Raw genomic sequence first — 72,089 nt, forward strand, 5'->3', positions numbered from 1 at the left:
ATTACAATTGATTGCCATTTGTTAGTCAGCTAGAGAAACGTATATGTATAACTACCCAGTGACACTAGTTCATACATTTAGTGTAACAATTTCTTACAGGGATGAATTTCAGAAGTTTCTGTTTAACACTATTGCTATTAATACACTATATATATATATATATATATATAATTTATATATATATAATTATATATATATATAATTTATATATATATATATAATTTATATATATATATATAAATATATATATATATATATATATATATATTCAGTTTGTCTTTGCATAAGCATTGGAATTATACAATTTCGTAAATAAGCATTTGTTGCCTGAAGAGGTCTCTAGTTACTAAAAACTAGAAGACCGAAACATGCTCATGACTGTGTAGTAACAAATAACTGCTTATGTAAAGACAAATTGAAAATGTAACTTGCTCTACTCCCGTCCTAAGCATCCTTGTATTAACCTCATTATGGTTACCCTACTTTTGAAAAATAACAACCTCAAATTATGGATATGGTGGCATAAATAAACAGTGCAGAATATTAACTCGTTCCTACTTGATACCCAATTGGTTTAGGTAAGTTCACGCTTCTTCGTTATAATAGCGAAATCTGAAAGTACAAATATCGAATTTCAAGTAAAACCAATGGTATCTACGTAATTGTAATCTTGAATTTAGTAACATATCCAAAAATTACAAAAAATGATGAGATAGATAATTACTTATTGATTAAAATAGTTTTGGAAATAAAATTCAAGTTTACACTTAAAAAAAACATGAAGTCAGGGGAAGTTACTCAGTCCGTCTTGTTGCAAATTATGGCGAATTTCACTGATTAATAAAATGTTCAATGTACATGTTTTATATAATACCTAGCCTGGTTGCCCGGTTGTTTGGAGGTGTCTGCTGTGCAAAAACAAAAGTGGTAGTAGGCAGGGAGGCTTGAATCCGTGATGCAAAAGCGGAAAACAAAGTTACTTACCACTACCCCATGGCGCGATCGAAAGTTTGGAACGTTAAAATTAGGCAAAGTCAATCTAACCGATACAAGGAGTTGCAAAAATGGTTCGAAAAAACATTGACCCATGCTTGCAGAAAACTGCCCAGTTGAGGGTGAAGCAATTTATATTTTTGGCCAATGTTTCGATATTTGTCATCAAAGACGTCGAACTACAAAACGATACCAATCTCGTGAAAATCCGTCAGCTCAGTCGAAACTTTTAGGCAGACATACATACATACATACATTTAAACAGGCAGGTGAGATTTATATTAGAGACTAGCGGGGGGTACCCGGCGTTGCGCGGGTGTTTGGAGGTGTGTGTGCTCGGTGGGGGTGGGGGTGTTAATCAAACATAAGAATAAGCAGAGTAAAAAAAATAACGTAAGGAAAACGAACGATGAAGTGAACGCGAAACAGAAAAACGAATGGTAAAAACACCAAAAAAACACGTAAAAAAATAGCTTAAATAACCCTGCTTCGGGGGGCACCCGGCGTTGCCCGGGTGTTTTGGGGCGTGTGTGGTCGGGCAGGGGTAGGGGACGTTAATGAAAACTTAAGAATAAGCGAAGTAAAAAAAACAAGAAAAATGAACGTTAAAAAAAACCTGCTTCAATATTAAAATTGAAAAAAATCGAAAAAAAAAGACATCTCACACCACGATTCGAACCCCAAACGTTTAGATAATGAGGCCGCGCTCTAAGCAACTGAGCGAAGATTACGTCGCTGAAATTCTGTGGCTTTTTCAAATATTTAAAGTAAATCAGGTTACGACGCCGTATGACGTATGCGTAGAAGCGAACTGGTCATGAGAGGACGGTTTTTGCTGAGCCCCACCCTGTAGAAAAGTGATGATTTTTATTAACTTATTCACATTCCAACCACAAAAAAAATACTTTTTGTTATATATTAGGTTGGTGCAAAAGTTTTTGTCAATTTAAAATTTCACCTTTAAAATAAACAACTGATTTTGGAAATCTTTATTCATAACCTTTGATCTCTATGACTTGATTCCATTGTCAACGAGCTTATAAATATTTTGCTTGCAAAATTCTTTAGGCTTTGACGTGGAATATGAATCTAACTCATGCCCAATCTCTTCTCGCGATTTTAAACTAAGACCATCTAAATGGTTTTATAATCCTTGAAATCAGTGATAATCTGAGGGAGCTTGGACTTGAGAATATGCAGGGAAGCGCAGATTTCGCAACCAAATTCTCCTAGACGATATTTGCTCAGTAATGCTGCGTGAGGACAATCATTATTATGATGAAAGATGAATCCCTTTTCTGTTTACTAAAGAAGGTAATTTCCAGGTCAACATGGATGAAAATATTGCGGCAGCCTATCCTGCCTTGACAGAGTACAAAATATACTTCGTGGCTTAGTGGGGGTGCCGTTTTCTCTTCCCTGCAACCTCTCTCCCACAGAAGAGCCGTTGCGAGCCTGTCTGTGTTTTAGCGTTATTTCCATGGCAAATACTCGTCTGAGCTCCAATCTCTGGTCCTCCCTCGCCAATCTGTCACAAAAAACACCCGCTAGCTGAAACCACTGTCAGTAATTTTCCCCACTCCTTATCTGTGCCTACATCAAAACGTAAATTCCATGAACAAAGCTTCTTTCTTAGAAGTGCACGCCTGTGGAACTCTTTTCCGCTTGCCTGTTTCCCACCTGACTACAACTTGGATGTCTTCAAGTCCAACATAAACAAATTCCTGATGAATTGCCGCCTTAAGCAAGACACTTCATCAAATCTCCTATACTAACGTTTACTACGATACTATCCCATTGATTACAGTACACGCAATAACCCTTATCCCCGAGTGGCTTCCGGGCCTTGATAAGGTGTGATCTTCATGTAATATATATATATATATATATATATATATATATATATATATATATATATATATATATATATGAATGTGATACAATGAAACAGTATGTCTGTGGATGAGTAATGACTGTACGAATTGTAAGGATATTTTCTTTCTTTGCTGTGGCAAATATATGAAAAAGGTGCGAGGCCACGGTATGGGTGTGGCGTCGCACGGCCACACACGGGAAGGGAACACGTGTTGCCATGGAAGGTCCCTGTAAAACGTCCCGCTCCGTTGGTGCGCACAAAAGCAATACCCGGTGTCGGGGTGTAACGAAGTAGCTTAATTTCTTCTCTTTTAGGTTCGATCCCCAAAGCCGCTTCAGGTAACTGGCACATCCGTTTCATAAGACCCTTTCGTGTCGGCCCGATTAAAAAGGAGAGATCAGAGAAAGATCTGATAGGCGTGTATTGCGGCAGCGAATAGGTAAAGGATTTGTAAAACCCTGCTTGTAAATAAGCTAAAACACTAGAAACGTCCTTGGGGCGTATAGGGAAGAGTACTGACAGACTGGGCGTTGCAGGAAAAATTAGGGAACATTAAACGGCAACGTGTTTAAATTGCAATAACTCTGATAATTTGTTATGGTATTCTTTTTATTATATATGTATATCAGTTTGAATATCGGTCCCATGCTAGATTCATATTAATGAATGAACGAAGGATGGGATGTTGACTTGAATGGGTTTTTTAGAATGCTTGGTGTGTTCTACCACACATATCAACATTTTCATTTTTGAAAGTTCTGATTTTGTGCAAATATAGCAACTTTTTTTTAATTCGGGAACTTGGCAATATGTATGGCGAAGGCAGACACCAGCACAGTCTTTCAAACTGAAATTTTTCGTTATTCTGTAGGTGTATACTTCTTCCATCAATCATTAACAGATAAAAGAGTTAGTTAATTGTGTACCATTCTATTCTTAGTTGTCACTTGTAGTAGGGATTGAAACCGTAAACGTTTATCTGTAGGGCTACACCCGATAATCATAATTTGTAATTTTATGGGTAAATAAAACTTTTACCTGGTCATAGCTGACGAAACGCGAACAATTTACTCCGCTAGATTAAATAAAACGCTTATCTCGAAATTCATTATAGGTTACCGTGCTTGCTATTAAATTATGAAATTTTGCGAAGATAATAATCAATATTAGATATTACTTCGAATAATAAATATACAAATCGCTATCTCAAACATTCCAGTTTTCTAACAGATCCAGTTAATGCTTAATAATGTTAATAATTTTGTCAAAACTGAATAACTAATTTCAGATTAGTTCACGTGTACCCAAATGCACCTGCAAAATCATTTTCTCATCTCACAAGCGAAAGAATAAGTCTTGTATTTGACGTGTAACGTGCTAGTTATGTATAGAGATTCTCATTGGAAACTTAGTTAACATGTGTAAAGAAATAATATAAGGACACGTATAAAAAAAAATGATACGGTGAAAAATAGCGATTCTAACCTGTTATGATTTAATTTGTTGTTAAGAGTTATCCCCCTTGGGATTGACATTCATAATAAAAGCGCCCTCTGTTTCATTTTCCCGCTCGATCCTTTCAAGAGCGTACGTGTATTTTACAGTTAATAAAACCTTTCTAAAAGGCAATTCTTTACTTACTGAGACTATTCACTTCAATTTTATTAACTGTAAAAAAAAATAAAATAAAAAAATAAAAAAATAATGGATCGAATCTTACGTCCCGACAGATTCGAGGTGGAACCTACATGCCCTAATTCCGAAAAATCCTATAGGCATTGGAAATTAACCCTCCAGAATTATATCCGCTCACATAATAACGGATTAATCGAAAACACTTCAGATAATTTCTTTGCCTTGATCAATTGTATTTCAGCCTCTGTTTTCGATTTAATAAGCGATAAAACCGACTACGATAGTGCATTAAGAACATAGGACGCCGCTTATTTAAAACCTGAAAATATTGTTTATAATAGATATCGATTGATGACGACGAAGCAACAAACAACACAAAATATAGATGCCTTCATACTACAATTGGAAATGCTTGCCAAAACATGTAACTTCGAAGCGGTTTCTGCTGAAGAAAACAAAAATCAATACATTCGGGAAGCTTTCATCGGCGGAATTTCTTCTTCGTCCATCCGACAACGACTGTTAGAAAAACCCATCCTGACTTTACAAGACACATATGCCACGGCCAGATCTCTTGAACAAGCAGAAAAGCATTCGATAAGCTACGCAAATAACTTTACTGTAGCAGCTACAAATAATCCTTCGGGCTACAATCGTATAGCTGTGACTAAAGAAAATATGCATCCAAAAGGGGTTTGTTTTTTCTGTGGAAAATCACGTCATCCTCGATATTTATGTCCTGCACGAAACGCCGAATGTAAAAAATGCAAAAAAAATGGTCATTGGGCTAAAGTGTGTAAATCTTCTATTTCTAACACTCATACTGCTGTTCTTTATGACGACTCTGACTACCCCTCACCTTCTCTATCCTGACTAGGAACTAACTCCAAAGATGTCACATTCACTCAATGCCAAATTAACGGGCACTTCGTGAACGCTATGGTGGACTCCGGCAGTGTAAAAACATTCATTAATGAAAATACTGCTAAAAAACTTAAACTCTTCACAATACCTAAAAACAAAACTATAGCTCTGGCTGCTTCCGATCAACATGCTAAAATAACTGGCGAAGCTGTCGTGGATTTAATACTGAAAGATAAAACCCATTCTGGAATAACAATTGAAATCATTGAAAACCTTTTCATTGATTTAATAATCGGAAAAGATATTTTAAAAAAATATAAAAAAGTAACACTTAAATTCGACGGTCCTAGAGACAAACTTATAATTGGAGCTATAAACACGAATAATTTTTTCCTACCATAAACGTTCCACCCCCTCCTCTCTTTTCTAATCTTTCTCCTCATACTACTCCTATTGCGACAAAATCCCGACGTTACACTTTTGCCGCCAACAAATTCATAAAAGAAGAGACTGCTAGAATGTTGAAAGAAGGCATAATTGAACCTTCGATATCTCCGTGGCGAGCGCAGGTTCTTGTAACTTCGAATGAGAATCATAAGAAAAGAATGGTAGTCGACTACAGCGATACCATCAATAGATTCACGGAACTAGACGCTTACCCAATGCCTAATATCAATAAGATGGTAGACGACATCGCTCAATATAACATCTTCTCTACTCTTGACCTAAAATCTGCTTATCACCAAATACCTATAAATCATGCTGATCGTAAATTCACTGCGTTTGAAGTAGGTGGCAAACTTTTTCAATTTACTCGTCTTCCTTTTGGCGTCACCAATGGAGTAAGTGCTTTCCAGAGGAGCATAGACTATATTATAGAAAAAGAAAATCTAACCGATACCTTTGTGTATGTTGATAACGTAACTATATGTGGGAAAAATCAAGAAGAACACGATTACAATCTTCAAAAATTCTACAAAATTGCTAAACAATATAACATCACTTTAAATGAAAATAAAAGCATAATTTCTTCTAGTTCTATTACTCTACTCGGCTACACCATAGAAAATAATCAAATAGCTCCCGATTATCAAAGACTAAAACCATTACTCGAAATGCCACCTCCGCTGAATCTTAAATCTCAAAAAAGAATAGTTGGAATGTTTTCCTATTACTGCAAATTCATTAAAAATATTTCTGATAAAATTTTATTACTAAATCAAAACAAGGAATTTCCACTACCTCCATCTGTATTAAAATCTTTTCAAACATTGAAAAATGATCTAAAAGACGCCACTTTAATAACGGTAGATCCAAATAAAGAATTTGAAGTAGAAACGGACGCTAGTAACTATTGCATTGCTGCAACACTAAATCAAGAAGGTCGTCCTATTGCATTTTTTTCAAGAACTCTCAATACTAACGAAATTAAGCACCATGCAGTAGAAAAAGAGGCAGCCGCTATTGTAGAAGCTCTCCGTAAGTGGCGACATTTTCTACTCGGCAGGCACTTTAAAGTCATCACAGATCAGAAGAGCATCAGCTTCATATTCGACAATAATAGAAAATCTAAAATTAAGAATGACAAAATATGTCGTTGGCGTATAGAATTATCCCAATACAATTTCACTATAGTTTATCGACCTGGACCTGAAAATATTGCTGCTGACACATTCTCTCGCATCTCTGCTCTTACTTACAATCTAGAAGATCTTCGTGATTTACATAAGCAATTATGTCATCCTGGTGTTTCAAGATTAAGCCATTTTATAAGAACGAGGAACCTCCCTTTTACTTTGGATCAAATTAAGAATATTACTGACTCTTGCTCATCCTGTCAATTACTGAAACCCAAATTCGCCAATACCAATGGAGGGACTCTCATTCAAGCCATATTACCTTTTCAACGATTAAATCTTGATTTTAAAGGCCCTCTACCTACTTCTATACATGGCAACAAATATCTACTTACTCTAATTGATGAGTATTCCCGTTTTCCTTTCGCTTTTCCTTGCAGAGATATGACAAGCAAAACCATTATCCACTGTCTAAACAAACTCTTTTCAATTTTTGGTTTGCCTGACATGATACATACTGACCGTGCTTCTGATTTCTTAGCAAGAGAAATAAAGGATTTTTTACACAAAAAAGGAATTGCTACTTCTAAAACAAGTAGGTATCATCCTAAAGGTAATGGACAGATTGAAAAACTCAACGGTACCTTATGGAAGGCCATTCAAACAACATTACATTCTAATCAAATGAAACTACCTTATTGGGAAGACATACTACCGGACGCACGTCATTCAATTAGATCATTACTTTGTACTGCCACTAATATGACTCCCCATGATAGACTTTTTAAATATAGTCGTAAATCTGCTTCCGGAATTTCAATTCCTTCTTGGGTTAAACCAGGCCCAATATATATTAGAAACCACACTAAAACAAGTAAACATGACCCTCCTGTAACGCCTGCCACCCTAATAGATGTCAACCCCCACTACGATTATGTTCAACTACCTTCTGGTACTGAAACCACTGTCAACGTTCGAGACTTAGCTCCAAACTCATCAAATGAAGAAAACTCTAATAATAATCCTACTACTTCAGAGACTTTATTTGAACCTTCTACTAATGAAAACATTGGTCATGAGGAAGACAAAAATCAATCGTCTGATCTTGAAGAAAATCAGATTTCACTAAAAAATAATACTGAAAATCAGCATTCCTGCCAATCTGTGCGGAGGTCGTCCCGTGTTCGACAATTCCCTAGTAAATATAAGGATTTTGTGACTAAATACTGAAAAAACTGCAGTTTGGGTTCATATGTTATTTGTAAATAAAATGATTCTTATGTGATTGTAAAAAAAAAAAAAAAATTGTCTATAATTAATTACCCCTTACTTGAATACTTTAGGACGGGGAAAATGTTATGATTTAATTTGTTGTTAAGAGTTATCCCCCTTGGGATTGACATTCATAATAAAAGCGCCCTCTGTTTCATTTTCCCGCTCGATCCTTTCAAGAGCGTACGTGTATTTTACAGTTAATAAAACCTTTCTAAAAGGCAATTTTTTACTTACTGATACTATTCACTTCCCTTTCTGTAAGAGTGCTGAACAGGGGAGACGTATTTTGATTCAACATGCGAGGTGAAAAAATTAAAGACATATTCTAGCATCGATCAGATACTTATATATATGGTAAAGGTAATCTAATTCAAAGTGAACAAATACAAATATATCAAAACCATGGGTGATGTATTATTTACGAAATTACAAACATGATTATTAAGCCAACTACAAAGAAGACTTTATAACAAACATTAAAAGCTAATTCTATGTCTACCACAACAACAACAACAACAACACCAACTACTACTACTACTACTACTACCGTTTATGACAACAAAATTCGTATTAATATCATATTCACATATATAAATGCAACACAACTGCTTATCTGACGTCACCGGCCATAGCCTTTGGTGTTTAAAATTAGCGCTCTTAACGGTGTAAGGAACACCCTAACTTTTCATTATGTATCCAAACGATTGAAAAAAAATATTTAAAATCATTAATCAAAGGCAATGTAAAAAAAAGGAATCGATGGTCGATTTTACCAGATATTCTATGTTTTTGCATATACCCTTTTGGAAGACATTATCGAAAGGAACTGAATAGGTCAAAGGTTATTAATATAGGAACAGCTCTCTTGGCAAAAGATTTGTTTGTAGCATGCGATATTACTCGAATAACACAAGCAGTCGACCTTGCAAAACGATATCCGTAATACTTGTTGTTAATACGGTGTGTTTTTTTCTGATTAATAATTACTTCATTTAATGCACATTAAAGCACTTAGTCATGAAGCGTTTACAATTCAGGAAAAAACAAATATGAACGCGAATATAAGTTAATATGTTTTAGTATTGACCCTGAGTTCGACCTTCTGTAGTTAGCTTCCAATAAAAACACAGAATGCATAAAGGGGCCAGAAAACGGTGCTCATCTACAGGGGAGCAACTATTCGATTACATACCGTCACAAAACACCCTGATGTGAAAAGATTGTTTCTGTTGATATGTATTGATTTTCTCAGTGAACAGTGGTGTTTTCGAAGTAATGAGGTAGTCGTCATCGCCATAGTATTTTAACAGCGGAACCAGATTTATTCGTGTTTTCGCATAGCTCAGATAATAGTAGTCATTGTCCTCTCTTCCCAAATAAGTGTATTACAACATGCACTAACAGTATCCGTGCACAATTAAGACGCACTTTCTTATATTTTCAGCATTTTCATCATTCTAAGATGGATTATCTCCGTGATCTGCTTTCAGAAAGATCGAACGAATATGAAGAGCTCCGACAAGGGGACAAAACTCTCATTGTTTACTAGCAAAGAAGGATGCATTGCTAATCCCTTTTCCATTTATTTTTAACAAATCACCGCTTATCAAGACTTAAAGATCAGTTAATGATACGGCGTTGTCAAGAGAAAAGTTTCTAACACCGTGGGAATTAGCAAGGAATTTATAAACGTGATAGAATTTAATATTTAAAAGGACGACTCAACAAGAACTTTTTGACACTAAACTTTAAAACGAATCTGCTGTAGTCATTTAGGAAGACTATTAGGGGTATTGTCTTTTACAGATGTGTAGTTCTTCGGAAAAATATTTGTCCATGAGATCTTTTTTACTTTAAACAGAAGAAAAAAGAAAATCATTTGCAGTGGTTTTAGCTACTGTATTACTTGTCGCAACCCAATTCGAAAACAATTTCAAATTGCTAGAATAAACACCAAAAGTTAATTTATTATAACTTATTTAAAATAGATAAGCATACTAATAGCTGTTTGTTTTCTAGTAAATCTACAGTATATTAAATAAATGCCTTAGTGCTTTCAAAAACTTTGTGCGATAAATATAATGGAATCTTTTACATTTATTCAGTCGGATACAGAAATTGCCAATTTCTTCCTTCCGATTTTTTTTTTCGTTTTGCGTAGAAAAATGTAGAAATTTAAGTATATTGGAAACAGAACAGGCTGGTATAAAAACAATTGTTGAATTAATTTGTTTAAACTTTTTGATTTAAACAAGGCGTATTGCCACTTGAACATGATTCGCTACTCTTTGGGGTAATGTCTAACAGAGGAGTGTTAAACGTTGAGCATCAAAATGCCTGTACACATTACATTAAATCTTTCTGCATGTCAATATCGTCGGTGAAGCTGGAAACAAGGAAGTAATTCCAAATTCTGGCAGCCCATTAAAAAGTAATTATTTTTAGGGTAGAAAGCTTTCCGTCATTTTTTTATCGAAACAGTGAAGGGGGGATGTTTCTGCTCATCTCTTTAGTCGGGATTATACACGTCGAGGATATACAGGTGCTATGAGTTCATCAGAACACATGGTATTCACGCACTTGTAAAATAGTCGCAGTGATGCAACATTGAGGCGATGAGGTAGAAATTAAGATTAGCCGATAGTGCGAGACGTATTAGATTTAAAACTTGTTCGGACATTGTCTGAGAGTAATAGACTAATAGTAGATACAGCAATCAAGATGTAACAACTATACTTCATGCAATTATCTAAAACATTATAAGATGTCTATTTTCATTGCAATAGCGTTGACAATGTCCGAAATGTGTTTGTTACAATTAAGGTTGCGTGTTAATATAAAACTCAGAGGGTGTTATTTAAGTGATAATCGGTGGTTGAGAAGGTTTGTTTTTTATTGAGTTGTTACAGGAAAATAGCTCAATCTTAGTAACATCAATTGTTATCATTACTCTTGCTTCCGTAACTTAGTCTCCATATATCGAAACATCCATATATCGAAAAATCCATATATCGAAACATTCATATGTCTAAACATTCAGATATCGAAACATTTATATATTGAAACATTTATATATTGAAACATTTATATATTGAAACATTTATATATTGAAACATTCATATATCGAAACATTCATATATCGAAAAATTAATATATCGAAGCATCCATCTTTCCTTTTACGTACGTTGCATAAGGGCAAACATCTTAAAAAATACAAAATCTTAAAAAATACAAAATCTTAAAAAATATAAAATCTTAAAAAATATAAAATCTTTAAAAATACAAAATCTTTAAAAATACAAAATCTTACTAAATCTAAAACTTTGTGTAACAATAGCGCTTTTAACTCTAATTTATTCCCTAAAATCTGTAACGAACATGCAAAATGTATGTTACTTAATAAGAACAATGTTCTTTACTTTCTAGAGCTTCTTATTAAACGATTTTCTTCTAATTTTGTGCACAATGGTTTACCCTAAATAATTTCCATTGATGAATACGAAACTTTTGTTGTGGATATATTTTAAATTTAAAATAAAATTAAACATTGGTTGAACCAATTCCTATATTTAACAGCTGCAGACATTTGAATCCGGTTACATAATTCTCAGGCGATAAAATATCAAATATACAGCAATATATATATATATATATATATATATATATATATATATATATATATATATATATATGAACATCGTTTCATTATGTTATAACTTGAGTCTCCCATAAAATACCTTGTGACAATATCTACACTCGATCACCGAGCATTTCTGGTGTCATGGGGCGGTCAGTGTAAACTCTTGATAGGAATCTCCTGCAGTCGATGTAGAAATTAAAAAGAAATAACATATCGTTCTCTTCCCACGAATAATGCTGCCTTACACCACAAAAGTAAACTCTACTAGTTAATAAAAAAAAGAAAATAGAGAGAAAAATAAGAAATTAAAATGGCGGTTTATGACTGAAAGAACAAATTAACCTGAAATTAATAAATATAAAATATAATAACATTAAATTTGACTCTTTCCTCTGCAAGAAAAGCTCGTTAAAAATATATGAGATATCCCGTGGATAAATGTGAAGGCGTCTATAGGACCTCGCAAAATAAGCAAGGGGTTTGTATAAACTTAAAATGGATTTAACATTATTGCCAGAGTAAGAGGCCTACAAACTCATTTAGATTTTTCGACACGTGACCTTCGTTTGGAGAATACTCTTTATAAACAAAGCAATGTGTTAATTCGTTTTATTCGTTAACGTAATAGTTTTTAAGGTCCAGTATAATAAGCTAGATATGGTCACTATTAAGTGCTTACCAAGATTTTCGTCTCGAGTCAAATACTTGCAATGCAAGTAATTTAGAGTAAAAATTGTTAATTGCAGAATTTGAAACGTCGATTAGATTAGATTTTGTCTTCTTGAGAACGTGCAAAAATAGATTGGAATCAAATATTCAATATTCGTTTACACAGTGTAACTTATTTGTAAATCATTAGCTGCCCTCTTCAAAAGTATTAAGATTAGAGGGCCTTCCCCTGTAGTTTATCCTTGTAATAGAGTAAATCTATTATATATATATATATATATATATATATATATATATATATATATATACAAATATATATTATATACATACAAATATATATTATATATATTATACATATATATGAATATAAATAGATATATATCAGTAGTCATCATTCCAAAAAAAAAAGATGCAATTTGTACTCATAAGTTTTTCCTCATTTTTTATGAAGTACGTCTTACCTTTGTCCGTCTAAATAGTTGGGTCCTGGGTATGACCTTAAACTATATCCAATGGTGAGTCCCCAGCTTGCGGGCTTTGGGGGGGGTGTAGAGCCACCCTTTAATTGCCATTGCTCCCAAGTCCACTCTGTCCCGGAGTGGTGGTACCTGTTAACGTCCCAATTATGGCTTAAATAGAAACTGATTTGAAAACAACAATTGTATTCTATTAAAATTTTTTCTTCAAAATCTTTGGATTCGTCATTAAATAACCTGAAAAACGTTGATATGCCGTAAAACAAAAACAACCAACCAACTAAATAGTTGAAGACAATTATACAATATGGAATCATCCTGTGAAAACTATTTCTTTAAACCTTTCTCGTTATATTATTAGTTAAAATATACTTATTTAGATATGATGCAATGTAATGCCGTTATGATGTAATGTGAAAACTAAACGAAGTGTCCTAGCATTTGTTTATTTCTTATATACGTTGTAAATCGTGATGAATGTATTCAATCATATTGTTCGTAAATAAGGAGACACTAAAGCAGTTTGGATCAAGCAGCTGGACTGACGCCATTTTATATCACGTGTATTAATTACAAGTTTTGTGGAAATCATAGCTGCCACAATATCTATTGACAATTTGGCAAATCTCATATAAATAAAAAGAATATAAATAGTCAATGAACAGGTGCAACAGGAGTTTGAATACACCCTACTAAAGCCTGATTGAAATAGGATAGAAGTTTGCTACTCTGCCAACTAAAGACCACCATCTCTATTTCTACATTGTAACTGCAAAATAAAATTCCTTAGGTATGAAGGATGATAATCAGAGGTCAGACCAGTGAGGTTCCGAAAACGTAAATACACATAACCCAAAAGAGATTTAAACAAATAAAGTAGAAAAACGGCAAACCCAGAAATTACAAGAGCGTAGTTAAATGGTATTCAAGATAAAATGCTCACAATGCAAAAAATTATTAAGGAGTAAATTAATAGAGAGTAAATATATAGAAACCTCGATTTAGCAAACAAAAGCCAGTGTGTTATTGTTACACATCTTATGAAATGACTGAACAATCTTCATGATTTCAGGTTTAAATAAGCAGTTACAGATGGTATTGGAATCAATTATACTAAATTATCACAGCTGTTGAATTTGAAAAATACAATTTGGATGCGATGGCACATTATAAAATAAAATTGTTTTGAACATAAAATGCCATAGAAATGTATGGAAGTTTTCAGATTTCTTTTCGACCATCTTGCATGAATCATGCGTACGTGTTTGAGTGACATAAGTGATTTAAGGAAGGCAGGAAGTCTGTGAGGGATGGGGAGAGGTGTGGGGAAAGTAACAAACTTAGAACGCCAGCGTAATGTTGCCAAATAAGGTAGTTCATGGGTAAGGATCGTTGTCTGTCCATAGCGACATATGGTGCACAGTTTGATACCAGTGTGGAAACTGTACACTCAATTATTCGCGAGAAACTTAAAATGCAGACAATTTGCGAGAAGCTTATCTTAAGGGTTTTCTGCTAAGACCAGAAAAACACACGTTTTCATGGGCGCAAGGAGATGGTCAAGTTGATCTCACAGTTGTGGATGCTCTGGTGACCTACGGTTAAAGCTAGGTCTACTGCTATGACCTAGAGAAAAAAAGACAGAGTTCTCAGTGGAAACATGCCGGCTCTTCCGGGCCAAAGAAGGTACACTAAGAAAATCCATACAGAAACTTATAATGATCCTTTTATTTGATAGGGCGGGCATAATCTATATGCACTAGGTTCCCGCTTGACAGACATTCAACAAAGAAATTCCGTCGGAAGAAGCCAGCACTCTTCAATTGGGTCTGTGGCATTTCCATCGGGAGAACACGCCAGTCCACAACGTCGTCCTCATCACAGACTATTTGAGTAAGATGGGCATCAAGACAGTGGCTTACCCTCTCTGTAGTCCAGACCTTGTTCCCTGTGACTTATGAAAAACATTAGAGGCTATATTTATGAAACATTTTAGGAGACGAAAGAGACTGTGAAGAAAGTCATTGACACAATCATATGAGAAGAAGTCCATTGGTTTTCCAGAAGTTTTTAAAACGATCCAATAAGTGCATTGCAGGTTGAGTAGACTACTTCGAAGAAGACTAGCGTTTAATGAGTGTACTATCAATAAAAGGGTCCACACGAAAAAAGTATAGAGTCTAAAAGTCTTATTTAATATATAATGGATATACTATTAGCCCGTTTATTTAGAATACTTTTTTATGCTAAGCTTTTAGAGTAAAGCTGGCCTTGTAGTAACTGAATTCATAACATCACCTCAAACGAGCAGTACACTGTACGTCATTATAACAAAATCCCACACTAAATTTCAGCCAGATCAGTCTGTAGTTTTCGAGACTAAGTGAAACATACAAACATACATAATAATGAAAAAGATATAGATGCACCTGTGAATGTGTGTCAACGCATTTGATTGGCACTTCTAATGTTGCCTTTGACCTGCAAATGATAAAAATTCACAAAGATCAACAATTGTTTTAACTTTAAATTCAGACGTTTTATTACATCCCGGGTAATGTCAGGTTACCGTGATCGGATGCATTGTAATGCATTACGATGCAATCGATTCATAAGATTTATATTTAAAATTAACTTACCGTAAATATTTTTTGTTTATTTTTTTGTCAGTATTTTTTCGTTTTTATCAAATCAGTTTGTTGCCGAACACATAATTCTTATGGTTCTCTTTTTTTCCTTCCGGCAAATTTCTTTCTATGGTTTCTTTTCTTTTCTACAATCAATAACTTGAAAGCCTTTGTAATCGCGTTTGCGGCCGCCCCTCCTTTTCATGCTCGGCTCAGCAAATCCTCAAACGGACCCTTTCCAATTTTTATGTGTATATGTGTGTATATACATACACATATATATGTGTGTGTGTGCATCTGCGTGTGTAAATATATATATATATATATATATATATATATATATATATATATACAGAGAGAGAGAGAGAGAGAGAGAGAGAGAGAGAGAGAGAGATTTATATAGACATATAGATGTATACGTATTGTAATTGTCTCCGACGCCGTCGTCTTCTTCGTTGCACAGCCTTTCGTCTCTGCCGCGAATGTCGCTTGCTTCAAAAAGTTTCAGCCTGTTTGAAAAACGGGTCATGCAACAGGGTGGACTTCCTCTCCATATTCGAGGCTAGACTGAACACGAAAGCTTTGTTCCGGGTGGTTGACAAATCAATGATCAGAACACCAAAGAAATCACCTTTATTCAAGCAAGGCACACACACATTATATATATATATATATATACATATATATATATATATATATATATATATATATATATATATAAAGGGAGAAATATAAAATACTTGCTAATTTTACGCACTTTTGAGCTTGACATAGACTACCCATATAGAGCGCACAGGCAGTCTACAATTGTCATTATAGTGTGCCTAAGATATTTGATCACATATCTCATGTTTGCTTTAGTACAAAATACTATTATATTTAATTATTTCTGAATTTTAGAATAATCAAGATACTCTCTGTAGTTATTTTATTATTTTTTTTTAATTTATTTCCACATTCCACCCAAATAAGGCACTGAACCACATAGTTGTGAGGGGCTATTATGTAGGAACTGATTTGCAGGAGCACTATTTAGGGGGGTTAGGTTTTAAGAAGTACGTTTTCATTACATTTGAATTTCTGCATGTCCGCACAGTCAGGGACGCAGGAGCCCAGAAGGTAATTCCAAAGTGCAACAGTCCGAGGGTAAAAGTTGTTCAAGTAGAAGGCTTTACGGCATCTATGGTTGTACTCTGCTGCTTGTCGGGTTTGTCGAGGGTATTTTTACGAGGAGCTACTAGTGCTTTGAGTTCATCAAAGCATTTTCCCATGTAAAGACTTGTAAAACATGCACAAGTTTGCTACGTTCCAGCGATAGGACATAGGTTGGAATTGTGTTGCTATTTCATGCCCTATTTGTTTGGCTACTCTTTTTTCTAACTTTGTCTAGAACCGAGGGACTGGGGGCAGAAAGACTAGCTCAGATGTCGCAACAATACTCCATGCAAGGGTGAACCGTAGCCTTGTTGACATACAAGATCATCTCTGGTGTAAGTAGATATTAAGCACGTTAAGGAAAGTTCACCTTCCTAGATGCTGCCGGGGCAATTACCTCAATGTTTGTTCAAATTCATGTTGTCAGTGTTCAATAAACCATCACAATCAGTTTTTCAATGCGTTTCTTAATAATATAACAGGGAATAAGTTAGTATTGGCAGCATTGAATATTATCAACTATTTATGGTCCCATTCCACTACGGATGAGAGTTCTTCCTCTAGAGTATAAACAATTTCGTTAGATATGTGTTCATTTTTTTACTTTCGTATCTGTTATACAGCGTAGTGTTATCAGGAAATATAGTGATATTAGAGACAATTTTAGCAGGAACATCATTTATGACTATCAGTAATAATAAAAGTAAATAAAATTGACGCTTGTAGTACACCAGTAGTTATGCTATAATGTTTTTGTGTACGATCGAGGACAACCTGGATTTTTCTCTTATCTAAGACGAATTTTATTATTTTAAGTATAAGTTCAGCAATAACATAGGATTTGATTAGACAAAACTTGAATAGCTAATATTTATCGTGGTCCTATGTATAAATATGTTGCAAGTAAAAATAGGACCTTTAAAAAGACTCCCTAGATCTTTCGATGACTTAATCTTAGAAAGTATCAACGTTATCACATAGAAGAATTTTAGAGGAATTGATGAAAATGAAATAGTATTAGAAAACATGGATTTGTTCTGCAAGTGCCGTATATCCACAGTTGATTTCAAAATAACACCGTGTTGCAAAACGAACGATCTGAAATATTGTCCAGAAATTATCAGTAGCAATTCAAGTTATTTTAGAGATAATTAACTTCTTAACGGATGTTAAATACAGCATCATTTCCATCATCATAGGATCCATTATATCTGGACCCCTAGCTTCCAAGATTTCCATCATTTGCATTACTATGTATTACTCTATATTAAATTCACCGTAGTTAAGAGTAATGTCTATTATATAAACATGGATTACTTCATGCTATCATGTAAACCTAGCATACTTCATGGAAATGTCGTTTTTTAAACTGATTATAATGAATTTTATTATAGAATAATAAATTTATTATTATTCTCTAAAATGTCTGATATAATAGAATTTTTTCGGGGTAGATATATATCTGCTATCATATGCCTTACACATATATATCGATAGTCCTATATTATTTTCATTTGTATTGATATTCATAATTCATACCGATTTTTGTATTCATTTATTTAAAAAATACAACTTTGTTAAATATTAGTCGTAGAATTGAATTCATCTGCAAAAGAGCTAGCTAATTTGCTTATTTTGTTAAAACATTCATTTGAATTAATTTCCTATTAGTTTTTTCGGTTTTCTTATGAGAAAATAATCTTTAGTTAACTATTACGTGCAATTATATTCATGCAGATATTCTACACGATATAGTCTTGTGTAATATTTGCGTTAAATGTTTTAGTAAATACAACTGTTTTTCTACATATATTTATGTATGCATATAATATATATATATATATATATATATATATATATATATATATATATATATATATATTAAAACTTTTGTCTGCAAAACTCCTCGGTCAGTTTTGTGTCTACAGACATGATACTTAATATATAAGGCATTCGAACACACGCGAAACTTTATAGTTGTGTTTTAGCCTGGGAAAATCAGTGGAAAATGTGTAAATATTAAATAAATGGAATTTGTCGGTTAAAGATCGAAGACGGCATTACGACTATGCGTGCGTAACCTAATAGCTATTGGTTCACGTTCTAGGTTTTTAGCCTTGCACCAAAAAGGTCTTCATAGCTCAGGCATTAATATAAAAAAGGTAAGCCGTGAGCTAAATGTTTAGGTTTCAATTTTCGGTAGTGGTGCATGTGTTCTTTTTAAATTATTACTATATATTGCGTCCAATATAATATAATATTAATACGAAATCTGAGTTAATCAAAATACAGTAAGCTTGTTTTACGACCGGTCAATTCCGGGTGGCCTGCTAGTATATATATATATATATATATATATATATATATATATATAATTATATATATATATAAATATAGATAGATAGATAGATTAACTGATGATCAATTGATATTTTACAATACCATATTTTTATTGTCATCGCAATCGTTGAAATCGCCCATTTTTCAATCTAATCGATTGATTAGTTGTCCTATTTTATGACCCATCACGGTGGAGCGGGAGAATACTTTACATACGTCTTGCAGAGAATCAGTCCACAATACATTGTAGTTTATATTGCATTTTTGATAACATAGTGTTGATTTTATAATATTATTTTCTATATAATGGCTTTAATCAAAGTTTAAAATGCAAAAATAAAATATCATGGTCTAATTGTGAACAAAACAAGAATGGTCATTTCGATCGCGCGCCCATCATATCAAAGTAACCACTGCTGATTTTATATGCCAGCCCTTTCTGCCTTTACGTAATAAAACTTCTGAAAATGCAGTTGTGATGTTAGGTTGTACATGAGATAACTTTAGTTAAAATCGCCTGTCTTTATTTTATCAGATTATTTCCATTATCGATTTATGAACTTATCAGATACATTCCGATACAACACCTATCTAACGTCACGGTAAGATGCATAAATAAAATGTAGGTGAAATTTCATAAAAATCGGCCCCGCCGTCCCGGAGTACAAAGGAAGCAAACACACGCACACAGTTTTTTTATATAAGAGTACATATAGATATATATGTGTGTTTGAGTGTGCGTTAATGTGTATTACAAGTTATTGGAAAATCAATAAATGATTGATAATAAGTACTACAAGCAATATACATGTATATATATATACATATATATATATATATACATATATATATATGCATATATATATATATATATATATATATATATCCGTGCCAATTTATATTAGATATTATCCAGTTTGTACCGATTTGATTTATGTTTGATTTAACATAAAGTACATCGATACTCTATGGATGACTGGGATAACTACCGTACATTTATATTAGATCTGCCTCTGCGTTCAATGTTTAAAATGGATGTGTCCTCTAAAGTATCAGGCCTGAAGGAATAGTTAATTGTAGACCGATTCATACCCTCCAAAAAATTCCAGCAAAAGCCTAACAGCGAGCCATGGTTCTTCCAAGAATGTACTGCTGTCATTGCGCACAGAAATCACATTTTCCATAAATAACAACGTAATAGATGTACTGAGACTAAAATCGCTTTCAGTTACTGCCAGAAACCACTGTAAAAGAGTAATAAAAAATTCAAGAGAGCTATATGCTCAGTCCGTTTAATCTAAAGTAACTGAACAGCAGCTTGCTTCCCCCCAGTTTTGGAATATAACCAACAGGATCATAGACAGAAGCGTGCGTTCTATCCCAACCAAGATCAATGGGCCTAACGTCATCTCGCCAGCATCGGTCAAACTATTCGCTTTGCCGAAGACTTTGCAGCCAATTCTATCCTATGCGACCGAGGCCATCCGCCCGTGTTTCCTCCTATAAGAGACAACACGCTATGCGACATAAAAATATATGTGCGGGATGTCGCCAAGCTAATCAAAAACCTTGATCCCAGTAAAGCTACTGGCCCTGACGGCATTCCAATCATAGTGCTGAAAAAGCTTCAACTGGAACTTGGTCAAATACTTGCAAAACTGTTTAAGCGTTGTCTTCAGAAGAATTGATTCCTAACACACTTGGACGCCTCGTCAGTATGCCCTGTATTTAAGAATTCAAGTGATTTATCATCCCCGTCTCAGTACAGAACAATTAGTCTCTTGTGCGCCATGAGTAAGTTACTTGTGTCGATATTATATATAGAAGTAGTCAACCACCTCAGCAGAAATAACCTCCTTAATGACATGCAATATAGTTTCCGTTCTGCTAGATCTACAGTAGATATGCTAACAGTTTTATCGCATACGATTAATGAATCTCTTGACAAAGGCTTCCTATCTAGAGCAATTTCCCTTGACGTATCGAAGGTCTTCGATAGGGCATGACATAAAGGCCTACTTCACAAGACTTCCAGCTACGGTATAGCTGGAAATGTCTTCTCAATTATTAACTCCTTTCTTTCTGATAAGCTCACTAATCAAGCGCACAGTATTAATGCTAGAATCCCTCAGGGTTCTATCCTGGACCCAACTCTCTTCCTGATTTACATCAATAATCTCCTAAATCACATCCTAAGATAATTCGTAGATATTTATGCTGACGACATTACCATCTATGGCAACACATCAAAGGCCGTAAATGACCAAGTTTTCTCTGATTCTCTCTCCTCTGATCTTCAGTGCGTAGTACAATGGGGGAAGAGGTGGCTGGTTAATGTAAATACATCTAAAATCAAACTTCTATCTTTACATGATCAACTGTTTGATCCCAATCCGGCATTAATTGAAATTGAGGGTCCTCGTCTTGGAGAAGCCTCGTGTTTTGACAAGCGTATGGGCTTGACTTTTACTCCGGATCTGAAATGGAACACGTACATCAAATCTGTTTTTAAGGTCTCTGGAAAAATACTGGGATCCTTCTACCGCTCGTGTAGATTTCTCACTGCTGATGCAATTCTCTATCTATATAAAAGCCAAGTCCGCCCAAGGATGGAGTATTGTTGCCACATCTAGGCAGGAGCTGCAAAAAGCAGCTCATCTAGCCTTAACAGGGTACAAAATAGACTTGGTATCTTAGTGGGGGTGCCTTTTTCCCTTCCCTGCAACCTCTCTCCCACAAAAGGGACGTTGTGAGCCTTTCTTTGTTTATCGTTATTTCCATGGCACATGATCGTCTGAGCTGCCCCCTCGCTAATCTTTCACGAGATACACCCGTCTAGCTGAAACCACTGTAAATAATTTTCCCCAGTTTTTGACTAGTCCTAACTCAAAAAATAGATTCCATAGACAAAGCTTCTTTCTTGGAACTACACGCCTGTTGCACACTCTTAAAACAAGATATATGCAAAAAGTCCTAAGATCCATCACTTTTCATTATGGAATGTTATGAAAATGTGATAAATACGATACGGGTTGGTCTTGATTGGTGTTCATGTTGTTTTTTACTTTACCTCAAAAATCTGCAAAATCTGCCGTATTAAAAAAAGAAAAAAAAACTTAATGATATTACATGTTTAGTTTTAGAAGTGTATTTTGTTGGATGTGTTTCAATTCATAAAGTATGTTTATTTTTGTTTATAGTTTGTCTAGTCGGATTGTTTTTCATATAAGTCTGCTTGGGAACGTGTTCATGTTTCACAACGTTACTGGAGTTAGATCTGGGTTAGTGGGTGGATAAAGTATATAATGTGCTATTTATGAACATCTTTAAATTCCAACAAAGTGCGGTACACGTAATATTCCTCACTTCGTTCATTGTTCTCACAACTGCTTATTACTGCGGATTAAATGAATTTTGCTTAAAAGCTGTATCTTTTGAAACAAAATGTTGTCTAATAATCAGAGAATAGTTCAAATAATTGCTATGGCGTTTTGTTATTTCTTGAATTGTGAAATCTAATGAAATAGAAGAGACAACTAATAATGCGTTTTCATCGATTTTTCCAAATTGTTGTCGTGATTAAGAAATCATTTTCTCTCGAATAGGGGTTGTTGAGAAGTTGAATGAAAAAGGTCATTCAGAAAATCTCTTATGTGTTTTTAAGCCCTAAAGCATTCCTAAAAGTTAACCTCTTACCCCACGTTTTTCGCTAAAACATTTTAAATGAAATAAATATCATTTGAATCTATCCAACTTACCGAAAAAAGTAGAGCCACCCCGCCCCAATAGCACGCCATAGCATAACTGAGCAACCCTCATGTTTCAGACTTGGTTGCCGTATTTTTAAGTCAAATGCTTGCTGAGGGAGCCTCCATGTCTTTTTCACTGTCGGGAAATAATGCAAATGGTAACTCATCAGAGAAAATGACATTGGTTCAAAAGCGTTTAAGTCTCTCAACCATAGACCGGGCCCAATCTTTTCTCCGCTTTATATTGATAAGAAAAAGAGGTTTCCTTCCTGCAGCGTTATAGTAGCCGAGCTTGTGCAGATGCCTGACAGTTGTTCTGTGACAGACACCAGCGAGTGTTGCAATGTCAGAGGCTTTGCCCCTAGGATCATATTCAACATTTCCTTTCACAAGATGCTAGATTTTCAGAGGGCCAGGGCTGCCTGGATAAGGTTTTGTGTCCTCTTTCTCCTTTTGTGTGAATTGTACAGTCACTCTATTAACAGTAGGAAGAGGTATTGAAAGATTTCCTGCTATTTCTCCTTGATTATGACCTTTATATTGGCTCATAACGTGTCCTCGCAGAAATTCTGATATATTTGATGCTCCTTTGGTTCGTGGCATGCTTCATGCTGCTAGATGCAATTTTAATGTGATACTCTCAGTTATTCCAGCACTAATTTTATCTCTAAATATCTTAGTGTCTATTCTTTTTCTGCCATGCCTGTATGTATATATATATATTTATATATATATATATACATATATATATATGTGCGTGTGTGTGTGTGTGTGTGTGAATAATTCTATAATAATATTGCATGAAAGCAGAAAGGTAAGTTTCTAGCATATTAGAGGGAGCCTACATTTTTGCGGCAGACTCCTAAAAGTAATTAATATAGTTGTTTCAATTAATATAGTCTATGAATATTAACCCGATCAGTTTCAATGACGGATCCTCAGATTTGTGCAACACATGATAATTTCATATATAATATAATAATATGATATATATATGCATATATATGCATATATATATGCATATATATATGCATATATATATATATATATATGTATATATATATAAACATGGTGTGAAGATTTTTTTTCAAAAATAAATTTTGTTTGTATGTGTCCACGATAATTAAAATTAAAGAGAACCTCCTTCCAAACATTTGAACTCCGCCCACATCAAATCAGCTGCACGGCTAATCTCTCTCCCTGATCTGAAAACCGTGTTCGAATCCTTGACATAATCAAATCATCAGTTCAAAGATGAATGAGGTGATCAGTGACTAATCACTGTGTAACCAAAACACGACGCCTCCTCCCCGCTTCAATGTACAAAAAAAAATCTCAGCATCACTCACACCACCATTTTACGTGAGTTCAAATTCTTCTTCGCCCCATAAACATCAGTCCTGACTTTTAGTATACGGTGTTTCCTTAAGGAATAAATCAGAAACAATAATAGTTTATTCGTGTGTTTCTTTACATTTTTAAACGGCCATTGTTACAAAATTGTAAAACGAAAATTTTTGTAACATCCTAAATAAGATTACTTTTTAAAGTGGCTATCCATCTTTGCAAATATTTAAATCTTTTTATTCTGTTGTATTATTGTTTGCGCATGCGTGTGTGTGCATTTCAGTAAATGTTTCTTAAATCATTGGAGAATTAAATAATTTGATTGGCACTTTTATCATACACTTGTCTTGCAAAATCAGCAGAATATACGATAGAAACTTTCCGATATTTCAAATATAGTATTTTAATTTCGTTCATGATCCATCAATTTGGATCCGATATTTAAAACTGCTTGCGGCCAGGGTCACTTGTGTAGCCAGGGTTTAGAAATTACTCGCCATACATCTTTTAAATCGTCCACTTTTTTTATAATGTTTGTTTTCTCCCCTTTTCTGATGGGCCTTTAGCTTCGAAATATCATGGACTAAGAGGTTTATTTTACATTCCATTTCACTATAACCTTTATTTGCCGTATTACATAATAAAGTTCTCTTATAAATTTACTCTTTATTTTTATTTTATTTTATCATTTAATCCTCTTAACTGGGTAGAGTTTTTATATAAATGTAAATTTGTATTATATCTGTGTCAATTTGTTGATAATAAATATCGTCCTATAACATCTACTAATTCCCCATACAGGTATGACTCACACAAGCTTTTCTTCCCCGTAAATGCCTACCAACAAATGAAAACTTCAGAAAGAGTAGCAATCTCCTACTACAGCTTATAATCTATTAATTTCCATCAATATAATGACTTCCTTGTAAATCTGAAAGTATCTTAGAAATTTAACTAAGAAAATAAATTTCAGAAGTAATTAAGAAGATCAATAATTTCGCTAACAAAAATAATCACGGCTCCTGCTCAAAACGAGAAATTATTATATAATAAATCGACTTGCATATATATTCCTTTTGTACTAAGAGCTTTACAAATCTTATATAATATCCTTCAGTTCTCTTGATAGAAACAATAATTAAGCATTTTTAATTAACTAAATCACACTGAAAGTTTATCCCTACGGTTTACACTAAAAGATGATGAGAAAACCCTTCATGAAAAACATCCATCAGATGACACTGTGAACATGACTTAGGCAGATTTAGCAACAAAAGAATAAAATTATCATAATTTGAAAAACAAGAACATTTTCCTCTTTGCCAATCACACATAATTTCAATAATTGATTTATCAAACTGAAACAGATTAAGCGCTACTACATTTGATAATAATAAGAGTTTATTAGTTTATTTCTCATATACTCCTTAACAAAACTCTTATTTTAGGTTAAAATAATTTAGACCTTAGAGATCAAGGAATTAACCGTCTTATAATTTTGACAACAAACTTTGAACGAGAAAGGATACTCTAGATAAGTTAAATATTATTATTTTATATGTTATTCTTAAAAAAATAACTATAATTATCCTGCATTCATTAATTATTAAATACGCTAAACCAATCATTAAATCTAATATTCTAACTGTATCTTTCAACCAGTTTTTCAATCTTTGAACATAATTCCAATTTTTATAACAATGATCGTTTTCATTCAGATTATTCCTAAAAAATTGTATATTCTCTCGGTTATTTTCTAACCAGAAAAATCATAAATTTAAAATTAGGAACTATTTGCTCTAAAGTAAAGAGCCATAAACTATAGAATCATCAGCAACCGGTCAGCATATTAAATACTAAAGAAATTAATAAATCTAAACAATTAAAAAGAAAAAATCACTTAAGGTTTAACCCAACATTTTAATTAATTTTTAATTTTAGAAAATTCTTTTAGACACTCCCAATATTATTAATTCTAATAATTGGAAAATATACTCAATTCTAATTTTTCTATTTGCAATTGGCATGGCCTCTACCAATTCCACCTAGACAATGATTGCATGCACAGATACGAGTTGCTCTAGTACTGTAACGGAAATTCTATCTAAATCATAGTATAAATCCAACCCAACACCATCCGCTTCAATCTATTCCCTTAACCTATTAAGAAATAATAACTCAACGATTCAATCAATCAATCAATCAATCAATATATATACATATATATATATATATATATATATATATATATATATATATATAGTAAGTTATAAAATATATATGGCGATTAAGCTACACTGAATATTCCGCGTTTCATCCACTCTAGGACTCTTCAGGCTTATGCTTCTGAAGCCTGAAGAGTCCTAGAGTGGATGAAACGCGGAATATTCAGTGTAGCTTAATCGCCATATATATTTTATACCTTACTAACTAGCTCTACTTATGTATTGAGCACTTTTGAAGTAGATACTTAAAGTTTACGCATAAATTTATACTTTCGTATATTAATTTTTATGTGAGTAAATTAAGTAGTTATATATATATATATATATATATATATATATATATATATATATATATATATATATATATATATATATATATATATATATATATATATATATATATATATATATATACATACACAGCACAACCAGGTTACTACACCGGTTCTCGACAAATCACCAAAGTTAAGCAACGTTGAGACTGGTCAGTAACAGGTGGGTGACCATTTGGGAAGTGTAGGCCCTGTATGTTCTCTCCGCTTATTTCGGTATTTTTCCCCCAGTCGTCCTGTACTTCACTCGCCACTGATAATTAACAATGTCGTCTCGGGAGATGTGTGGTTGGAGATTGCGCACCTCCTGTCACAAAATTTCACGCGCAAGCACCCCCTTGTTGGTATCCATAGTCTGCCCAAGACTGAAGGAACCTGCGCATATATATATATATATATATATATATATATATATATATATATATATATATATATATTGTGGTTTTTCGTATGCCTCTCTTCTCTGGTGTAGAAATCATTAATGCCCTTTCTAGTTAGCACTTTCTGTAATCATCGCTGATTTTTGTTTTCCTTTTTCTCTATTTCCTCTCCTATTTCGAATTATTTATATCTCTATTGTTGTTTTGTTCCCCTTCTCTTTCCCTCTATTTTTCTTTTTTAATCCCCTCCCATTTTTACTGTGAGCTCGTTGATAACAAGCCTTCTCTTATTTCTTATATTTTATTATTATGATTTTTTATCATTTATATTTTTTATATTTTACTATTTTTGTGTTCGCTTTTTATTACTTCTTCTCTATTTCCCACTTTTAATTGTTCTTCCTTTTGTTTCTTTTTTTTCTTTCTTTTTCTTTTCTTGTTCATGGTTTTTTATATTTTACATGTTTCTAATAATTCAGTTATCTTAACGGCATTTCATATTCCTGTTTTTTACTCTGTCTACGTATTTTTCACTGTTATTGTTAAAGTAGTTTGATTTTTTTTTAAGTTTCCTTCAAATTCATTGAAATTTCTTTCATATAAACCTCTTTTCCCCATTTATAATTTTCTCTCTTGAACTTATCTTTCTCAAAATTATAGTAATATCTTTTCATTTCTTTGGAATTAATAGTTTCTACTTCCTTAACATAAAATCCCATTATATGCATTACTATATTCTTGGATTATTACTGCATCATGTATAAAAGAAAAAAGTTAATTATGCATGAATATACAACTTTTGCGGATCTAATACTGAATCATGATTTGTTTCTGTGAGCATTATTTTAAACAGATACCTCATGAGGGTATTTTTCGGCGTCTTTAGAGATCGTTTAGAGACATAAGAAAATATCATCTGGGTTATATTACTCTTGAATTCACTGATTTTTAACTTCCAAGTCTTTAATTTCTTATTTTTCAATTATCCCAATCTTATTCACATTAACCTTGCAACGGATACTCATAGATCTTATGTTATTTGTTATTTATTTTTCGTTTTTAATCTTCTACTTTTTTTTTACTTTTGCCCTCGCTTATGTTTTTATTACAGTTTTATTTATTGTATTTTTTATACATATATAATAAAAAATCCCATCTTCAAAATGCGATAGCTTTTTTTTTGTCATTCCCACTTCCTTTTGCCTAATCCAAATATACAAATATAATCTTTTAACTGTCGTGGTGTTACTCTGTTCTTTGTATTTTAATTATATTGTAGTTTGCACCTCTTAACCTGTGACATTGTTTTTATACTCGTGTAGTTTTGCTTCATGAAAATGTATTTATTTAATTAAATGCTATATATATATATATATATATATATATATATATATATATATATATATATATATATATATATATTGATTGAGATTGTCGAACTGACTTCCTCATCTTGGTTGTTATTGTCAGTCCGACAATCTCAATCAATGAAAACAACTCATCTAAAAAATACAGACAATTACTATATATATATATATATATATATATATATATATATATATATATATATATATATATATATATATAGGCATGTTAATGTGTGTTTTTGTGTGAGCTTTTAATATATGTGTGTGCCAATCCGTTCCTAAGTGCGTTGGGACAATTATTTGATCATTCTTCTTTTCCTGAACTATCCAACTACCAACGCATTACTCTATCTGTATAAAGGCCACACAGTCTTAAGACTGTTTATTGTTTACGGGTCTGAGGAGGAACTTCCTGGATCATTCTTTAAATTTTTTTTTCACCGATTTACAACTTCTTTTTCTTCAGAGAATAAACGTTATATGTATATACCTGTTCTGTTGATATTTCATAACTAATGATCAACCGAGCCTCAATGTATGTCCCCAACATTCATTTAGCAACTATTAATATATTTTAATGTTTAATCTCTGCAAAATCTCCATGCAAATTCTATTAATATTTCGTCCTAGAATAACGCAACTGATAAATTCTATAATGCTTATTTGCTTTAAAGATGATCTACAACATGGCAATTTCCAAGACAAAATGTAATTTGCTTAACTAAATAAAATTTTACTCAATTTATACCATTATGCTTCCTTACAGAATATCTCAGCGATCATCTGCTGCCATATGAGATTTAAGACGTGGTGACTAACATGTATCTCTCTCCCTTTCTGTCTCTGTTACTATATATATATATATATATATATATATATATATATATATGGTGTATCACAAACGTGAGTACATCCTTCAAATTTCTGCAGATATTTAAGCATACCACTTTATTGGGAGAGACTGACAACATTCGACAAAATAGTCCGTGTGCATCTTATATAACAGTTAATTTAGTGTCGTCTCAATATAAAGTAAATTATAACCATTAAAAGATTAACCTCTGACAACAAAAGTGAGTACAGCGAACAAAATATAACCATAAAAAGCTAGACTATTGCAAACAAACGCCGATACACCCCTAAAAACTCCTAAATGACTAAATTAAATAATGCTTGTCATTTTCCCATTTAAAATGTCATGGGTTATTTAGTGTTTTTAGGCATATATATGCATAGGGAGCAAGTGTGTTTTAATTTGTAGTGCAGCCCTCACACTCTCTCATATTGGTCACTGAATGTTTCAATGATGCACAACATGTCAAATCACTTTCTGAAGACCTTTAAAGACGTATTGTTGTACAGCATAAACATTGGCAAGGTTATAAGAAGACTGCCAACATCCTGAAGCTTATTTGTAGAAATGTATCTAAGAGAATCCAGCGTGTTAAAAGAGAGGATTTACAAGAAGTTGAGGGCACGTGCTGAGCATCACATCCAAATAGTTTCTTTGAAAGATCGTGTACGAGTGCCGTCAGCGCAGATGCAGAGATTTAAGAGGTGCGGTGTCAGTTTGTTATTGCTCAGGCCATTCGCTGCATTCTACATCCAACTGGTGTGTGTGGCTGTCTCTCAAGGAGGAAGCCTCTTCTTAGGACAACACACAAGAAAGCCTGCAAACAATTTGCTGAAGACATTTCAGCAAAGCACATGGATTACTTGAATCATGTCTTATGATCTGATGAGATGAAGATTAATCTGTTTGGTTCTGATTGATTCAGCATGTAACGCAGCGACAAGGTGAAGAGTACAAAGATGTGTCATGCCTACAGTTAAGCATTGCAGTAGGAATGTCATAGTCTGAGGTTGTATGTGTGTGTGAGGTATTGGGGGGGGGGTAACATTTCATTTAGGGAAACATGGACTCTAATATGTACTGTGAAATACTGCAACAGAACTTGGTCTCCATCTAGAAACTGGTCCACAGTATGATAATGCCATTCCAACCACCTCCAAGACGATCACTGCGTTATAAAGAAGATGAGAGTAAAGGTGATTAGTTAAGCATATTTTCAGACTTTATCCCAATAGAAAATCTTTGGGAATCCACAGAAGTTGAGTTGCGCAAAATCTCAAATATCTTCCAGTTCTCTGACGTCTTCACAGAGAAGTAGAAGAGTATTCTAGTGGCTACAGATGAAGCTTCATGCCCAATAAAGTAAAGACATTTCGTAATAATTACGGCTGCCACTAAAAATATCGACAGTTTATATCGTGTATGTGTATGTTGACAATTCTCTTGAAAAGGTGTATTAATTTTTGTTGACATGAGTTCAGCTTTTAATAGTTATATTTTGAATTATGTTGATGGAAGAATAAATTAACCATATCATATACGCTTCGCACTGACTGTTTTCATCATGACAAGATGTCATTTTGTCAGAGTTTTCCCATGAATAGATATATTTAAAAATCTACAGAAATATGAGGGGGTGTACTTAATTTTGTATTGCAAATACAACATGTGTTCTCCTTCTGTTTTAGATAAGTTGGTGATAATTAAAAATCTATTTTAGCAAATAGACCCCCACTACATTATCTTAGTATCATGTATCAATGTAGCATGTATTACAACGCTTGAAATTGATTCATTTTATTTTCTTCCCTACTATTTCCCTCTATATGTTTTTAAAAAGTTCAGTAATTTATTTTAAGTGAATTGCTATTTTTCCTATGTAACTTTTAAGTTGATAAGGAATAGACTAATCTTTTTCAGTATATATTTGTTTGCTGTATAATTTCTCCAGTCAATAAACGGGTATTTGTAGTGCAGGTTTGATTTCTGTATTTGTTTTTAGTCAGGAATACAAATTTGTTTTAGTTCAACTCTATTATTTTTCTGTCGAGAGACGATTTAATGATTTGCTTTTTTGTTCATGTGCATGTGTTTCTAGTGTAAATGATTTCATTAATTATTTACTTGTTACTAAACGTGCGTTTTTATTACTTGTTACTAAAAGTGTGTTTTCATTACTTGTTACTAAAAGTGCGTTTTCTCTAATTTAATCAATATCATAATCCATTTGATTTTAAATTTATTCCCAACATATTTCGTTGTCAATAAATTACGTGTTCCGTTATTTTGAATGTAGTGCAATATGTTTTAATTCATGTATGCTTTCTGTATATTTTATTACATCGATAACAGCACGATATATCGTTCGCATCTCGTATGTTTTGTAATTCTGTAGATAATTAACTATGGTGTCTCGTACTGCATGTTTTTTCTGTATAAGTTTACAATCAATACATTATGGATAATTTGATTATCAATAGCAGTGTGTTTTCTATTTTTAGGTCATTTTGTGCACCTGCGTTTCTGTATATGTATCTTTAATTGGATAATCTATTTTTAATGCATGTGGGTTTTGTGTATGTAAATCATGTTGACATATGATAGAATATATTGTTATTGTACAAACGTATTTTCTGTGTTTTCCGAGCCATTGTACAATTGTAACTATGTTATGTTTTCCATTACTTTCTGTGGGTGTCTTTTTCTAGCATCAGAGAATTGTGTAATTTGTGTCTTGATGCATATTTGATTTTAATGTGTATTTAGAAGGTGCTAGACAATTACAATTTTGTTTTTTCTATAGTAGAATGGGGCGTCTATTCCTAAATCAATCAACAATTGTAAAATTCGTACTTAATGCTTGTGTTCGTATTATTTGGATTTAACGGAAAACTATTCTCATATTGAGTCTTATTTTGACAATGTTTCGGTCGATTTAAAATTCGACTTTCTTCAGGTTTATCTTGTCCAACTCTGCAATCCTATGTATAGCAACAGTTATCTGAAGAATCCAAACAATCCTCATCTAAACAATTCAGAACCGTGATACAATTGTATTAGACGTATATTCTGTTAAAGTCAATTAACAACTAAATATGTTGTTTTTATTTAACACTACCTTCCAGTCTACTAATCAACTGACTATTGAAGAACTGGCTTATTTATTTGATGTATCATTTGACATATTTAGGTATGGTTTGACATATTAATGGACAATCTAGTAACGGAGTTTGCAAATACCTTCACTGGAAGATATGTAAGAAACTCAACATTCAGTGTAGTAAAAACTCCTGGGAACATATACCCGAACGAACAGTTGGGAATGACAACTACACTATTCACTATGACTACATAATCCCTACTGCTACATATCTTGAAAATGCAGCTGTTAAACCAGATACAGTGATTTGGGACAGAGCAAACAAAAAAGCGACCGTAATAGAGGTCAGTGTACCCAATGATACAGGGCTTAACAGAGTTGAGAGGGAAAAGATTACAAAGTATCAAGGACTTATGTATGATATGAAAGGAAATTGGAAATTAAAAGACGTTTCAATTATACCAGTCATCATAGGAGCAACTGGGCTTATGAAAAAGAACTTTAAAAAGTACATAGCAAGCATACCCGGTGAACAAAGTGCAAGTGAAATACAAACGATTGCACTGAAAGGGACGGCTAGAATCCTGAAAAGATCTCTTGGTTGGACTCACTAAAATAGGGGTAAATGTCAGACATCTGGTTGGATGTCCCATCCCCTAGAAGAAAAAGTTTAAGAAAAATAAAAAAAAAAAAAGAGTAATTTGTTTTGTGGTTCATATATGATTTTAGTGTGTTTTAAAAAGTGAATTTGGGATTGGTTTTAGTACACGTGGTTTGTATGCGTTTCTTATGTTGCACAAATTTGCATCGATTTGGTAGAGTTCGATGTCTAAAACGACGCTGTAATAGTATCTATTTTTGAATGAGTGTTACTTTTTCTTAATCTGTTGGTCTGTCGACAAATGGTAAAAAAAACATTGTTTAAATACGACACCCATAAAAGTCGAAGAGCTTTAGTTAACATATCTGAGTACTTTATAGGATGAACAATGGGAAGTGTGAAACAAGAAAATATTAAACCAAAAAACAGTTGTTTATCAATGCGTAATGCTAATATAAAGGATTTATCATATTTATGTTATTAAAATTACTGAAAAAGTTTATTTCAATAGTCAAAACTTAGTGGCTACCTAGCAACAGTATAACACTGAATGTGTGAATTAAATTGTAGTTAATATTAAATGCTTTGAAAGCGTCCATATTGTAATCTTTTAAATTTGATTTTTTTTCATTTTTTATCGAGAACTGGATTTAAATTAAATGGTTCATTTATCGAAAAGTTGCAGCTGTCTCAATCGTAATACCTGAAGATTGATTCCTTGTGAGTTTTAAAAACGTAAACATTACTACACACCTCCTTCCTTGGATATTTTATTTTACAATAACCATAAACTTTTTGGAACTATAATACATCATATTCGTCTAAAGTCCGATGTATCGTGGAAAGCACTTCATGTCAGATACTGTTTTTGTGAAGATTGATGCTGCGATGGATTGCATGTGTTTCAACTTGTTGCTTCATCAGCCGTGTTTAGAAGATTGACAGAATTTACAGGATGACCCATTTGGAAGGAATTTTTGATAACTTTTTTTATTCTTTGTTTTCGATTGGTTGCAGAATTCGAACACGTGTTCACTCTTTCTCCTCATGAACTTGAATGCCAGTTTGGTAATTATGAAATTTTACCCGAAAACGATGTAGATATTCCTCCTAAATAATAATATCTGCAAAGGTTTTAGCTTTATAGCAATTGCTAAAACAATAACATTTGTTTCGCCTAGAAAATGAGGATTTTAAATATGAACCCGAATATATGTAACATTTATTACCTGTCGACAGATACACTGTAATAATATTTAAATTCTCGCCAACATACATTTTTGATTATTAATCAATTCCCTAACAATTAGATTAAAATGAAAACAAACGATTTCTATATTTTCCAGTGTAACTTAAATTATACATTTCACATTATAAACATATTTTATAACATATGGATAAACAGTGATCATTACTAAGTCAGACTCTCTTATATTTTCGTTTTTAACAATTAATTTGAATCGTACAAACTTAAAAAATTAAGCTGAAATATTATAATTTTCAACACTAAGCCGAAATAGTGTAGCATTCCAACATTCAACTGACATGCACTCACTTTCTAATATGCCACTGAAATAATATATCAATTTTATATTATATTATATTATATATATAGCAATTTTATAATGCATATCTGTTAAAATAATGTAAAAACGGTATTTGTGTAAAAGGTTGAAAAAAGAATCAAGCTACAAAAGTTCAAAATCTATTCAAATGAAAACAATTTTAACGGCGTTGAATCAGATAGGATTGCACTTCGTTGTTAAGTTGATCAAATTTTACTGTTATTTTTGGTCTGTGAAGGATGCATTAGTATTCTGTTAAAATACTCCATTTCCACACATCATTTACATCTAGTAACTGGAAATGTTCTTACTTTCTAATTAAATACACTTATTCTCAAGTATTGAGCTGGAAAATAGCTTCACTATCCAAAACTATAAAAATTCTCGAATAAACTCTCTAATGTATAACATTCATCCCAGACAATTGCAATATCAAACATTGAACTTAAACAGAGAAATTCTAACAAACCTAACCCATTTATCCATTTATAAATATCCTAGACATTCGCATCGGTATATTATTCTGTTTGCGTCTTTAATAATAGCTACAAAAAAAATCGGGAGTCATGTCTGGTTATGGGGCGTAGGTTAATCGATAACAAGATCACGTGACATCAGCCTAATTAGAAATAGATAATTAGGGATGTCAACAATTAGGAAGACCACAAAGCTGAGTGGACGAGAGTTCGCCTTTGGTCCGTGGCAATTGGAATGTAATTAGTTTTTTTGCCTCGCCAAGCGTAAGCTCTCTCAGGAAAACGGTAGTGATGATGGCGGTCGCGATTGTTGGCAGGGGTTGAACGAATCTTACCCGTTGTAGCAAGGGATTATTATCAGAATGAAGATCGAAAACGAAGCTATGAGTGGGAAACAGTTATTTGAACGGTTTGTGTACGGTTCTGATTGAAAGAAAAGCGGAAAAGCAAAAGTGGCCGACAGGAATGTCTAAATGTTGTATGTTGTTGATAATTATATCTTTGTTCTCCATTTAATCTGGTTTAATTTTGAACTAGCATTTTCCTGTGTAAACACTTAAACTGAATTGCTGCATCTAACTTTAGTTGTGTTGTAGCATTTTTGCATAAGGTACTAATAGATATAATACGAGCAATATAAGCATAATTAACAAGTAGAATATATACTAGCAAACAACCTGCACAAAACGGATTCGATGAAATCTAGTACAAACATAAAAGGCTTACAGGAGCAATGAAAACTATGACAGCATTTGCTTCAGCTGAAACAAAAGTGGCATAATTACATCAATAGATCAATTATTCATTAAACCAAGAAGGTAATTTGTAGCGACAAAGCGCACACTATAGGATTGTGCCCTAAAACTGTCACTAAAACTCGGAAAAAGAAATGTTGTAAATAAAAATGTATAAGAGAGAATATATAGAGAAGTGACTTGTAGTATGAAACACTTATATGAGATACGCACCTAGAATGATAACCTACTATATTCATATATTGTGTAATGCTGAACTCCCACAACAATACATTCTAAGCTTATTTGCACCATGAAATATCTTTTCGGTTTAAGTCGGTAGTCAGTGTATCATTTAATTTCTCTTTCTGCCCAACATCACTGTTCTAGCGTTGGTTAGGGTGGGTCCAGTGTGAACGTCTTAAATAATGCGTCGATCGGCTCTTGCTCTTTATATGCCGTGTAGCCAGTATCATTTGAATGACTTTTGAAACATGTTTTGATAGCATTACCGGATATGTCTTGGGACTTTTATTATACATACCCGTTCGCCGATTATTTAAAATTTGATTTAAGGTCTGCGTTTATATCGTAAACTCATCAATTAGTTTGGTTTTTCTTTTAAATGAGGATAACCACTTAGCAAGGTCCAGACGCCACCCTGGGATAAGGGTCATTGCGTGTACAGTAATTAATGGGATAGTGTTTTAGTATTCGTTAATAATGGAGGTTTGATAAAGTGTCGTTAGTAAAGGGGAAGGTTCATCAGGAATTTGTTTATGTCGGACTTGAAGACATCAAAGTTGAAGTCAAGTGGGAAACAGGCAAGCGGTAGAGAGTTCCACAGGCGTGTAGTTCTAAGAAAGAAGCTTTGTTCATGGAATTTCTGAATGGCATCCCAATTTTGTTGCGCAATTTTAATTAATTTGTTATTTTATATGTTTATTTAAAAAAGTGAAATGTTAGAAGGTCGTATAATCGGAGAAACTTTGTATTTGTCAATCTTTCTCGCAGCTCGGTTTAATTTTTTTTTCATTTTCCTAAACACTCTGAATTCTGCTTCTTTTGCTATAATTTTATTTGTGTGCCCTTATTTGTAACGCTTTCATTTTTAGTACACGTTTTATTTTTTCTTGTCGTAGCTGCGTTATTTCCCGACATTGTCTTGAATCATAAGTCATATTTTTTTAATGTAGTCTTTTATTTGTGCATACACTTCATTATTTATAATTTTAGTTGTTTTTCATAACAGTTTGGTTTTGAAAGGGTTTCGTATTGTATGTGTTCGATTTGTTAACTAATTTGGATGTTGATTGTAGCTTATAAATGTACGAAATGTTGAATTTTCAAAAAGAACGCCAATGGAACATTTTTAGCGGTTAGAATATGTTAGTAAACGCCTAATTTAAAATTAAGCAAATATTTAAAAAGGGGGAGATAATCTTATTTTCTTCCAGATACATTTGCCTTAAAAATTGCTAGGTTTATTTATGGTGTATTTTACATATAAAAATAAGCCTTTCTGATTAAACAGATTTTTAATTTTTAATTCTAATTTGAATTTTAAATTATCGATAACATTACTAAATATTAAAGTAGCTTTAGTGTATTTGGCTACCGAGCTTATTATATATCTGAATTACAACGAGCACTGTTCTTTTCTTATATTTTAATTAAATTAGTAATTTTACTATCACATTAAAATACACTCTGCTCTTTAGACTACTGTTCTAATCTCCTTTATATATATATATATATATATATATATATATATATATATATATATATATATGATATAATAAACACAAAATATGAACAGCCGATGATTATTTGATAACTCAAATTTAAAGTACTCGCGGGAGGAAAAAGAAAAAGAAATAATAATGCAATGATTTGAAAAATCAGTTGAATTTTCGCGTAATTCAGTAATATTTGCTTGGGTATACCATACATATAGTCATATACACACGCGTACGCGCACATGCACACATATGTATAATCTTCGAGGTACCACTAAATATATATATATATATATATATATATATATACAAACATAAAAGATACAATTGTGACATAATGCAACTAAACCCTTTGCCTGGAATCGTTATGTCGAATTTGATTGAAATCTTTACATGCCTTTCATACTATAAAATTATCTAAAACGTATGGATTTTTAAACGAAAATGTATCAAATAAAACGCATATTTCAAACATTTGAACTTTTCAACATGAAATATTTTTTAAACTGAACTTAGGGGAAAATATGTGTCTAATCCATAAAATGTTGTAATAATTTTAGCGCAATCGAACGTATGGAAAATGTAACTAAACGCCATAGTTGCACGAAACAAAATAACGTAAAACTACATAACTTACCCTTAAACCTTTGAAAATTCCTGTTTTGATTAATAAGTTTTAAGTTAATATGTCCATGAATCACACAGATTTATACAAAAATTATTTAAATATTTTTAGTATTTATTTTACCAGGGTTCAATCACTAAGTAAAGCTTATTAAAAAGTTATGAAAATAAATTCGGCAATTAAGCTATTAACAATGTCCACGTTTCATTCCCGTAATGATGGATCCTCCTAATGTACAGAAAATTATGTGTAGCATAATTTCCTGTGTTGATATATATATATATATATACATATATATATATGTATATATATATATATATATATATATATATATATATATATATATATAGAGGTGTATGTGAGTCTGTATGTGTGTAGCTGATTGGGTCTGTAGGTGTGTGTGTGTTATTACAGATGACAGTCATTCTATGAACAACAAGTCATTTTGACTAGGATATTTAGCTTGTATCGCATTTCATTTGTATGTCAGACGTATTCTAATCACCCGGGACTGATCGAATTAGGCGACCGTGGTCTATTGTGGCTTGGCGGTCGCGACGTTGATATTATATTGACAGTTCAATGGAGAGAGAGGAAAGGGTTATACGTTGTTCTGACCAATCGATTACCTTGTGATTCCGCCGAAGTGCTCAGATTATCAGACAGTTAATGTAATCATGGCGATTTTATTGGAGCGTTTCAAGGGTCTCTTCAATGATAGCGTAAACACACACACACACAGAGGAACACACACGAACATACCCACACACACACACATACACATATATATAAATATATATATATAAATATATATATATATGCGCGTGTGAAGAAAGTGTTTTGTGAAGCCATGCATAGATGCATAGACAGTTGTTATTAAGTGTGTATTATATATATATATATGTTCTTATGTATATATATATATATATATATATATATATATATATACATATATATATATAATTTTACACTTTAGTTAATCATTATTTGCTTCCGTAAATCGTTTTTCTATATACTTAAAAAAACAAATACTTTACCAATTACCTGCCTAAAATATACGTTTATTATGGAGTCATTTTGCAGCTAATTTGTATATGAGAAAAATGAGCGTTTATCTATTAATTATTTCTTTGTTATAGTTTTTATTAGATGCTTCATTTCAATTAACCATTACTGTTAATTCTTTTGGTCCATAGTTTCTACATTTCGCACATTTGTATAGCATTGATGGTAAAATCTTTCTAGCGAACTCACAAGGATTTATATATGTTTTTGTATCTATTCATCTATCTATCGATATCTCTCTGTGTATCTATCCCTCTGTTTATCAATGTATGTATATTTATACATAACTTTATCTGTATGCGTGTGGAACGTCTCCACCTTGCTCCTATCTGAGCGTTTCATAATATAATATCACTTAAATTTAAAATTTACTTATTCCTCGGTCGATAGCACAAAAAGGTAGTTAGTTAGGCAAGAGCTGCAAATATTTTTATCTGCATTCTACCAGATAGATCTAAGTTATTTTTTGAATTTTTGAAAACATTATTACAGTATATTACTATACTGTAGTATGTAGGTATATCCAGCGCTGTGCTGACTACGTTTGAACACACTTTATATACTTACGATATTTTGCATCGTCCGAGAATATTTACTTTCATTTTTCCTCATGCTCGTTTTAAACTATGCAAGTTTATTTTTGTTTGCAATAAAATTCCGAAAGTTTTATTATTAAATTTAAAGAATACGTGCTCTTTAATGTAATATTGCGATTTAGTAAAAACTCGAAATGAGATTAATTTTTTACGAAACTAAAATTATGTTTTATCTTCAGTAATATTACCGTTTTTAAACATATAAAACTGTAAACTGTAACCATTATATTTGGAATTTTCGATATGCTATCCTATAGTGTAGAAATATATTAAAATTTATTTTTGGTACTGGAACAATTTTTGAATCATAAAAACTAAATAAAATATGGATTTCATAAATAAGAAAAACATTTTTGTGCAATTTACACCATGGAGTTTTAAAGGTATATACAATAATTCTAAAACCCCTACGGTTTAACTTCATATAACTTAATGCGTTTATATATTTAGATAAAAATAAGTTATTTGAAAATGATAATTGAATTTATTTTGACTTAAAATATACTTGAATGTAACAGAATGTAGCCAGTTAAATACTAACTTTTTATTATTTTATTTTTAATACCAATTGTCAAATATATTTATTCAGTTAAAGTTCATATTAATAACTATCAACTAATCTCCTTGGTATGTTTATCCGTAATGTTTCAGAATAAAGCTCCCATCGTCTTTTTGTCGATTATAACAAGAAAAGAGCCTCTCTATGAAATTAATTCTCATATATACTTGTTTCTCTTTGTCTGTGTGTATTGATATTCATATTAAAACCGTTGTTCTATGTATTTAAAAAGAAAATACAACCTTTTTTATACGTTGTATAACTGCATTTATCTGTAAAGATCTAGCTAATTTCCATATACTTTTGAACATTCGTTTTAATTGTTCCCCTATTATTTTTTTTCGATTTTCTTATGGGATGATCAATTTTAGTTAACTATTACGTGTAGTTATATTGGTGCAGATATTCTACATGATTTATACTTGTGTAATATTGGCATATAAAGGTTATAGTAAAAACAAAACCATTTCTATATATTTTTATCTATGCGTGTTTATATTTGCTTAAAAAAGATATTGCCTCCAAATTCCTCTGTCAGTTTTGGGCCAACATACTTGAAACATATATAGATATTCGATCCTCTGCAAAACTTTATATATGCGTTTTAGCCGGGAAACTCGGTGCAAAAGTGTAAAAATATTTTTTAATGGAATTTGTCAGGTGAAGGTCAAAGCATTAAGAATATGCATGCATAACGTAATAGGTATTGTTTGATGCTTTAATTTTTAGCCTAGCAGCCAAAATGTGTTCATAGCGCAGGCATTTACGACAAAGGAAAAAGTAAATCATAAGTTAAACGTTTTTGTTTTGATTCTCGGTGGTGGCGCAGGAGTTCTTTTTAAACTTTTTAAAAACATTAATATATCTTGAGTGCAATCTAATATTATCTATAACATAGAGGGTAAAAGTTTGTTTAAAATGTGTGTATGTTTTTATGTGTGCCTAACTCTTTCGACTATCGTTTTCAGGCTTGAGCGTTCAGGTGACAAATATCGAAAAATTGGCTAAAACTCTCACTGGGCACTTTTCTACAGGGAGCAAAAAATTGTTCCTTCATTACAGTTAAGCCAAATATGCATGCGCAAAACACGTTCCTTCTGGAAGTAGTTTAAATATAAAAAAACAACCTAACTTCGCTCACGCGATCATTAACCAGTTATTATAGTAGAAGCGTTGTTATCTTTAGAATTCACGTTCGATCCTAGATATGAGATATAGTTGTTTAAGATTTTTAAAGTTGTAATATTGAAACAGATGTTATTTATGCCATTTTACATTGTTTTGTTTTTTAATTTTTCCATCATGTTCGCTGTTTATTTTTCGTTTTGTTATTTCGATTTTTTTAAAGAAGTTTTTACATGTAAACACTTTATTGCGCCATTTCTCTTTCGTTCGCTTATTCTTATTCGTTGTATTTTTTTGCTTGTTTTTCCGATTTAAAAAAAAATAATCAGGGTTATCACGTTGGCTTATTCTTTATTTTCCATTTTGCTTTGGTTTACTCTCAACACACTTCAAAACACCCGGGCAACACCGGGTACCCCCGCAAGTATAATAATAAATACGAATTCTGCATAAGCAAAATATTATATTTAAGCGACCAGATAATGTCATGCTGCCTACTAATGTATTCATAAATTATTATAAATCAATACAATAATACAAAACTTTTTATATATGCCGGCTATAGCAAACAATTGAAAATAAATACAAATAAAAAAAAACTTAATTTATATAACTTTAAGTAATATTCCTAAGATACAACAATTAAAAACATTCTATTACTAAACACACATTAATAACATTAATCTTATTAAAATAGATTTCCTAATGAAATATGTGAATTAGGCAACTACGTGAGTATGGATTTGTAAAAGTAAATCTAATATATAAATCTCAGTATGTCTTTCTGTGTGTGTCTGTCTCCGTTTTTAAGGTTGTAGCTCCTCCTAGACGGATGATCATTAGACGGCGTGCAGTAGCTCAAAAGATTGCGTTTTTGGTGCAGGATCTTATTAGAGGTGTTTAATCGATTAAAATAATTGATAAGGCCCCCAGAAAGGGATCAAACTTGAAAGAAATAACACCTTGACGAGCGTAGCACAATGGAGTCATTCTGCGCATGCATAGATCGAGTAAATGAGAAATGTATTTATTTATTAAGATATTTCACAATGTTCTCAAAGTGTATTTCCCTTTGGTGCAACGGATAGCGTGACTGATTACTAGCAAAGCGTTTCGGTTTCGATCTTTATCATTTCCTTTTCTTTACATATTCCGATGATCTTGATTTTCAATGTTATGTAATGAAAACACATGGACACTTTTATTAAAAAAATACAGAATAATGTTTTTGATTTAAGTAACGAAAATGTCGTATTCAAAATATATATGCTATATCGGCTTATTTGTAAAATTTCAAAATGCACGTAAATAGATCAAGTAATGACATTTGTATGGGATTTATTTCTAAATTAATTAACCAATGATTATGAATATTTATTATGTGTATATGTTTATATAGTTTTATGTCTTAGATTCACTCCTAAATTAATTGACGGATCATTATGAATTTTAAATATGTGTATATGTTTATATATTTTAATGTATTGGATTAACTCAAACTAATTACCCGATCATTACGAATTTTAATTACGTGGATATGCTTATATATTTATATGTATTGGATTCACTCCCGAACTAATTAACCGATCACTATGAATTTTAATTATGTGTATATTATTATATATTCGTATGCTTGGGATCCACTCCTAATCAAATTAACCGATCATTATGGATTTTTATTATGTGTATATGCTTATATATTTCTATGTATTACATTCACTTCTAAACTACTTAACCGATCATTATGAATTTTAATTATGTGCATATGTGTATATATTTTTATGCATTGGATTCACACTTCAACTAATTAATCGATCATTATGAATGATTAGTATGCATATATTATTATATATTTGTATGTATTGGATTCACTCCTATACTAATTAACTGATCATTATAAATTTAATGTATTATATATGTCTGTATATTTGTATAGATGTCATATCCCAGAAATCACATACAATGATCACTTACTTTTTAATGCGTTTATGTGTACAATAAATTCTATCAAAGTAATAAGGAGCTTGTTTAGTATATTACTCATATGAATAAATACAAAGAAAATATGACCTGAGAAAATTATTAAAACAGAAAATCACGTTTAATATTCGAGTAGTATGTCTTACATATGAGAAATAAGGTACTTCTTCACTATACCACCCAGATAAAACAAATAACAAATTCTGGCGTGCAAAAAATAAAGCACAACAGAAAATTACATAAACGTATAGAGTTCTTTCATTTTTTAATTAGAAATAAGGTACTTGTACAGTATAGTTTCCATATGAAAAACAATGGAATTCTTACCTGTAACGTACATAAAAGTGAACCAAACCGAAAATTATGTAATATATTCAAGTAGTATGACATTTACACAAGAAATAAGTTCTTTCTTTAATATAGCACTCTAATATAAAAACAAACTCTAATCTATGACACACGGAAAAGTTCGCACAACAGAAAATTAGGTAAAATGATCAAGTAATTTAATCTATATATTAGAAATAAGGTACTTGTACATTATCCTACTCAAGACATAAGGTACGTGTCCAGTATAGTATTCATATGAAAAAAAAAAACAAATCGTACCTGTGCAATGCATAAAAGTTATGAAAACCGAAAATCAAGTTATATATTAGAATAGCATGACTTTGAAATGAGAAATAAAGTGCTTTTTCACTATAGCACGCAGATGAAAAGCAAACAAATTATTACTCTAGACGAATAGAAAATTTAGAACAAGAGAAAATTACTTTAAAGTATCGAGTTCTTTCGTTTTTACATTAGAAAAAAGGGTACTTCTACAGTATCCTACTCAGGAAATAAGGTATTTGTACAGTGAAGTACTCATATGAAAAACAAAGAAATTCTTATTTTTGATGCTAATAAGTTATTCAAAATCGAAAATCATTCAATATATTTGAGTAGTATAACATTTATATAAAAAATCCGGTGTTTCTTCAATAAATCACTCTGATGTAAAAACAAACAAACTCTTAGTTGTGACATACCGAAAATTAGTACAACAGAAACTTATGTAAACAATTTAAAATATGTGTTGTACATTACCCGCCCAAGGTAAGGAAGTTTTTTTCCTCATACGGTACATACATATGTTGTGTAATATCCGTCCTAGGGTAGGTAAAATATTCTTTTGCGCAAGATGCCAAAAAAAAAAATGCCAAAAAACTTCCTCTATTCTAAGAATAGCAGATATATTGAAAAATTTTCTCATTGTGTTATACGATCCAGAGCAACGCCGAGTGGACTTGCTAGTATAATATATAAATCTTACAAGAAAATAAAAGGGACAAAAGTCGTTTCCAGTATAAAAAGTACAATACAATAAGTAATGGAGAATTGGTTCTATAATAAAGAATTGGAAACTTGCATGAAGTAAAATATATAATAATTAAGCGTATTTTACGACCGGGCAACGCTGGGCGGCCTACTTGTTCATATATATATATATATATATATATATATATATATATATATATATATATATATATATATATATGCGTGTGTGTGGGGTATGTATGTATATATATATATATATATATATATATATATATATATATGTATATATATAATTAATATTGAGTATATGTACTGCAATTTAGCTACAAAAACCTTTTCGCGTTTCATCCTCGTTTGGATTCGTCAGGTTCGAAAACAAGGTTGCATAGTATTTTTATTTATATTCGCTGTAATGGGTGTGCTAATCACCTAATCAGATTCTTTGTTACTCAGATAAACATTTTTAATAGCGCGTTTACAAAACAAGGATTCATTTGACCCCTAAATCATGTGTTTTTATTCTTTTTGACAGGGTGCGTATCTAAGAAAGTGACATCGATTTAATTTCGAGGTTTTTCACTTACATTTTATTTTATACCAGGGAAATTTTGAAATACTTATTTTATTACTGCAATCGTTATGATAACCATTTTTATTATTGATATCGTTAACAATCCACGAATCTTCACGAACAGAAAACGCGAAAAACGCGAACAGAAAACGCGAGAACATTCTATGCAGCTTAAGTTCCACATATAGCTTTCAAATTACCGCCTAGTTAGTCTCATGTGTCGAGCGCTGTCAGGAAAAGATACTAAAAATATTTGCATGTGCATATGTAGCATAATAATAATAATAATAATAATAATAATAATAATAATAATAATAATAATAATAATAATAATAATATAGCCACGATTCGATCCCGTCTTGAAGTAATTGATTGTCTAGCCGCACGGATGAGCTTTAAACAGTGTAAGAGTACTATCAGCGGATGAATATATATATATATATATATATATATATATATATATATATGTGTGTGTGTGTGTGTGTGTGTGTGTATGTGTGTGTATTTAAATATATATATATTTATTTATGTATTGATTTATTGATTTATTTGAATATATATATCAAATAAATCAATAAATATATATATATATATATATATAAATACACACACATATGTATATATATAATATATATATATACGCACTTATTTTCTACATACAACAGAAATGGAATCATTAACCGGAAAGATTACGGTTAGCAATATATTTCAGATAATAGGTTGATTAAGAAATTTCTTCTATAAAATATTATTCTAACAAATAAATATTTAATGAAAATATTCTTGCTTTGAGGAAGTTCATCTGCCTCATAAACTTGACCGAACTAGATTTTCAAATGTATAACAAACTAATGTTTGCAAGAATACAAGTTTTTAAAGCAATTAAAGCAGTCGTTTTATTATATACACCTATTATATAAATTCCGTTCGCATTTTCTGGTCTAATAATAGACATATTTTTTACACATAATCTTTATCCATCAAGTTAATGTCGCTTTTAGGTTATACGCTGATTCCAACGATGTAGAGAACAATGTATTCTTAATACGCCTCAGCTTGCCATAACTTTTCTTTACTGCAGTCAAATAATAGTTAATCTGCCAATAAAGAATAGTCTGTAAGATAGGGTGTTTTAGAAGCAATTCGAAGCGATATTCATGTAATTTTGAAATCGTAATCAAGTTGTGGTGGAATACGTAGCTTTGATTCCAGAACGATTATTTCTTCTTCGTGTGTCGCATAATGTTTCAAGGTTTTCCTTCAAAGACTTTTCATCATATTTCCAGTCTTTTCGCAAATCCATTTGCCTTTTTTAAAACCCGTGTCCTTCTCTAACATAACAGTGCTTTCTCACACTTGTGTTCACACCTTCATTTTGCCAGGTACGGAACATGCTTGCCCCTCGGCAATCTGGTGTAATTTTCTCCTTTTCTACTGACGCAAGCTCGCGCATACTTGCTAGTTTGCATATGTGCTTTAACGGCTGCTGCTATTAATCTTTTTATTGGCCATTTATCATTTGCTGCTGCTGATTATCTCACATGCCTCCATAAGCGCTCTGTTAGATACCTTTCCGCTCCAAAGCAATTCTTTCAAGAATTTTTATTAAATAAGCTAAAAAAGAACACTTACACTTTTCACAATAAAACACGGACGAGTAAATTCAAATAGAGTGCCTAATGTATAGTTGTCAGAAAATTCCATTTAATACTTTCTTTCGTCATAAATTATTTTCTTAATTGTTTCTTATTTTCATTTGTAAATTTCTAAATATTTTAAGGCAACGTTTATATGTGTTTAAAGGGTTAAACTAAGCTAACTGTTTAAATAGCCATGATTTTTTTTGCATTTTCAGAAATTTAATTGTAGCAGTTTTTAAGTGTTTAAGCTTATTTGTGCAACAATACAGTTTTAAGTGTTAAAAAACATTTTACAAAAGCAGTTAAATTCATGCAAGATCAAATCAGAGATTAAATAGTCTTTGATCTTTATTAGTCCTGAGTCTATAAATTCACCAAACTGAAACGAAATATTTTTATTTTAGTTATAAATTCAGTTTATTGCTTCCTGACAATTTTAATAACACAAATCTTATACTCTTGTGTTTCAACATTCACACATGTTGTTTTTTTTAATTCTTATCAAAATACAATTCTTTTTCATCAGACATAACATTAATATCCTTCCTTGCTTGTTGCATAGATGTTAGCGCCACCTGCCCAGATAGTTTTCTTCTGGTTAAAACGTCCCCTTTGACTGAACTAGTAACAAACTCTTTTGCAAAGTCATATGAATCATCTTCTATTTATTACTCAGTAACTCTTAACGAGGTTATAAGAAATAACACGAGCAAATCTACTCCCTTTGTTTAGTCCACCGTTCCATGATCTCTTTTAACGCTTCATTCCTGTGCGTCGAGATTATTCAATATAATTTCAACCTATTTTTGTCTTTTAGGTGTTCAATCATTTTGGCGAGATTATTCGAGACAATTACGGTTAGCATCTAATTCCACGGGTCCGAAGCATTTTCCATGTCCCCAACTTGATCAGACATCATTATCTCATGCCACAATTATTGCATGTTCCTCTTTTCGTGTCACAATACAGGTTGACTTGCTCATTAAGCATCGACAGTTCTGCTATCTAATGTGAGCATTGTTTAATCACTTACTACTCACTAATTTCTGCTATCCTCTAAGCGTCTTTGTTGGTAATGTGACTCGTCATCAGTTCAGTTTAAAAAATATTTCCTCTCATATCAAGTACCCTTCCTGATCGCCACACCGTCTTTCTTTCCATATATTTCTAAATTAAAACTATTTATTTTTATATTCCAATGTTCAGCATTTATCTGTAGCAAAATACGGACAAACAAAAGCAAAATAAAACCTCACAAATAAAACAAAAAAAATATTTATACATCGCTCAGCTTAGAATGAGTGGTTAGGTTCTTTTTCATGTTCTTCTTAAAAAAGTAAAAACAAAAATGTTTTCATATTTAATAATCGTTTTTCATAATATGAATAGTCAATTATAAACGACTCATTACATTATACTAAAACTTCTACTGTTTAAAAAAAACTTAGATTTTTCTTCGCGCTCATATTTATTTTTTAGTACTTATTTTAGCACATATTTTTATGCCTAATTGTTTAAACATTTATTCGAGTCTTGCAAAACCTCAAGCAAACCTTTCCAAGGTTTAAAACTTACTAATCAATAAGAATAAAACTGGAGGTTCACCCCGACAAATCGAACTGAAACTTGTCAAAATATGTTCATTCAAAATGGTTTGTTCTAAATTCCTCTTTAACACAAAAGGAGCTATTTGCTACGTGAAAATGAATATAAAACAAATTATCTTATCAGCAAGTATAACCAACCAATAAGACTTAAATATTTGTCTTTAACACTAAAGCACCATAAGAAGTAAACCACGCCCCCACACTATATCATTGATGTCAAAAAAGCAGCATGACATGAGCGAAGAGATCTTAAAAGTGAGCAGACAATAAGTGTTAAGACCTCTTCGTTTCACATTTTACATTGTTAGTAAAACGCCTTGTCGCGGCCTCAAAAATAAATATAATGTAACGTCGCAGAAACAAACGAACTGAAGAAAAATATAAAAATCTAACTCGGCATCAAACAGAGAAAATATTGGGAGAGTCCATGTAAAGAGAGGAATTTTTCAAGGGGTTAGCTTGTAACGATTGTTGTTTGTTTTAGCATGGTACGCTTGTCGTTCATATTACGAAATGCAAATTCGTCTTATGATTGGGAAAAATGGAGTAGCCCGTAAACCATTTGTTATTTATGATTGACTTTAAGTTGTGTGCAAAGAACAAATAGCAGCTAAGTGTGTTAGTAAGGATTGTTCAAATGTTCAAAAGCATGGAATTTAGTATGGTGAAGTGTGATGACTTGAAATTGAAAAAAGGAAAATTGCTAAAAGTAAAAGAATAACACATTTTGAATGGGGAAATCATGAACGTGCTATGCGAAGAACGATATACCTACTTAGCAATTGTAGAATTGGATAAATTAGAAGCTGAAATGAAGAAAGTAATAGGGAAAGAACACAAGAAAAGAATATGGTTAGTTCTTAGGTAAAGACTGACTGGGAAGAACTAAGTATCTGCAGTAAACACATGTTCTGTATCTATATTTCGATATGGGGCGGGTATTATTTAATGGAATGAAAATGAACTGAAATATTAAATAAAGAATAATAAATGTGAAAGCTTCATAAGTTAAATTATCATATTTAAGCGTATTTTACCGCCAAGCTACGCTGAGCGGCGTGCTGATATATTCACTAAGTCTAACTTTACTTTAAATTTTCAGGAAAAAATGTGTTTTATTATTGAAAACGTTCAGATGTTTGTTAAATTTCATTGATATCATATGATACATATTACAAATGGTTCTCTGATTTTTCTTTTCTTCGAAAGTTTATTTTCATTTAAGCTTAAATTATTAACCATTTCATAATTCAAAATCATGTAAGGGATTCCAAATTAAATTGAATAATGATGTTAGACCCAAATAGAATCATATCAGGATATCAACATTTGTAAAAGAGAATGAACTTGATACAAAACATTTCTATTCTGAAGAATTAATTTAAACGTTGAGTTTTCTTTAGTATTTTGCTCAAATGTTTTGTATCAGTATTGGTTTTCTCTGAGTCTTAATGTGTGTGTGTGTGTGTGTGTGTTTACCTATATGTGTACTTGCGATGTAAAGTTCTGTTCAGTAGAATTTCGGCTCATTTGTTTCGAAAGTCTTGGACAATCTCTTGGCAACGGATCAGAACGAGAGCCGTTAATTTCGTATTGAGTGAAAATGTCATTAAGACGTTCGTTTTAATCCCAGCGACTTAATCCGTTAATCTCATTCGGACGATCGAAGAACACGATCAGTTCCCGGCCAATTCCAAATCTGATTTTTGGCAAAAAATCGAAGAATAACGAAAAAGCCATTGTCTTCGATTCCCCCCCCTCGTTCTCTTTTTCTCTTCGACGCTTTTTATTATTTTCACTCTCATTTCCCATAAACAATAATCCATTATTTTCGTAAATAATGACTTCATAGATTAACTGGCTTAGAAAGACATTACCAGACGAAATGAAATTCGGTCTGATTAAAGAAATATAGGAGATATAATCATTGTTTTACATAATATATACTATGGAAGAATTATATGTTTTATGTAATTATAGATCATTACCAATCCTTTCTCCATTAATCTGTGTCAATTTCCATAATGAAACATGTTTCAATGCAACCATATTTTATATAACGTCCATACACCTAAAATTGATCCGGGATCTTTTTAAATTTTCTTTTCTTTTGTGTATAGAGAAACAATACATTGTGATTTCATAAACATTTTTATTAACGAGTAGAATCGTAAAAAAACACATATTTTTCTATAATAAAACAATTTGGCATCCTTTTACGCCCTTTATGGTGATTAAAACTTAAATATTATATTAAACTTAAATGCTAGCATAAGTCATGTAATATTGTTTAAATCCGTTATACACTTTGACTTCATAAAATTAGATGTATTTTTTTTATTATTTCATCAATGTTAATCAGATTTCAGGCACATCTGAAATATTTGAATCTGGTGTTGTGTGCAACTATGATTCCTATAAAGTTATGTGGACATTTTAAAGTTCCTGTTAAAATTAAAAATAATCGACTATATCAAAATTTCCGTAAGGGTGTCATTTCATGAAATTACTTAAAACTTTATAGAGATTATTATAGCAGATATAACAACTAGTGATAATGATCGATTTGTTAGGTTAGGAATACATCCTGTAAGCTTGTAGAAATGTGTAGCTTTATAAAAATATAGAGTGGTGGGGTCAGTGTCCTGGTGGTATCTAATAAAAATTAAAACACGTGCTCTTACTCCTAAATCTGATATTATAGCATTGTCGCTGAGAACGCAAAACCTACAACCTTACTGTGAAACCCCGTACAAAAACAAATAATATTATATTGCATAATATGCATCGAATGTAATCAGAAATTATGTTTTCACCTGAAATTCTCCGCATATGATTGAAATATTTGTATATAAAACTGTTTTATATTCAATTTGAAAAAGGTGTTGAATAAGAAAATAATAACAATGCATTAAATAATGGGAAGTCTTTTTCCAGTGAAATATGAGAATTAATAAACCTAACAGTTATGACGTTTGCACATGATCAGTATAATAAAAAGGTATTTTTCTAGAGTGTATAATTTTAGTTGGAGTCGTCATCTCTCTAGATTGACTATAAAATGCCTTATTTTAACAACAACTACAATATTATTTAGCATAAGTGTTGTTATACGTGCTTTTCTAATGCTGTTTTTTTTTCATTCGCCATGTTTCAGGAGTGGATGTCGATCGTATCGTCTTTTTAATTAAGCGGGATGCAAATTTTCATGCATCAAGAAAGATATACAAGGTGACGTTCACTGAGAGTTTTCATATATCGTTATATTTGGAGGGAAATTTATTAGGAGAGAGAGAGGCTAATGTTATCTTAGCTAGTTATTTACCTCTTAAACTAAACTTCTGTGTATATGAGCATTTGCATCATAGGATATTACTCCCTTTCTGATTAAGAAAGTCGTTTTCAGATCAATGCGGGTTAGAATATTGCAGAAACATATGAATTCTGCTTTAATAACCAGAAGTAGAGGGTATAAATTAACCCTGGTGTTATGTTTAATTAATAATATATGCAGAAAATAGATTACAATAGTAAAACAAACCGGTAAAACTTTAGCACCGACCTGATATAATGATATAATTATTAAAAAAAGAATAACAGACACAATACGAGAGACAGCGTTTACACTAAACTCGCTTTCAGGTTGTAAGAAAGTTAAAGTCGCATGTTACAGTATAGTGGATGGCAAAAATTTTGTATCAATACTGCGAGATAGAAAATACATTTAAAAAAATAGCTGTTTCAACAGACATTATTTTACTTCAAATTTTTCATCTCTTTAAATCCACATTCTATTTTATACACGCATAGTTTAATGGTTAATATGTTTAGTAAGCGTTTATGTTGTAAATATTTGTTATATAGCGATTATGGTAAAGTTTTCTCATCAGACATTCTACTAATTTTGATCAGAATAACGACAACTGAAGGGCCATCTAACACTGTCCAAGGATATTCAAAATATATTTTTTTATTTGATGTAATTTCCCTCATATTCAGATTTTGGGGTGGGCGAAGACAGTGTGGGTAGTTAAAAGTGTTGTGAATAAATGTCAGCAGGAAAACAGAACTAATGTGCACTTGGCGGATTGTAGAAATATCATAAGGACTATAGCAACATTACGATAAAACTGAGCAATACATTCTATATATTAAGAGTAAAGTTTTCATTTAAAAACTTCAAACAGGTTAAACATTAATGAGTCCCTTTAATCCATTCGAAAATTTAATAAACTGTGAAATAGTTTATAAAAATTGTCTTGTATGGCTAATTATCTTATGTTTATATCATCACAATGTATAATATATGAGAATGAAATATAAGTGAATAAAAAGTATTTCCAGAGCAACAGCAGAAGCGCGATATGGTGAGAAGCGTTGGCTGTCGTTCGGGTGGTAATGTTTTTATCCTGGTTCGAGATAGTTGCTTGTCTAGCCGCATTGATAGGCTGTGATACAGCGAAACAGTACTACATGTGGATTTATATATATATATATATATATATATATATACATATACATATATATATACACATATACATATGCATGTATGTACATATATATATGTTTATGTATATACACATATATATATGTATGTATGTATTTATATATATAATTTGCATGCTCACATCTTGCATGGGGACTTTGACAGCTTTTACGTTGTATCTTTACAGACAGTGAAATTTCAGTTTCGAGTTCGTAGGTTGTATGGATAAAGCAACGCGGATGATTCTTAAAAAAATGTACGTATTACAAAATAGTCCCCAGTAATTCTCTTTCATTATAAGTACCGAGCATTGCCTGCATAAATCCCCACTGAATAATCTTAATGCGCTGAAACAAATAATTTAAAATAATGTCTTTTTTTCCTTGATTTTAAATTGGTTTAGTTGGTTTAAAGTAGATTGAGAAGAATATATAAGTAATTATGAAGTAAATAAAACAGAATTACGAGATTGAAATACAGGAGTTAGCATAGGTTAAATTTGATTAGTTGTATTTGACGTTACGGTCATAATTTATTTTATTATTTCTGATCTGATTCGCATGCTTTTATGTTAGTTTCGTGGGTTTCTTTCAGCCACAGATGGTTACCAGGAACTTCGGTGTTTGCATTCGCTATGGTCCAAAAGAGGCAGGGTAAAACTTAAACTTGAAGAAATAAATTTGCTACATGGGGGGCGGATAGATGTGCATAGGAGCCGTTTATGGGTTTCGGCGCGTTACAAATGTCTGACATTGGAGAATACAGATTATTCCTCTGACATGAAGCGGCGGTTATAATGGCAAAATAGTTTGCTATTAGGTTGCAAATCACTTAACGGACGAGAAGTAAAGTAACGTATAAAATAGAAAAAAAGGGTCCAAAACATGTGAAACTTTAGCCAGTACATTGGAACACAAACGGGAGTGAGAGTATTACAAGCCCTTTCATGAATATATATACGAGTTCACCATAGTTTTATACTTATCGCATTCGCGGAGATGTACGAACAGTCACACATGGTCCTTTGAAACGACAGTAAACGCATTTCACAGGGGCAAAGGGGGAAAAGTTAGTTAGGAATGTGATATTTTTCCGGATCTGTGCCAGGAGTTGAAGTTATCGAAGCTTTGGAAATCCGAGCGCTTTAGTACGTAGAAAATGTCTTCTATGTTTTGATAGCTAACAGTCGTAGATATCTAAGTAAGGGTTTTCGCTTTTGTTCCCCGGATTTATAGTATAATTAAGATGACAGAAATACGATGGTGGTCAACTAAAACCCGAGTGAAAGTGTCAAAAAATCCTGCCGACAGGTGAATTGTCGAGAGATCAAAGACTGAGGTCCTCATTTTCATGGTTACAGATTTTCTTCTACTTCAAACCAAAAGTCGACGAGAAGGTAGTTTCTTGTATAGAAAATCTGAGTATATAAGCTATGGGTTGTTCAAGCCAGCTGCAGTTACCGGCATGGTGCGATGAATCGCTCTAAATAGCAGAGAAAAGCAGAAGGGTTCCCGGTATGAGAAAGCTCGGACAGTGTTGTCAGAGTGGTCAGAGGAGATAGTTAACTGACAGGAATTTAATGAAAATATTTTACAATATAATGGTAATTTCTGAACTTTTCTTAGCCGGGATGTTTGAAGAAATTATAGAGTGATTATGTAAAAATGTATGTAGACATTTATAACTGTTGAGAGAAGTGATACTGGTTAGGCCGGCATGTAAAAATTGTTATTTTGCTGTGCAGGTCGGTTTGTGCAAAAAGAGTTCAAATGGTTAATTTTGAGGAATGTCAAATGCTGGAGCTCAGATCTACGATAGCACCTGCAATACCGTTCAGTTCGTGTGAAAAAAAACATAGAAAGAAAAAAGAGAAAGAGCATGAAAGGAATGCAACCAGTTTGGCGTTTGATCTGGGGCAGAACAGAGGTGTCGAGTTGGATGCAAAAATGCGTCGTAGAAAAATACGCGAAAAGTTTGAATCATTAATTTGATAGCTTCCCCACCCCAAATTAACTCGTAGACGAAATAAAAAAGTTCCTGCCCGAAAATCGGCGTCGTGGTTTTGTCTTAGATCTTTGCAACATCGGGCCAGTTACAATAAGAATCTCATCCCAAAGAGAATGCCAAGATAACAGAAAAATGTTATGGTGAACTTTATTCGCGCACACACACACTCGATGCACCACGATCACATGCATAGGCATGTAATAAGAAACACACCTAATAATAATATTAATAATAATAATAATAATAATAATAATGATAATTAGAGATACATGAGAACGGTCTAAAATTCACTCGGAATATTACAATGTGAATCGTTTCAAATACAAAAAGCTGAATCACTACGCGAAATTTAACAATCTCCTTGAACCTTAATAACTTCAAACACATGTGAATTAAAAACAATTATTCATTTATAGCAGTGTGGCTTTTACATAATTCATAGAGATACAAATCATTACAGAAGCAAAATTTTCGCTTGATCAAGCAGCAGAAAATATGTCAGAAACGTTACTTATTGAATACCCCCTATATATATATATATATATATATATATATATATATATATATATATATATATATATATTCAGTTTCTGTAGATGGTGTAAGTAGTAGAAATATTTTCTGAGAGAAATCGGGATCGCGGAAATTTTAACCTTTATCGGCTACATAAAGATTATTACTTATCTATCAAATTAAAAAAAACACATATTTATATGTAAGCACTTGAAAACATTAGCTACTTTTAAAAAAATTACCGAAACGATGTGATTTGGAATTTAAGCTGAGACATATACACTGCAAAAATAATTTGAGGTGTTAGGACATAAAAATTTCAAATATTTACCAGCTTGTATGCATTTGACATCACATATATTTAACGCGTTTACACGCCGTAAAACAAAACAAAACTTAATCAAATTGAATATTTGACGATATCAGAAACAGTATGCATGAAAGTGTTTACGATCTTGTGTTTATTTGTTCTGTGTACACGGCAAATCATAATTTCGATTGATCAGACTAACATTCTCATCTTGAATGGTATTTCCACAATGTTCCAACCGGGGCAATAATATATATTTTTAAATGTTTATGTGTGTGTCGAATTTGGTAACCTATACAAAACTCCAAGATGCTCTTTTATTTAATCCAGTACGAGGTGTAAGCTGTTCTCTACTCCTCAGCCATAACGAGTGCAAGTGTCAATTATCATATGTTCTTAATTGTTAGTGCTTGTAGAAATAGAATAAATAGTTAACCCTATTGTTAATCAATGCATTCAACCATTGTGTAAGTATTTTGAATAATCCAAATAATTCAAATTTTCAGAATTAATATTTGAAATTATTAAGAATTGAATCCTAAAACTATGTTAACATGCATAAAAAATAATTCGAAAATTGTAAGAAAAACGAAACAAGAGTTTTATCGTTGTTGCATGTTATCGAACGATTTTGTAATTCTGTATTATTTTATTATTACTTCAAACTATGTTATATTTATGGTGATACCTTTTTGGAATTTTTAGAATATTGCTGTTGCATTTTTTCTAAGTATATTTCATTATGATAGATGGTAAGAAGAAGCATTGACAAAATGTAGAGAATCAAGTAACAATAAATCATCAGAAATTATTGCGGAAATAAAACACAAAATAATAAGAAGAAAAGAATTAACACAAAATAATCATAAGAATAAAACATATAATGTGAACCAAGGCTAAGAATTTGTAAACTGTAGTTGAATAGCTACTGACATTCACACAAAATATGATTAGAACCAACTACATTCTTGTAACCGAGAAAAGTTTTATTTCATTCAGTTAAAAATGAGTTTTTTTTACATTGCTGAGTTCGCTTTATCGTAATTAGTAAATAAAGCTACGTATTATGAATTTTAGCTAATTACATCTTAAAATAAAATTTGTTTATTAGGTTATTATATCATTTGACAAGAAACGTCTTCCGATTTTAATCTTTTAAATTCAGATGAACATATCTCAGCTTAATCTTAGCTTTAATGATAGAAATAAGCACCATCAGAATCAACATACTTATACATATGCCAAAGAAGGATTTTCATGCAAATAACGAAACCATCTTGCGTTCTAGTGTCGATAACGTCGCTAAATGCGTTTTTTAGTATCGCTTAGGTGTTTGAACCATTTCTTACGCAGAAAGTTTTTCAGATGCTAAAAAAAGTAGTAGTAGGTAGGTGAGAGAACTGGAAATTGTGGCAGATAAGGCAGAGTTTCGTAGCCCAATTCTTCTAACCTCTTCAGGGGCAGTTTAGCAATATGCGATTGGGTAGTGTTGTGGAGAAGAATTGGGCCGTTAATGTTGATTAATACTGGGTGTTGTTGTCGAAGTATCTCATACATTTCATTCATTTGTTGACAACACTTCTCCGTCGTAATGCTTTTGTCTGCATTCAAGAATCTATAACGGATGGTACCGATCGCAGACCAGGAAACAGTCAGCATGACTTTCTGACTTTCTTTTGTCGCAACTTTGTCTTCGGGAAGTGTCGTGGAGCTTTGTCGGCGTGTAATCACTGAGCAGAGCGTCGCCAGTTGTCGTAAAGATCCCACTTTTCATCCCAGTCACTACTCGATCGAGAAATGCTCCGTTTTTGCTACGTAAAGAACGGAAGATGAAACTTCATAACGGCGTTTTTTTTTTTTTGGATGTCGTTTAAATTATAGGACACCAATTTCTCCTAAGTGGTTTCAAATCGCCTTGTATCTTACGCCTAATTCAGAAGCTAGTTCTCGAACAGTTGTTCATGGATGGCCTTCGACTAAGGCTCTTAATTGATCGTTATTAACATCTGATGGCCGAGAACTACGCTCATCATCTTCAAGACTCTCATCGCCGACAGGACATTTAAAAAAAAACTATTGTGATGTGCGTTCAGTGGTTAATCTTTGGCCAAATCCTTCGTAGATGTCTCGAGCTGTTACAGCAGCTTTTCGCCCTTGCTTGACTTGAATTAAGAAATTGTGTAAATTTACTTTTTCCATCTTGTATTCCCCGTTGTGAAAAAATACAATTTTTAAACGAGTATAATTTAACTATAACATAGAGCGATAAACTCTCTTTAAAATGATGTATAAAATAAAAGTTTAAACCAAAATTAGCTAAAAATACATTATTTGAAAAAAAAATTAATATTGAAAGAACTTTCCTCAACCTAATATTAGCAGGAACATAGTAGTAAAATAATCTTTGTTAGATTAAGTGTATGACTTTGAAAACCCGATACAATATTTTATGTAAAATAACATGGCGTAATAATAACAAATAAAAATTGGATTATTTAACCAATGTTTGATATGTCAGATGCAAATACGACTGGAAAGCAATATATGTTCAATAGCATGGTAGAATATTAACAAATATAAATTGACTTTTCAGAAGCAAAATTATATGTCAGTTAAAAGGTCATTTAGATTTGACTTTGAAAATATAAAGAGATAATGTTAAATAACATGATCGAACAATAACAAATGATGATTGGCAAGTCTAAAGCAAATTTTGCTATGTCAGTTTAAATGCTCTTTCTGTCTGACTTTGAAAATCTTACAAGATAATATTATATATATATAAGGAAAGGTGATATATGACTTAAACAAGTAAATCCCCCGTTTTAGCGAGCCCTGTGGTTCCCTTGGATTCTACTGGGTCGACCCGCCTTGTTCAGAAGGTGTCGTATTAAACGTTACTGTAAACTTGCGACTTGCGATATTTATAAACTTGTAGCATATGACATCTTTTTAGTCCATAAAACTATTTTCTTTCTCCCGCATCTTCTCGGTCCGTAGACAATCCGGCTCCTGGGCGAAGAATTGATTTTTTCCCCGCCTGGTTGTCCGTCCTTTTTCCTTTGAAGGCTATTGTTGCATGCTAACTTGTCAAATCTTATCTATTCACAGTTTCGAAATGAAAGGGAAGACGATCCGATTTTGCTATCCCCACCTTGCACCATTAGTTCTCGACGTCTCTCTCACTTTCTCCTCCCTTCTCTTGTCCAGGACTCGAAGAAGAGGTGCCAAAAGAGTCGCCCGGGAACTAGAGACAGGCTTTAGACATCAACCAGAAGCGGGCGTAGACTGAAGCTAGAGCATTATTTTTAAAACAGGAAGAAAAAAAGCCGTTCCTTCGACAATGAGGTGTTTCTTCTCATGTTGTCGTATATCTGCGATAAAGAAGGGTTATAAACTAATGTTTACGTAGCTTATTCAGATGAAGGGAGGTGCGTAAGAATTTCATATGATATACTATATATCAGAGCATAAATATTTGATGTCATTGCTAACCACTTAAGCCCCCTTCTTCCTAGACGGCTGTGAATTTATACAGTGAAACCGTTGCCAACGCATTTGCATCATACATATATTAGGTCCTCCCATAAGTTCTGTCCAGATTTTTAATGTTTGAAATTGAATAGTAAGAATATCTCATCGAACTAAATGATATCGCTAGTAGTAATAAACAAAGCTGCTGTTAAACGATTTTTTAAAATCTTTATTTCTTAGTTTCAATATTTTTTTAAATCCAATTGACGAAATGATATTGTATGATTTAGATGATGTTATTCTGATTCTATGTTTTAATAATGTATTAATTTGGGGACAATTTTTAACTTTAATTTGCTAAAGTTGAATGTCTAATGAAACATTTCACTATGGTGATGATTATTACGATGACTACGATGATGATGATAATGACGACACGAATATATATTTTTTTGATATGATTGTGTTCACATGTCTCATTCACGCCTTTAAACTGTAAATAATCGATCACTTTGAAAACATAGAAATGAATATGCAGGGTCACTTTAAAACATGATTTTGATATCGTTCGTTGTTTGCGCATAACAGATCGGCATAGAATAATTATCATTAATTCTTTTTAATAGACAGGTAATTTTAATTATATTATTTTAAAGTTTATTTGCTTTCAATAAATAAAAATGATTATATAACGTATTGAAGCGTTGTAAAATTATTTTATAATACTTTTAGCGCCATAAAATTATAATACAATGTGAAAACGATAAAATTATTTTGTAATACTTTTAGCGTCATAAAATTATAATACAATGTGAAACGATAAAATTATTTTATAATAATTTTAGTGCCATACAATTATAATACAATGTGAAACGATAAAATTATTTTATAATAATTTTAGTGTCATAAAATTATAATACAATGTGAAAACGATAAAATTATTTTATAATACTTTTAGCGTCATAAAATTATAATACAATGTGAAACGATAAAATTATTTTATAATAATTTTAGTGTCATAAAATTATAATACAATGTGAAAACGATAAAATTATTTTGTAATACTTTTAGCGTCATAAAATTATAATACAATGTGAAACGATAAAATTATTTTATAATAATTTTAGTGCCATACAATTATAATACAATGTGAAACGATAAAATTATTTTATAATAATTTTAGTGTCATAAAATTATAATACAATGTGAAAACGATAAAATTATTTTATAATACTTTTAGCGTCATAAAATTATAATACAATGTGAAACGATAAAATTATTTTATAATACTTTTAGCGCCATAAAATTATAATACAATGTGAAAACGATAAAATTATTTTAAAATAATTTTAGCGTAATAAAATTATAATACAATGTGAAACGATAAAAGTATTTTATAATAATTTTAGTGTCATATAATTATAATACAATGTGAAACGATAAAATTATTTTATAATACTTTTAGCGCCATAAAATTATAATACAATGTGAAAACGATAAAATTATTTTATAATAATTTTAGCGTAATAAAATTATAATACAATGTGAAACGATAAAAGTATTTTATAATAATTTTAGTGTCATATAATTATAATACAATGTGAAACGATAAAATTATTTTATAATAATTTTAGTGTCATAAAATTATAATACAATGTGAAAACGATAAAATTATTTTATAATAATTTTAGCGTAATAAAATTATAATACAATGTGAAACGATAAAATTATTTTATAATAATTTTAGTGTCATATAATTATAATACAATGTGAAACGATAAAATTATTTTATAATACTTTTAGCGTAATAAAATTATAATACAATGTGAAACGATAAAATTATTTTATAATACTTTTAGCGTAATAAAATTATAATACAATGTGAAAACGATAAAATTATTTTATAATAATTTTAGTGTCATATAATTATAATACAATGTGAAACGATAAAATTATTTTATAATAATTTTAGTGTCATATAATTATAATACAATGTGAAACGATAAAATTATTTTATAATAATTTTAGTGTCATATAATTATAATACAATGTGAAAACGATAAAATTATTTTATAATAATTTTAGCGTAATAAAATTATAATACAATGTGAAAACGATAAAATTATTTTATAATAATTTTAGTGTCATATAATTATAATACAATGTGAAACGATAAAATTATTTTATAATACTTTTAGCGTAATAAAATTATAATACAATGTGAAACGATAAAATTATTTTATAATACTTTTAGCGTAATAAAATTATAATACAATGTGAAAACGATAAAATTATTTTATAATAATTTTAGTGTCATATAATTATAATACAATGTGAAACGATAAAATTATTTTATAATACTTTTAGCGTAATAAAATTATAATACAATGTGAAACGATAAAATTATTTTATAATACTTTTAGCGTAATAAAATTATAATACAATGTGAAAACGATAAAATTATTTTATAATAATTTTAGTGTCATATAATTATAATACAATGTGAAACGATAAAATTATTTTATAATACTTTTAGCGTAATAAAATTATAATACAATGTGAAACGATAAAATTATTTTATAATACTTTTAGCGTAATAAAATTATAATACAATGTGAAAACGATAAAATTATTTTATAATAATTTTAGTGTCATATAATTATAATACAATGTGAAACGATAAAATTATTTTATAATAATTTTAGTGTCATATAATTATAATACAATGTGAAACGATAAAATTATTTTATAATAATTTTAGTGTCATATAATTATAATACAATGTGAAAACGATAAAATTATTTTATAATAATTTTAGTGTCATAAAATTATAATACAATGTGAAAACGATAAAATTATTTTGTAATACTTTTAGCGTCATAAAATTATAATACAATGTGAAACGATAAAATTATTTTATAATAATTTTAGTGCCATACAATTATAATACAATGTGAAACGATAAAATTATTTTATAATAATTTTAGTGTCATAAAATTATAATACAATGTGAAAACGATAAAATTATTTTATAATACTTTTAGCGTCATAAAATTATAATACAATGTGAAACGATAAAATTATTTTATAATACTTTTAGCGCCATAAAATTATAATACAATGTGAAAACGATAAAATTATTTTATAATAATTTTAGCGTAATAAAATTATAATACAATGTGAAACGATAAAAGTATTTTATAATAATTTTAGTGTCATATAATTATAATACAATGTGAAACGATAAAATTATTTTATAATACTTTTAGCGCCATAAAATTATAATACAATGTGAAAACGATAAAATTATTTTATAATAATTTTAGCGTAATAAAATTATAATACAATGTGAAACGATAAAAGTATTTTATAATAATTTTAGTGTCATATAATTATAATACAATGTGAAACGATAAAATTATTTTATAATAATTTTAGTGTCATAAAATTATAATACAATGTGAAAACGATAAAATTATTTTATAATAATTTTAGCGTAATAAAATTATAATACAATGTGAAACGATAAAATTATTTTATAATAATTTTAGTGTCATATAATTATAATACAATGTGAAACGATAAAATTATTTTATAATACTTTTAGCGTAATAAAATTATAATACAATGTGAAACGATAAAATTATTTTATAATACTTTTAGCGTAATAAAATTATAATACAATGTGAAAACGATAAAATTATTTTATAATAATTTTAGTGTCATATAATTATAATACAATGTGAAACGATAAAATTATTTTATAATAATTTTAGTGTCATATAATTATAATACAATGTGAAACGATAAAATTATTTTATAATAATTTTAGTGTCATATAATTATAATACAATGTGAAAACGATAAAATTATTTTATAATAATTTTAGCGTAATAAAATTATAATACAATGTGAAAACGATAAAATTATTTTATAATAATTTTAGTGTCATATAATTATAATACAATGTGAAACGATAAAATTATTTTATAATACTTTTAGCGTAATAAAATTATAATACAATGTGAAACGATAAAATTATTTTATAATACTTTTAGCGTAATAAAATTATAATACAATGTGAAAACGATAAAATTATTTTATAATAATTTAAGTGTCATATAATTATAATACAATGTGAAACGATAAAATTATTTTATAATACTTTTAGCGTAATAAAATTATAATACAATGTGAAACGATAAAATTATTTTATAATACTTTTAGCGTAATAAAATTATAATACAATGTGAAAACGATAAAATTATTTTATAATAATTTTAGTGTCATATAATTATAATACAATGTGAAACGATAAAATTATTTTATAATACTTTTAGCGTAATAAAATTATAATACAATGTGAAACGATAAAATTATTTTATAATACTTTTAGCGTAATAAAATTATAATACAATGTGAAAACGATAAAATTATTTTATAATAATTTTAGTGTCATATAATTATAATACAATGTGAAACGATAAAATTATTTTATAATAATTTTAGTGTCATATAATTATAATACAATGTGAAACGATAAAATTATTTTATAATAATTTTAGTGTCATATAATTATAATACAATGTGAAAACGATAAAATTATTTTATAATAATTTTAGCGTAATAAAATTATAATACAATGTGAAAACGATAAAATTATTTTATAATAATTTTAGTGTCATATAATTATAATACAATGTGAAACGATAAAATTATTTTATAATACTTTTAGCCTCATAAAATTATAATACAATGTGAAACGATACATTTATTTTATAATAATTTTAGTGTCATAAAATTATAATACAATGTGAAACGATAAAATTATTTTATAATACTTTTAGCCTCATAAAATTATAATACAATGTGAAACGATACATTTATTTTATAATACTTTTAGCCTCATAAAATTATAATACAATGTGAAACGATACATTTATTTTATAATAATTTTAGTGTCATAAAATTATAATACAATGTGAAACGATAAAATTATTTTATAATACTTTTAGCGTAATAAAATTATAATACAATGTGAAAACGATAAAATTATTTTATAATAATTTTAGTGTCATATAATTATAATACAATGTGAAACGATAAAATTATTTTATAATAGTTTTAGTGTCATATAATTATAATACAATGTGAAAACGATAAAATTATTTTATAATAATTTTAGCGTAATAAAATTATAATACAATGTGAAAACGATAAAATTATTTTATAATAATTTTAGTGTCATATAATTATAATACAATGTGAAACGATAAAATTATTTTATAATAATTTTAGTGTCATATAATTATAATACAATGTGAAACGATAAAATTATTTTATAATAATTTTAGTGTCATATAATTATAATACAATGTGAAAACGATAAAATTATTTTATAATAATTTTAGCGTAATAAAATTATAATACAATGTGAAAACGATAAAATTATTTTATAATAATTTTAGTGTCATATAATTATAATACAATGTGAAACGATAAAAGTATTTTATAATAATTTTAGTGTCATATAATTATAATACAATGTGAAACGATAAAATTATTTTATAATAATTTTAGTGTCATATAATTATAATACAATGTGAAAACGATAAAATTATTTTATAATAATTTTAGCGTAATAAAATTATAATACAATGTGAAAACGATAAAATTATTTTATAATAATTTTAGTGTCATATAATTATAATACAATGTGAAACGATAAAATTATTTTATAATACTTTTAGCGTAATAAAATTATAATACAATGTGAAACGATAAAATTATTTTATAATACTTTTAGCGTAATAAAATTATAATACAATGTGAAAACGATAAAATTATTTTATAATAATTTTAGTGTCATATAATTATAATACAATGTGAAACGATAAAATTATTTTATAATACTTTTAGCGTAATAAAATTATAATACAATGTGAAACGATAAAATTATTTTATAATACTTTTAGCGTAATAAAATTATAATACAATGTGAAAACGATAAAATTATTTTATAATAATTTTAGTGTCATATAATTATAATACAATGTGAAACGATAAAATTATTTTATAATACTTTTAGCGTAATAAAATTATAATACAATGTGAAACGATAAAATTATTTTATAATACTTTTAGCGTAATAAAATTATAATACAATGTGAAAACGATAAAATTATTTTATAATAATTTTAGTGTCGTATAATTATAATACAATGTGAAACGATAAAATTATTTTATAATAATTTTAGTGTCATATAATTATAATACAATGTGAAACGATAAAATTATTTTATAATAATTTTAGTGTCATATAATTATAATACAATGTGAAAACGATAAAATTATTTTATAATAATTTTAGCGTAATAAAATTATAATACAATGTGAAAACGATAAAATTATTTTATAATAATTTTAGTGTCATATAATTATAATACAATGTGAAACGATAAATTTATTTTATAATACTTTTAGCCTCATAAAATTATAATACAATGTGAAACGATACATTTTTTTTATAATAATTTTAGTGTCATAAAATTATAATACAATGTGAAACGATAAAATTATTTTATAATACTTTTAGCCTCATAAAATTATAATACAATGTGAAACGATACATTTATTTTATAATAATTTTAGTGTCATAAAATTATAATACAATGTGAAACGATAAAATTATTTTATAATACTTTTAGCCTCATAAAATTATAATACAATGTGAAACGATACATTTATTTTATAATAATTTTAGTGTCATAAAATTATAATACAATGTGAAACGATAAAATTATTTTATAATACTTTTAGCCTCATAAAATTATAATACAATGTGAAACGATACATTTATTTTATAATAATTTTAGTGTCATAAAATTATAATACAATGTGAAACGATAAAATTATTTTATAATAATTTTAGTGTCATAAAATTATAATACAATGTGAAACGATAAAATTATTTTATAATACTTTTAGCCTCATAAAATTATAATACAATGTGAAACGATACATTTATTTTATAATAATTTTAGTGTCATAAAATTATAATACAATGTGAAACGATAAAATTATTTTATAATACTTTTAGCCTCATAAAATTATAATACAATGTGAAACGATACATTTATTTTATAATAATTTTAGTGTCATAAAATTATAATACAATGTGAAACGATACATTTATTTTATAATAATTTTAGTGTCATAAAATTATAATACAATGTGAAACGATAAAATTATTTTATAATACTTTTAGCCTCATAAAATTATAATACAATGTGAAACGATACATTTATTTTATAATAATTTTAGTGTCATAAAATTATAATACAATGTGAAACGATACATTTATTTTATAATAATTTTAGTGTCATAAAATTATAATACAATGTGAAACGATAAAATTATTTTATAATACTTTTAGCCTCATAAAATTATAATACAATGTGAAACGATACATTTATTTTATAATAATTTTAGTGTCATAAAATTATAATACAATGTTAAACGATACATTTATTTTATAATAATTTTAGTGTCATAAAATTATAATACAATGTGAAACGATAAAATTATTTTATAATACTTTTAGCCTCATAAAATTATAATACAATGTGAAACGATACATTTATTTTATAATAATTTTAGTGTCATATAATTATAATACAATGTGAAACGATACATTTATTTTATAATAATTTTAGTGTCATAAAATTATAATACAATGTTAAACGATACATTTATTTTATAACAATTTTAGTGTCATAAAATTATAATACAATGTGAAACGATAAAATTATTTTATAATACTTTTAGCCTCATAAAATTATAATACAATGTGAAACGATACATTTATTTTATAATAATTTTAGTGTCATAAAATTATAATACAATGTTAAACGATACATTTATTTTATAATAATTTTAGTGTCATAAAATTATAATACAATGTGAAACGATAAAATTATTTTATAATACTTTTAGCCTCATAAAATTATAATACAATGTGAAACGATAAAATTATTTTATAATACTTTTAGCCTCATAAAATTATAATACAATGTGAAACGATACATTTATTTTATAATAATTTTAGTGTCATAAAATTATAATACAATGTTAAACGATACATTTATTTTATAATAATTTTAGTGTCATAAAATTATAATACAATGTGAAACGATAAAATTATTTTATAATACTTTTAGCCTCATAAAATTATAATACAATGTGAAACGATACATTTATTTTATAATAATTTTAGTGTCATATAATTATAATACAATGTGAAACGATACATTTATTTTATAATAATTTTAGTGTCATATAATTATAATACAATGTTAAACGATACATTTATTTTATAATAATTTTAGTGTCATAAAATTATAATACAATGTGAAACGATAAAATTATTTTATAATACTTTTAGCCTCATAAAATTATAATACAATGTGAAACGATACATTTATTTTATAATAATTTTAGTGTCATGAAATTATAATACAATGTTAAACGATACATTTATTTTATAATAATTTTAGTGTCATAAAATTATAATACAATGTGAAACGATAAAATTATTTTATAATACTTTTAGCCTCATAAAATTATAATACAATGTGAAACGATAAAATTATTTTATAATACTTTTAGCCTCATAAAATTATAATACAATGTGAAACGATACATTTATTTTATAATAATTTTAGTGTCATAAAATTATAATACAATGTGAAACGATAAAATTATTTTATAATACTTTTAGCCTCATAAAATTATAATACAATGTGAAACGATACATTTATTTTATAATAATTTTAGTGTCATAAAATTATAATACAATGTGAAACGATAAAATTATTTTATAATACTTTTAGCCTCATAAAATTATAATACAATGTGAAACGATACATTTATTTTATAATAATTTTAGTGTCATAAAATTATAATACAATGTGAAACGATACATTTATTTTATAATAATTTTAGTGTCATAAAATTATAATACAATGTGAAACGATAAAATTATTTTATAATACTTTTAGCCTCATAAAATTATAATACAATGTGAAACGATACATTTATTTTATAATAATTTTAGTGTCATAAAATTATAATACAATGTTAAACGATACATTTATTTTATAATAATTTTAGTGTCATAAAATTATAATACAATGTGAAACGATAAAATTATTTTATAATACTTTTAGCCTCATAAAATTATAATACAATGTGAAACGATACATTTATTTTATAATAATTTTAGTGTCATATAATTATAATACAATGTGAAACGATACATTTATTTTATAATAATTTTAGTGTCATAAAATTATAATACAATGTTAAACGATACATTTATTTTATAACAATTTTAGTGTCATAAAATTATAATACAATGTGAAACGATAAAATTATTTTATAATACTTTTAGCCTCATAAAATTATAATACAATGTGAAACGATACATTTATTTTATAATAATTTTAGTGTCATAAAATTATAATACAATGTTAAACGATACATTTATTTTATAATAATTTTAGTGTCATAAAATTATAATACAATGTGAAACGATAAAATTATTTTATAATACTTTTAGCCTCATAAAATTATAATACAATGTGAAACGATAAAATTATTTTATAATACTTTTAGCCTCATAAAATTATAATACAATGTGAAACGATACATTTATTTTATAATAATTTTAGTGTCATAAAATTATAATACAATGTTAAACGATACATTTATTTTATAATAATTTTAGTGTCATAAAATTATAATACAATGTGAAACGATAAAATTATTTTATAATACTTTTAGCCTCATAAAATTATAATACAATGTGAAACGATACATTTATTTTATAATAATTTTAGTGTCATATAATTATAATACAATGTGAAACGATACATTTATTTTATAATAATTTTAGTGTCATAAAATTATAATACAATGTTAAACGATACATTTATTTTATAATAATTTTAGTGTCATAAAATTATAATACAATGTGAAACGATAAAATTATTTTATAATACTTTTAGCCTCATAAAATTATAATACAATGTGAAACGATACATTTATTTTATAATAATTTTAGTGTCATGAAATTATAATACAATGTTAAACGATACATTTATTTTATAATAATTTTAGTGTCATAAAATTATAATACAATGTGAAACGATAAAATTATTTTATAATACTTTTAGCCTCATAAAATTATAATACAATGTGAAACGATAAAATTATTTTATAATACTTTTAGCCTCATAAAATTATAATACAATGTGAAACGATACATTTATTTTATAATAATTTTAGTGTCATAAAATTATAATACAATGTGAAACGATAAAATTATTTTATAATACTTTTAGCCTCATAAAATTATAATACAATGTGAAACGATACATTTATTTTATAATAATTTTAGTGTCATAAAATTATAATACAATGTGAAACGATAAAATTATTTTATAATAATTTTAGTGTCATAAAATTATAATACAATGTGAAACGATAAAATTATTTTATAATACTTTTAGCCTCATAAAATTATAATACAATGTGAAACGATAAAATTGCCACCTTAGAAAAGGCGACATTCCATTTCCATTTGATGAAAACTGGTTTTCTGTTTTGTCGCAGACCATCTACTAGTTGGCCAGTTGGTTTCAAATCCCAAGAGCGATACAAGCCTTTTATCCTGCCTGAAAATGACACAATGTTCAACGAGCGAGATCAGAGATGCGCCGCTGTACCAGTCATGTTCTCAACCGATCCAAGTTATGACAACAGAACCATTGTCAGAAGCCTAAAAATACATCCCTAGATTGTCAGAGATAATAGGGACATGTCTACGGTGACAAAAACATTTTAAAATATTTACGGCCAGTTTTACGGTCTTTGGATGATTTCAAGTAAGGGGCAACATCATGCCACCTCACATCTTCGACATCGATTTGAAAGTCAACATTAAAATGTACCTCAATGGGCTGAAGAGTGTGTTGATCCCCTGATGTAATCAGGCAGACGTTCGCAAACATTGGGTGTGGCAGCAGAAGTAGGCGCCGGCCTATGAATCCAAAAAGACCCGGGCTTTGCTTCAGAAGGAGTGCTACTACATTGTACATTCTATCACTGGCCTCCTCCTCCCCCGACCTGAACTTGCTGGACTACTTCGTTTGATCATACGTCGAGAAGATCATCAATATAACCTCCCACAACACCAAAGCCAGCCTGTTTGCCGCCATCAGCAGTGTATTCCCCAATTATTCGCCGAATATTCGCCAAGTATTCCCAAAGTATTCACCGAGCTCCCGGCGGCGCTCGTGGAAAAGACGTGCTCCTAGTTCTGGACCCGTGTCGAGAAGGTGATTGAAACTGAAAACAGATACATTGAATAGATTTCAGCTCTACTACATAATCAAGTTACCTGTCTTATTTTTTTTTCAATAAAAGTTTAAAATTAAAACGCAGTGGGCTTTTCTCTAGGGTGTCAGCGTTATCGTTCCTCTTCATATATTATATTATAACGTTGAAACTTTAATATGAAATCCACTTTAAGGTTTGCAAAATTGTTAGAGCATGTACTTTTAGTGTTGTAAAATGGCAAAATAATGTTTATTTAGTGTTTTAAAATGAAACGGATTGATTAGGAAATGTAGTTAGTATACAAATATTCGCTTAAAAATGTTCATAGTTTCTTAAAATGTAAATAACAATAGATAAATATCAGTAAGAAAAAACACCTCCAATGGTGTATTAATAGTAGATAAGTGAAAATGTAAACATTAATTTAGTTATAGTGAGGAAATCGATGAAACTTATAGGAAATAAAATTATTTGACGGACATAGTTTATATCGAAAAAGGATTAAAATTAACAGCTTCATGAGTTTATCTAATAATACTACTCTATGATTAATAATATTCCATTAATAATAATATTTTATTAATAATATTCATTCAATGATTATATGCTGTTAATTACAATAACCGTGAAGGATTTTTTAAAAGACACTAACCGTAAAAACTGGTTAATTTTTATCAATTATATTAAATGTGAAAAGACTGGTTAATTCTATTAATAAAAATTACGGTGAAAAAATTGGTTAATTCTATTAATAATATTAACGGTGAAAAAATTAGTAAAATCTATTAAGAAAAATAAAGGTGAAAAACAGGTTAATTTTATTAATAAAAATAACGGTGAAAACTTATTATTAGACACCACCAACCTCGACGTGATAAGAAAGGCGTTCGGAATAGACACCAATTTTATGAGAAGGTTGTAAAGTATTTGCCCACAAATTTAATCCTGATAATCGTTGTCAGTATTACCAGCAGCAAAAACTGTAACTCCCCCCCCTCAAAAAAGTGAGAGGTGTCAGTGTCAGTCGGAGAGAACTAGATTCGTTTATCACGTGCATACGAATCTGGAGACCACTACAGTACAATGCATAATGCATGTTTTTATACATCAAAAACTACATGTCCCCGCCAAAGTTAAAAAGGATTGTCCTTATAAACATAGTCGAAAATCTATAAATGTCATCATTTTAAGAAATTGCTAAGTTTAAGCTAAGGTA

This window comes from Euprymna scolopes, chromosome 38 (genome assembly GCF_053919585.1).
Source record: "Euprymna scolopes isolate OS-2025 chromosome 38, ASM5391958v1, whole genome shotgun sequence".
NCBI classification, from domain to species: domain Eukaryota; kingdom Metazoa; phylum Mollusca; class Cephalopoda; order Sepiida; family Sepiolidae; genus Euprymna; species Euprymna scolopes.